General features: G+C 39.8%; 3 protein-coding genes across 3 annotated transcripts; 2 read left to right on the top strand and 1 right to left on the bottom strand.

Moving 5' to 3' along the window:
- Positions 1-2,884: 2,884 nt before the first annotated feature.
- Positions 2,885-4,033, top strand: LOC130928650 (uncharacterized). Its single transcript, XM_057855374.1, has 3 exons — positions 2,885-3,112; positions 3,229-3,531; positions 3,669-4,033. The coding sequence occupies exons 1-3, from the start codon at positions 2,896-2,898 to the stop codon at positions 4,031-4,033; spliced, it is 885 nt and encodes a 294-aa protein (XP_057711357.1). The 5' UTR covers positions 2,885-2,895.
- An 18,738-nt stretch (positions 4,034-22,771) lies between these two features.
- Positions 22,772-55,218, bottom strand: LOC130927905 (zinc finger protein OZF-like). Its single transcript, XM_057854020.1, has 3 exons — positions 54,143-55,218; positions 36,901-37,011; positions 22,772-24,760 (listed from the first exon to the last, which is right to left on the bottom strand). The coding sequence occupies exons 1-3, from the start codon at positions 54,276-54,278 to the stop codon at positions 23,412-23,414; spliced, it is 1,596 nt and encodes a 531-aa protein (XP_057710003.1). The 5' UTR covers positions 54,279-55,218; the 3' UTR covers positions 22,772-23,411.
- A 1,883-nt stretch (positions 55,219-57,101) lies between these two features.
- LOC130927911 (gastrula zinc finger protein XlCGF57.1-like) lies at positions 57,102-67,565 on the top strand. Its single transcript, XM_057854031.1, has 3 exons — positions 57,102-57,562; positions 59,420-59,782; positions 65,813-67,565. The coding sequence occupies exons 1-3, from the start codon at positions 57,556-57,558 to the stop codon at positions 66,847-66,849; spliced, it is 1,407 nt and encodes a 468-aa protein (XP_057710014.1). The 5' UTR covers positions 57,102-57,555; the 3' UTR covers positions 66,850-67,565.
- Positions 67,566-72,089: the final 4,524 nt, after the last annotated feature.

The following is a 72,089-nucleotide window of genomic DNA, read 5'->3' as shown; positions in this document are numbered from 1 at the left end:
TATTATTTCATATTCCATTTAGCACAATGAAAATACTTGGATAAAAAGAATATCCTGTAAAAATACTGAAGTAAAGAGACGGATACAATGACATTTTGCAGCTCTCTTCGTCGCGTTTTCCTCGTTGTGAATAGTTCCCCCTCGACGGACTGACTGGTCCTTCTCAAGCCATTTATTTCGCTATTGGGGAAAAATACTTGGATAAAAAGAATATCCTGTAAAAATATTGGAGTAGAGAGACTGAAACAATGACATTTTGCGGCTCTCTCCGTCGCGTTTTCCTCGTTCTGAATAATTCCCCCTCAGTGGGCTGAATAGTAAAACCGATGAGCCCAGTCTCCCGCTGACGTCATCCACGTGTTGGGGATGCTCGAGCCCTATAATGGTAGGTGTGGCTAATCGGCAGATTAAAAGACTAATTTCTTTCTAATAACTTTCTATGAGGACAACATTTCTCTTCTATTAAAGAGGGAAAAAGACCCAGTTGAGTGTGGGAGTTCGAGGCCTATCAGCCTTTTAAACGTTGATCAGAAGATACTTGCTAAGGTTCTAGCAACACGTCTACAGCAAGCCCTACCTACTCTTATCGCGGCTGACCAGACAGGGTTCATGGCCGGCCGAGACTCGTCTAACACAAGAAGACATTAACATTATTGGATCTCCTAGTTCTGAGGTACCTGAAGTGGTGATCTCATTAGATGCTGAAAAAGCATTTGATATGGTTGAATGGAAGTATTTGTTTTATATTTTAGCAAAGTTTGGTTTTATTGATGATTTTATTAAATGGATCAAAATGCTTTATCAGTCTCCAACTGCTCAGGTCTTTACAAATGGGGTACGGTCAGCTTCATTCCCCCTTCACAGGGGTACTAGGCAGGGCTGCCCCCTTTCTCCACTTCTGTTCAACCTGGCAGTGGAACCACTGGCTATGTGGCTTCGTGAGGAGGCACGAGTAGTGGGGATCTCCAGGATTGAGGTCACCCATAAATGATGTCTTTACGCGGACGATTTGTTGTTGTATTTGTCAAACACAGTTTCATTCATCCCGATTGTCATTGACATTTTAACTCAGTTTGGCAAATATTCTGGTTATAAATTAAATATTGGAGAAAGTGAACTTCTGCCCATCAACACCTTATCAAGAATGATACCTGCATCCTCGTTTCCATTCAAAGTTACAGCTGAAAGGTTTCGATACCTGGGTATTTTCATCCCTGCTTCTTTTGCGGACCTTTTTAAGAGTAACTTTGATCCGTTAATTGATAAATGTAAGCTTGACATGACACGCTGGTCAGTGCTTCCACTCTCACTGACAGGCAGAGTTAATTTGGTTAAAATGGTTTTACTCCCTAAATTTCTCTGTTTCAACACATTCCGATTTTTTTAAGGAAATCCTTTTTTCACAATCTAGATAAATTAATTTCTACATTTCTATGGCCGGACAAGCACCCCCGTATTAACAAAACAATACTGCGGTTGCCTAAGAATCAGGGAGGCCTTGCTCTTCTGAATTTTATTCTTTATTACTGGGCATGTAATATTGTCAAAATAAATAATTGGCTGTCGGGAGACACAGACTTGTGTCCCTCATGGGCCCAGCTTGAGTTAAGATCCTCTAGGTTGTCGCTGAAGTCTCGCCTAACTGCAAAGCTTCCTTTAAAGATTCGCCATATTTCCCAAAACCTTGTTGCCATCAATTCATTAAAAATTTGGATTCAGTTTCATAAAAACTATGGTCTGGTAGATCCTTCAATTCTTGCACCAATAGCAAAAAATCATTCATTCCCTCCTTCTAACCTCGATCCCACCTTTGGGAATTGGCGCAACAGAGGCCTGATAAATATTCGAGACCTATACGTTGACGGCCACTTTATGAATTTCGAAGAGCTATCGAAGAAATTCAACCTACCTCAATCCCACTTCTACCGTTTTTTACGAATTAGGCACTTCGTCCAATCTACCTATCCAAATTTTCCCAATCAGCCACCAACCTCTTTGATTGATTCTTTGCTTAACCTCGACCATGCCCATAGACCAGGGGTCCCCAACCTATTCCACTAAGGCACACTGTGGGTGCAGGATTTCATTCTTACCAAACAAGATGACAACACTTTTTCCCCAATCTGGTGTTTTACAAGTGCAATCAGTTGATTGCAGTCAGGTGTGGCTTGTTTTAGCAGAAGCCTCATTGGTTCAACTGTCTCTGCTGGAAAAAAAACCAGGACCCACAGTGTGCCTTGAGGACTGGGTTGAAAACCCCTGCCATAGACAAACCATCTCATTCATCTTTAATTCCTCTGACTATCAGAGTCATCTATATACTCACTCTTTAAAACAGAAGTGGGAGGACAAGATCGGGACTGCAATATCGGACAATCGTTGGAAGCAGATTTGTAAGCTGGCCCATTCCTCCTCCATTTGTGCCAGACATGGTCTATTGCAATGCAAAGTAGTTTTCAGAGTACACTACACTAATGCTCGACTCGCAAAAATTTACCCCACTACCCCTGACTGCTGCAATAGATGTAAACAATCACCTGCCGATCATACACATATGTTTTGGTCCTGTCCCAGTCTCACTGGTTTCTGGCGGCAGATCTTTGAAACTTTGGAAACCGTGTCTGGCACAAACCTGGGGAACGACCCATACATAGCACTTTTTGGTTGCCCTCCTCTGTCACTTGTTTTATCTGCACCGACACGCTATGTAATTGCTTTTACGACCCTATTAGCGAGACGGCTCATTTTATTCAAGTGGAAACATGCACATCCCCCATCTTACAATAGGAGGGTTTCACGTGACGTCACAGCGCTGCCTTGTGAGAGCGCCAAAATCAGATGGAGGGCAGGAAGTGAAGTACCGCTATTTAGAAACAGGGTTTGTCGTCTGGAAAAATGCCAATGTTCTGTGTTGCTTACGGTTGCTCCAATCGTTCTAACCGAGAAAAAGAAAAGAAGTTTTTTAGAGTGCCAAAGATTGTCGTCCACAAAGGTGAGAGATGTAAAAAGCTCACAAAACAACGCCGTAAAAAGTGGATTGCAAACTTACGTCTGCTGTCGAGGGGAGCTGAGTCTGCTAATGCCCGTGTCTGCTCCGACCACTTCGTCAGAGGTATGTTAGCCAGCCGACTTGCTTTTTGTGGTTGTGCTTATAAGACATTAGGTTGTTGTTAGTAGTGATCTGTTAATTACCGGTGGTGTAATATAGACTTATTTGGGACTTTTTAGGCTGCCCCAGCGCTTTGGGTGAGGTTGACTCGGTAGACTGGGCTCCGACGGTCAACCTCGGTTACCAAAAAATTAAGTCCAAATCAGAGGCATCCCTGAAACGAGAGCATAGGATGAAACTCAAGGAAGACCAACAGCGACGGTCGGAATGTGCAGAGGCTATGTTGGATCTACAACAGACAGCTGACAGCCCGAGTATGAGCCCGGACCTGAGGCAGACAGCTGCGAACTCAAAACCGATGCAGCTAGCTGACAACTCACAATCAGAGGACATCAGTGGGAATGGGACATTAAATAATCTAGGTAAATTATTGCAGTCCTACTAAGGTGTGTAAACAGCATTAATATCAAATATTACAAATGTGATTGACAGCAGATTAAGACTGTCAAACTTGTATATTCATGAATTAACTAATATGGTCCCCACTGCTATATTGCAGGCTATGCAGATGCCGGATGCCAGACTGAGCTAACAATGGATGACATCAAGAAGATGGAGGATGTTCTGGCACAAAACACAACAGAGTTGAGTGATCTTAGGACCAAGGCACTGGACACGCAGTTCAACCAGGAGTCCTTTGAAAAAAACGAAGAGAAGACAAAATTCTACACAGGGCTCCCCAATTTCTTAGTTTTAATTCAGATATTTGAACTGTGTAAGCCTTACATCACCTGTGGACCCATGTCTGTGCTGCCTAAATTTGAGCAATTCATTTTAGTTTTGATGAGGCTGAGACTAAATCTCCCACTGAAAGATTTAGCTTTCAGGTTCAGGATCTCTCTGCCCACTGCTTCTAGAGTTTAGCATAAAGTAATTGACATACTTCATCAAAGGTTAGAATTTCAAATTGAGTGGCCAGAGCGACATGTACTAAAAGACACAATGCCAATGGCATTCAGACAGGCATTTGGACATAGAGTTGCTGTAATAGTTGACTGTTTCGAAGTTTTTATTGAGAGGCCCTCCAATTTACTCGCCCAAGCACAAACATGGTCAAATTACAAACATCACCACACAGTAAAATTTCTGATAGGTGTTGCACCCCAAGGCTATGTTACTTACATATCTTGTGCCTGGGGAGGGAGAGTCAGTGATAAGCAGATCACGTTAGAGAGTGGCCTCCTAAAAAACCTGTTACCTGGAGATATTGTCCTAGCAGACCGTGGGTTTAATATTGGTGATAGTGTGGGATTTTACTGTGCTTCACTACAGATACCTGCATTTACCAAGGGGAGAAAACAGCTGTCAGCATATGAGGTGGCTGAAACTAGAAAAATAGCAAATCTGCGCATTCATGTTGAGAGAGTCATAGGTTTAGTCAGAAGAAAATATCAGATTCTGCAAAGCAGGGCTATGCCCATAGAGCATATGACAACTAAACCAGGAGAGGCACTAGCACTGATTGACAAAATTGTGGTCATTTGCTGTGTCTTGTCTAATCTTTCGGAGTCTGTCGTCCCATTGGAGTAGTGGGGGGGGGGGGGGGGGTGTTAATCAGTCCAGCACCTGAGCTCTCACTCATGGTCCAACTGTATTAATATGTTATTTGTAGTTAAATGGATTCCAATTTATTATTGCACACAATGTTATTGTAGCTGTTTTAACAATTGTTGAAAAATCTTATCTTGTAAATAAACCACCATGTATTACTGTCTCAATGGCATTTAATCTTTTCAATAAACATCTTCAGTGCTATTCAATATACAACTCAATTACAGTGCTCTCACAAAATGTGAACCAAGTCTGACAAGTGATGTGAATTTAATTGTCAAGGAACATTATACAACAGCCAGAACTATATTCAAAACGTCATCTTGTCTCATAAAACAGTATTGATATATTAATATATTTCCCACTTTCAAGAGTGTGTGGATGTACATATTTACAATTGAATTACACATCCAAGTTTGTAACTTGCTGTCCCAGTATTTCTGGAAGTACACTTTTTCTAAAAAAAACCTCAGCTTTGGGAATCACATTATCCCAAAATGCAGGATCAGGCAAAATCCTTTGAACAAAAATATCATGGCGGTTCCACACAACAAAGTCACAGTACTCAGTATCTACAATGTAAAGCTGTGCCTGAACTTGGTAATAATAGTCATGACTCCGGTTCAATATGACATTTTCCCCATCGTTGATGAGGCAGAAGCCCTTTCCTCCAGCACACAAGCGCAGATTGGCCTCATCTTGGTGAGAGTGTGGGCACTAAAATCACAGTGAGAAAAATGTGAATACATTAGCAGATATTTTGTGCCTTTTTGCTCTGTTCACTGATTCTTATGGAAAGAGGTAACACTAATAGTGTTAACTATGGCCCGACCTTGTCTCCACTTGCCAAGAATACAAGTCAAGTCTTAGTCCTCCAAGCTCAGTTCGTGAGTTTGAGTTCTCGCCTTTAGTACTACAACACTGACACAAGGTAAGTGTTGTAGTTCTCCAATCCAGGACTCAGACTTGCGCATTCTCTTCTTTGGTGACTCATGACTTGAGATTTTGGGACTTGACTACGAACAGAGACTGTAATATTACCTTAATCTCACAGATGCCAGTTCCATGACAATCACAAGCGACAATCCCATCAGGGGAGGCCCCCATGTATGGCCACTTGGGGTTCAGCCAGAGACCACTGTCAATGCACAAGAAGCCTGTATGCTCTTCACCCATCAGCTTCTCATATGCTCCTCTGGCTTGCACTTCATGTTTGCATCCATAACTGTAAAAAGAACACATGCAAAACATGGAAAGGAAATTACTCAGTATTGGATGTGTACAGCCAGTTCGGCAATTTAAATGGCATTACCCTAATCCAGTGTTTCTCAAACTGTGGTCTGCAAGTAGATGAGGTGAAAAGTCATCAAGAAAATTGTGATGAATGCCAGTGACACTATCATGCCCAATTCACTCATATTCAATCATGCAAAGTGGCAAAACAGCCATTCCATTTCCATTTCAGTTGTCTGCAGGTGAACCACTTCATTCCTGCTGCTCCACAATCACTGTGTCAGAAGGGTTAAATTGCCTATATTTTACTCAAGTTTAAGTAGGTGAGTATCACATGTTAAATCATCTATATGGTCTGCAAGATTTTTTCAACTGGTTAAGTAGTCCTTTACTTGAAAAAGTTTGAGGAACACTGCCCTAACCCCTATGCTTAGTCCTAGTCCTGCATAACCCTCACCTTATGACCCTATAACTAATGTTGATCCTCCAGGGCTGTACATACCATGAATTAAACCCATTTTATCCCGAATTTTCCCCAGACATGCAAACTACCAAACCGGGTTACCCCTTTAGTAATCAATAATAAAGAAAAAAAAAATAAAAAAAATATATTATTGTTTTCTGGTCACTATTGTGTGATTGGTTTCAACCCATTTCAACCCGCTGAAATGGGTTTCAACCCGCCGGTCACAATAGTGACCAGAAAACAATAATATATATATATATATATATATATATATATTTTTTTTTCCCTTTATTATTGATTACTGAAAGGGGCAATCCGGTTTGATAGTTTGCATGTCTGGGGAAAATTCTGGATAAAATGGTTAATGTGAACAGCCTCATATCCCACATCTTACCTCTATCTTACCCTAGTTCAAACCCTAATACCTTGTAGCGGCTGTGGTGAACCTATATGCTTCTGGGTAGCATATGGCCTTGATCAAGCTCTTGGATGGTTGCTCAGGGTTGGTCCTCAAAACCTGTTTCAGCTTGGAGGCAGTTATGCGTCCAGCCCTTTGCCTAAACCAAATCTTGCTTGCACTCTGACTTCGAGTTGCCCTCTCTACAGCCTGGACCTGGGATGGGGTGAGCTCTTCCAAATGGAAATCCTGGCATAGCTCTCCACACTCTTGGGGGGATAGCTGCAAAGTCTCTGGTGTTCTGTATTCAAGAACAGTTTTAGGAAGCATGCTAGATTTGGGGATGAATTCTTTGTGGTAAGGGTACCTAGCCATCAGTGCTGCACTCCTTGGACAGTTTTTGCTTAAGGTCTCAAAGAACCTAGCATATGTTTCTGACCCTCTCTTTACTCTTGGGCATTGGAATGATTCCCCAACCTTGTTTTCAGGTGTCCTGCCTTCAAAGGAACGGTCAAGCTTCTGTTTTTTGGATTTTGCTGAAGAGAAGTCAATCAGTGCTACTGGTGCAGCAGATATCTGAAAATAAATTTGAAAAAGAAAAAAAAAAGGATGATCATGAAGTCAAACATTTCTTTGGTCCATGACATTTTTATGCAGTGTAAATCTAGCATTTATCTGATGGCTGTGAGGAAGCCACATTAGAAAAAAAAGATTTGAATTGAATTTTGCTGCTTCGAATACTCATTTAATTAAAGTGGCGTTGTTGTGATTTATTTTGAAAGTGTTTGCATTTAGTTTTATTGATTCGGGTGGATACACTGCCCTCTAGTCTGCCTCATTTCACATGGCTGAATCCAGCTGCTCCCTGTTAAGACCAACATAAACAAAATTTTTGTTTGAGCTAATATTTTTTTAATGCATTCATAATTTAGTTTATAGGTATATTTTGTGGGAACATGTTTCTGAACCATTTGTTAAGAGCATTGTTAAAAAAATAAATAAATAAATAAATAAAAATAAAAAAGTTAGCATTTTATAGCATTTAAGCTAGCGGACTTATTCTGTGTGAGATAGCCAGTTGTATATGGATCCTCATTAAGGATAAGAAGTTGAGAAGATTAATAATCAAAAGAAACTTTTGAATTTAGAAAAATATAACACTCATAGTCAAGCATCCAATGATTATGCATCCGATAGAAGAAAACAATGTCTTAAACTGACACAGTTTTAATGTATGGTACTTTTTATTTCAAGCATGCATTAAGGAACAGAAATACAGTATAACTCAGAATAATTATTTGCGCTTGGCAGGGAGTGGGAAGAAAAAAACTTAATTTAATCCCATCCCTGATCTCATCATCCAGCAGTCTTATTTCGTGGGATACTCCTGTCCTTTGACTTTAAGTACACAATAAAGACAGGAAAGAAAACAAAAACAACTAAACCAATACACAACCAACTAGACCAAAAGAGTTGGCCCATTAATAATAATTGTCAACATATACTAGAGCTGGGCGATATGGCCCTTTGCACATATCGCGATAAATTGAGCAGATTTGCCTCGATAACGATAAATGGCGATAAATTCGCACAAGCGGACTACATCAATTGAAATTTTCAAAAATGCATGAAACACAAATCAACTCTTTCCTGTTGATTTATTTATAAACTTTCAAATTAACATATTTAAGAATTATACATACACAAACATTTATACATACACAGCATTTAGGCATAAACATTTAAAACGGCTGAACAATGGTAGTAAAACTGAAAACACGGTGCAAAATGCAAATAGTGCAAAGGTTGCCAACTGCAAAGGCTTATAAGGCCTATAAAGGCACTTAGGGCAGTTAGGCTTTTTGAAATAATGTCACTTGTAAACAATACCAACAATTCAAGTTATATATTAGTGATAATCTGGCCAGAACAACAAAACAAACACAATTAACAGCAATCAACAACAGTGCAATATGAACGGTGGAAAATGCTTGGTAATTATTTTACAAACATAGTAAATATTGCAAAAATTGTGCAAAAATGTAATTGTAACATTACGACAGCAAGAGGGGCTCTAACAGTGCTCTTCAAACAGAAGATCAACTATCAACACAGTAGTGTTTACTTCAAGTTTCTACTGAGAAACACCAGCATATTAACCATTTCTTGTTTCAGGCAGGATCGGAAGCATGTAACAATGTTGCCTCCAGAGCTGAAAACACGCTCAGACGGAGAGCTAGTGGCTGGTACACACAGATACTTGTTTGCAATTTTGCTCAAATTGGGGAAGTGTGCATGGTGGTCTCTCCACCATTGTAGTGGATTTCCCTCAATATCTTGCACAGGGGACACCAAGTAGCTGCTCAGTTCACTTTCTATTACTTGCTGACGTGATAGAACAGGTGTCGTCAAGGGGAGTATCTCACTTTCCAAATGATTTCTTTGGCTTCTTCGCTGATGATGATGTAGGAGGCTCAGACTCAGTGGTAGTGCCCTCTCCGGTACACCTAGTTTGGTCTGCAGCAGCTGACTCCATCTCTGCTTTCATCTTTTCCTGAATGGCGGGGATATGGTCAGCAGAGATGTATGAAGTCTTGAATCGAGGATCAACAAAATATGCAATGTCCAAAAGTTCTCTGCTGGTCGGAGCTGAGAATTTCTCTTCCAGGTAGGCCAGTATGTCTGATTTGAGCTGTTTTGTAAGCTCGACGTCTTCTTCCTCCTCAGCCAGCACCCGAGATCAAAGTATGTGAAGCGCAGGCTTCAGTGAAGAGATGGTTACATACTCATCATCTGATAGGGCATCTGTGAACTCCACCAGCGGATCGAGAGCTTTGCTGATGGCCTGTAGCATATCGATGTCAGACCATTTAGGCACGAGGTGCCTTGAGGAACGATCTTCAGAGAGGACCTGTAACAATAACCATTACATTTATATATGTGTATATAGCAATTTTCCCCTGAATGACAATCGGCACTTACAGTAGTCTAAATACCCAGCAAATAATGCAATAAAAAGTAACAGGATCACTACGCCCATCACAGCACTCGGTAGCTCGCAGCATTAAAAATATATATTTATATATTTTTTTTAATGAACATAGTTAATTATGTTGTGTGGGCAAAATTGCCCTATAGACCCTACCCACCTACGTCACAAAACCACGTGCTCGCTGTATGGTTCCGCCCACTTGTCCGTCATTTTGTCTCTGTATTAGCATTGGTTTCAATTCATCGAGGAATTTAAAATGCATTTCATGGAAGACCCGGTGCTTTCTGATGCCGTAAACTCACTGGATGTGTTGCATAAAAGGCGTTATGTGGAAAAGCTTCGTTCTATACACTCGCCAGATCCATATTTGATGCCCAAATCGATGTTTTTCGACCCACTGTCTTCGCCCTGTCTGCGACATCTGCTACGCTGATATTTACAATTATCTTGTCCACACAAAATCAGCCTATTCTCACGAAAATTTGAAAAACTTCAAGAGCTTGGAGGCTTATAAATACTTCGTTGCTGGTTGGGTGATACAGGTCCTCGTCCACGAAAATTCGGTAGGAATCTATCTTGTGCTTGGAAAGGTGAGTTACGAAATTTTCAATTCAAAATCTTTTGTTATTGCTAACATCCACTGTCAAGTCTAATGTATTTCATGTCGTTTGTCAATGGAGTTAAGGCTTTTAATGTTTATATGGTTTAGCGATAGCACTCTCACTACATACATACGTGTATGTTGTTGGCGATTAGCCTAGCAATGATCTTAATTGTGGTTATTTGTCAGCCCAAAACCCTCTAAGTATATCTTAAATGCATCTTACCGGATATAAAATGACTACTACACTGTAAATTCTAACAAGTTAAGTTTACTTAAATAAATTGAGGAAACCGATTACCTTGGGAAAAGTAAGTAAACAAACTTATTGTGTTAAGTAGTGTGGAATTATAAAATTTAAGTGAGTGGTACTTTTTTTTTTAAGTTGTGAGAACTTAATGTATCTTAGTAAAGTTAAATTCCTATCAAGTTGTTACAACGCAATTACTTTGAGTCGAATGAACTTTAATATATTGTGCCAAATCAAGTGGGCTTTACTTGAAATTTGTATTACTTTACTTGAGGTATCTTAGTGTAATCCACTTCAATAAAGTTGACAGAAACTCAATTAAGATAAGTAACAATAACTTAATATACTATGCCGAAGTAAGTGGGCAGTACTTAAATTGTCTGCCCATTCATTTTCAATGGCAAAAAAACAAATGTCCCCAAATCAACAGGAAATTACCAAATATCAATAGGACACGCCCCTTAAATGTCCCAAAATGACCAGGTCACGCCCCCCAAATGTCCCCAAATGACCTGATATGACCAGTACACGCCACCCAAATGTCCCCACATGACCTGATATTACTGGGACATGTCCCCCCAATCAACAGGAAGTGACCTGATAGGACCAGGACATGTCCCCCAAATGTCCCCAAATCAACAGGAAGTGACCTAATATGACCATGACATGTCCCAGAAATGACCCCAAATCAGCAGGAGCTGGCCAGAAATGGTCTCTGAAATGTCCATACACCAATGTGGGCGGGGTTAAGATCTTCATCTTGACACAGCAAAGTCCAGAAAAATTTCTACCGAAATTGCCGAATCTATAACATACCTAGTTTCGCCAACTTTAAAATAAGAATTCACAAAATGGCATTATGAACATGTTTTATTTTTGTGTTTTTTTTACTTCAGTATTTCCAAACAATATGACAACACAGCAACAAACAGACTTCGCAACAAAAAGGCTTGGCACCATTTAGTCTGTAAAAATAAAAATACAAACTGATAAATAAAAACTAACATTCAGAACACATCGTTTCCCATTACACATTATCTACGGCCTAGAGCTGCAAGCTGCAAACACTAGGCCTAGGCCAAAAGTGCATTCTTTAACGTTTGCAGTTTTGGGCTTAGCTTTTGGTGTCCCATGTTCAACAAAACCTTCTCAAAGAACTCAAACATGTTTTTCATAGTTTTGGGGTATTCAAAATGCAGTGCAAAAATTAAAGCAAAAACAAGACAAATTGCTTTCGACATTGTTGGGAACCTCATTCATAACAAGGTTCCCTTCAAGGATGATCACATTGCTGCATGGCGTTAGTGGCATGTCCTCCGGTATGACTTGCAGAACCCCAACAGGAACTTGGACAAAGTCATCGGAAGAGTCTGAATCCTGCATTTAAAATAAAAACACAAATAAATTCTATTAAGATGGTAAGACAGCACACACACATTATAGTGTGTTCACTTTGCTTATTGAAGTGCCTGCACAAAATCACAGAGAACAAACCAAAACTCTGTAATACAGTCTTAGAGACCTCTTTGGATTACGAGCAGGTGGAAATGGCTGCATTTCATCACTAAATATGCACAAAAAGAGTTTGAAAAAAATCACATGTGGGACATCAAATTTGTAACTCCCAAATGATTCAGAATACGTCACTTTTTGTGACATCCCCACTTAAATTGGAAAAAGTATTTTTTTTCCTTTGCATTTGGCACGTTATTTTTGAAGTAAAAGAACATTTAACTCACTCATATCACTTTTTTATCATTTGCCACCTTATTTTTTAAGTAAAACACATCATTTTACTCACCCATATAACTTTTTTCGCATTTGGTGCACTTCAAAAGATATCGTGTCAGACGATATCCCAATTTTAACAACTTTTTGGACGTGTACTGATTCAGAGAAAAGGCGCTTATAAATGTAATATAACTGACGTTACACACGTTTACATCCCAGCACTAGCATGATTTCACGGAGCCCCCCCCCCCCCCCCCCCCCCCAAACACGCACGCGCGCACACACCCGCACCCCCACGTCCATACACACTTCTCACCCGACATTACAGCTTGTTACACTGAGCTAACCAGTTAACTCAGAAGCATCACGCAAACAGCTAACAGACAGGACCGGCCGGCGGAGACATGTTAGCACAGCACGTAGCTCACGGCTACACCGACTGGTCTATGAACCCACAGGCAGACACACACAGGCGAACATGCCAACACGACGTCTAAGAGTGGACTTCCTTCCAACAATTCTCATTTTAAACATTAAATGATATTGAAAAGGTTAGAAAAAAAAGCTTTACTTACCCAAACCAAGTCAGGGCAACATTCAGTTGGCGTAATGGTTCTGTTCTGACCGCTTTCTCGAATTTTCCTCCAGAGGTAGATTCGCGCCACCCGGAAATGGACATGCGCACCACAGGTGCGCAGCTCTCATACCACAAACCATGCTACTCACTTAGTAGATTCAAGTTCATACAACTTAATAAAACAAGTAAGCAGGTAAAAAGTGAAGACAACTCAATATGAGAAAGTAAACTTTAAAAACTAGTGTGAATTAAGTGATATGAACTATTTAATCTTGAGTCAGGACAATTTTTGCATTTACAGTGTACATAGTCTGTGGTGATTTTTTGGTGCCCAGTTTTCACGTCGAATTGCAGCCGTCCATTTCGCTCTCCACTTTGGATCCCTCGGAATACGGTAAAACTTCAAGTCTCTCCTTCCATCTTCTCTGTTAGTGCAACCAACAGCCACACACGCCTTCACCATTTTGATTATTAATGTTGAGGAGCAGAAAAACACGCCGTAAATAGGAGGAATGTACATAGCCGTAACAGGGAAACATGATGTGTTCACGGACAAGTGGGCGGCACCAGTCAGGAGGAAGGAGTTGTGACGTCACGTGGGTAGGGTCTATATGTTGCTAACAAAACATAAACAACATAATTAACTATGTACATTAAAAAAAAAAAAAAATGGTGCCCCAACCCTTTCTCGCCATCCCACTCTCTTTTTCTCTACTTCCTTTCCTCGCCTACCTGTGAGATGGCTCTCTTTTGCTCTAGGAGTCTGGCCGTCATCAGATGCATGGATCCCCATCTTGTTGGGCAGGACGTTTTAAGCTTGTGTTGGGGAAGGTCCAGCTCTTTCTGTGCCTTCTTGAGTGCCTTCATCCTTTTCCAACTATATGAAAATGCACTCACAATCTTCTTGCAGGCCCTCATGGTCCTATGTACAACCGGGTGTTTTTTCAGAGCATTTTCTGAAAAACACACACACACACAAACATTAAACTATACTGCTCTAAATCCTCTTCTACCAATGAAACATTTAAGATTTTATTATGGCGGTAATGACACAAGAAAGTAAGCACATACAGAAAAATAGATGTAAAACGTAAAATGTTGGATTATACTGTATGTTGCATTCTAGTCATCAGAGAAGTCAGAGAAACACACACATATATACAAAATAGGGTAACTTACCTATTGCTAGGTGCAGTCTGTGGCCAAAGCACTGCTGACGCATCCACTCATTGAGTTCAGCTGCTTTGATAATGTTAGAGCCGCTGTCGGTGGTGATGGCGACCAGGTTGTCCTGCTTCAGGTCCCACGCTGAAAGCATTAGTTTGAGGGGCTGAGCTATCATTTCACCCGTGTGGTCGTCGGGGAAATAGGCCGTTACAGCACCCGGGTGCGAAGCTCCCACTTGTCGTTTATGAAATGGACCGTCAAACTAATGTAAGGCTCTGTCGTCCGACTGGACCATAAGTCTGAAGTTGCTGCGAACTATTTCACATAACGAAGTTCAGCCAAAACTTTCTCCCTCTCCGTAATGTACATCTTCGGGATAACAGTTTTGGAAAAGTATTATCTCGATGGGATGTTGTAGCATTTGTCTGTAACATGCATCAAGCGTTTGAACCCCGGTTGTTCCACAATTGCAATCGGTGCCATGTCTCTAACAATGTGGTACGCTATGGCATCGGTTATTTCTAACCACCTTTTAGTGGTTCGCTCGTAAGGTGTAGCCCATACGAAAGCCTCTGCGATGCTGGGCTGCGGCTTTTTGGAAGCGGCACGGGCGTTACTCACATTGTCGCCCTGCTTCTTCGCCAATTTAACGGCTTCGAACTCCGCAATGTGGTTGTGTTCTAGATGGTGAAACAGGTTCGTAGTGTTGCCTTGGCTCGTGGCAACGAATGTTCGGCACACTTTACACTGCGTGTGCTTGTGGTCCAAGTCGTCTTTCTGGTATCCAAAATACCGCCATACAACTGACGTTGAGTTTTTTTGGGGCACCAACGAGTCGTCAACTGCTAAATTGTGGCCTGTGGCCTGGGTATTAGTAACCATTTCAATTTCATGAGCCTCCATCACATTCGAGCCGAGGTAGCGTTAGCGTGCTGGATGGCAACGTGCTTCTGTTTGAGTTTCTGATTGGATAGCCATGTCACGTGACTTCATACGTAAGCACACTGCTTTCTTAAAGGGGAATGAACATAGCCGAACAACACAGAGTCAGAGCGAGATGGAAAGACTTTTTTCTTGTTTTATTAAATTACCGAATTTACAGACATGCTCAAAATTATGTCGGTTATCGTGAAGAATTTCGGTGACGGTAAATTTTCGGTTTACCGCCCTGCTCTAATATATACACACCAATTCTTCAAGAACAGCAACAAAAATTGTCAGTAAATGTCATTATATTGTGATCAGATCACCAGAACATATCTGTATACAACAATTTAAATATCTGGATATTTTGACAGTGCTTGAAGTGTTTGTCGAAATTGTTCCAGTTTCACTCCACATACACACAAAAACGTTTGTGAGTTGTTCGAAATCTGGGTTAGAAGAAATCTCCAAATCCTCACAGGTTATGCGTACTCTCCTGAATCTTAAAAAGGTTTTTTATATTAGAAGGCGGTAGTTTATTATATGCTTTATACATTATGATAATATAATACTAATAATTGACAAGATCTTCCATTTTAAATAGTTTTGAGTGAGCAAAAAAATGAGTGTGATCAAGAAATCCAACTTTATGTATAATCCGTGCCACTTGTATCGGCTGAAGTAATGAGTACGTATGATGTATAATTATTCCATGTGACATGGACCACGTAAAACTACAAAAGTAACCTGCTTTAAAATTTACAAGTAAAAAGTAAAAGCATTTTCTCCTGACGCAAAAATGTTTGACGCATAGGTTTATCGCTTCAGTGCACACGAAATACAGATTGTGGAAAATATGTGACAAAAAATAGCAATGTAAATATATCAAATATTATCATGTATACAGGTTGCCATACACTGATTCTACTTGCTCCTAGATGAGGGTGATACAGTCACAGCTTGCAAAGTACAGCTCACAAATCAAAATCGGTCACCTGCCAATACTCACAAATTAAGATAATATGTAGAGATAATCTCAAACGTTTTTAATAATTCTTGAAGAAAGACATTAGCCACATCAGAGTACTTTTTTTAGTGTATCATTCGATTTATATGAGAGGACTTTGAGTCCTGGCAAAGTCCAGTGCCCCCCCATATCCATTCATGTACATGTCCAAATCTTGAAGTTCAGCTACGTGGATTGCTTCCAGCAGCATCTTTACTCAAATTAGTGCTCAGTTGTACAAATTACGCCGAAACCGTACAACTTGACAGGTGTGCATTATTAAACATCTAAATTACATGTTTGTCAATACAACTCACCACAGAAGTACAACTTTGACAATATTTTCCAGAGCCAATTCAGTCTATTTTGAGAATATTTTTTTCGAAAGATTGGTCTCAAAAGCTGAAGCAAATCTACCTGTCACGAGTCAATGCTTCAAAAAACAAATCACAATATGAACAAAAAAACAAAAAATAAACACTGCATCTAACACTAATGTAATGTCATTTTTAGAATTATTTTGTTGAATTTGACAGTGTTCCTAAAAATAAAAAATGACATGCAGTTCACAGCTCACGCAATGCAAGGCTCTAAAGTGGACGTTTAGCTCATTTGAGTGATGATACTGCTGGAAGCAATCTACGTGGCTGAACTTGAAGATCTGGACATACAAGAACGGGTGTGGGGGCACTGGTCTTTGCCAGGACTCAAGGTACTCTCATATAAAACTGTGATGACCCCGGTAAAGAATAAAACAGTTGATGGTGCAAAGTAGACAACGTAATCATAATCACAACATGCTAGATCTGGTAAGCTACAGCAAGAATTCATTTCTTGTGTTACTTTTTGTATTATTTGATTAATAATTTGTATTATTATTTTTGTATTTATTATTTGTATTATTTATTACTATTTGATATTGGCATCGTCGGGGATGGCTATATCGATCACAACGGCACTGAAGTACTGGCTGATGATGTGAGTAAACAACTTTGTGACCCCCAAATGCCATTTCTCATTGAGCAGTGTTTTACAGTTAAAGTTATTCTCACTAATTACTATTAGGGTTGTTCCGATCATGTTTTTTTGCTCCCGATCCGATCCCGATCGTTTTAGTTTGAGTATCTGCCGATCCCGATTGCTTTTTTTGCTCCCGATTCAATTCCAATCATTCCCGATAATTTTTCCCGATCATATACATTTTGGCAATGCATTAAGAAAAAAAATGAATAAAACTCGGACGAATATATACATTCAACATACAGTACATAAGTACTGTATTTGTTTACTATGACAATAAATCCTCAATATGGCATTTACATTATTAATTCTTTCTGTGAGAGGGATCCACGGATAGAAAGACTTGTGACTTCGTATATTGTGACTAAATATTGCCATCTCGTGTATTTGTTGAGCTTTCAGTAAATGATACTGAAGGCCATGCCCAAATGCATGATGGGAAGTGGAACCATGACTGTGCGTAGTGCTACCAATTTATATATCTTCTCTGCGTTGGGAAATAACATAAGGTGTTAATAAAAAGATCAATTGCTACCTTGCTTCCCCACATTGCTTCCCATGATACAGTGCCTTGCAAAAGTATTCGGCCCCCTTGAATCTTGCAACCTTTCGCCACATTTCAGGCTTCAAACATAAAGATATGAAATTTAATTTTTTTGTCAAGAATCAACAACAAGTGGGACACAATCGTGAAGTGGAACAACATTTATTGGATAATTTAAACTTTTTTAATAAATAAAAAACTGAAAAGTGGGGCGTGCAATATTATTCGGCCCCTTTACTTTCAGTGCAGCAAACTCACTCCAGAAGTTCAGTGAGGATCTCTGAATGATCCAATGTTGTCCTAAATGACCGATGATGATAAACAGAATCCACCTGTGTGTAATCAAGTCTCCGTATAAATGCACCTGCTCTGTGATAGTCTCAGGGTTCTGTTTAAAGCGCAGAGAGCATTATGAAAACCAAGGAACAAACCAGGCAGGTCCGAGATACTGTTGTGGAGAAGTTTAAAGCCGGATTTGGATACAAAAAGATTTCCCAAGCTTTAAACATCTCAAGGAGCACTGTGCAAGCCATCATATTGAAATGGAAGGAGCATCAGACCACTGCAAATCTACCAAGACCCGGCCGTCCTTCCAAACTTGCTTCTCAAACAAGGAGAAAACTGATCAGAGATGCAGCCAAGAGGCCCATGATCACTCTGGATGAACTGCAGAGATCTACAGCTGAGGTGGGAGAGTCTGTCCATAGGACAACAATCAGTCGTACACTGCACAAATCTGGCCTTTATGGAAGAGTGGCAAGAAGAAAGCCATTTCTCAAAGATATCCATAAAAAGTCTCGTTTAAAGTTTGCCACAAGCCACCTGGGAGACACACCAAACATGTGGAAGAAGGTGCTCTGGTCAGATGAAACCAAAATTGAACTTTTTGGCCACAATGCAAAACGATACGCAACACAGCTCATCACCCTGAACACACCATCCCCACTGTCAAACATGGTGGTGGCAGCATCATGGTTTGGGCCTGCTTTTCTTCAGCAGGGACAGGGAAGATGGTTAAAATTGACGGGAAGATGGATGCAGCCAAATACAGGAACAAAACCTGTTGGTATCTGCACAAGACCTGAGACTGGGACGGAGATTTATCTTCCAACAGGACAATGATCCAAAACATAAAGCCAAATCTACAATGGAATGGTTCAAAAATAAATGTATCCAGGTGTTAGAATGGCCAAGTCAAAGTCCAGACCTGAATCCAATCGAGAATCTGTGGAAAGAGCTGAAGACTGCTGTTCACAAACACTCTCCATCCAACCTCACTGAGCTCGAGCTGTTTTGCAAGGAAGAATGGGCAAGAATGTCAGTCTCTCGATGTGCAAAACTGATAGAAACATACCCCAAGCGACTTGCAGCTGTAATTGGAGCAAAAGGTGGCGCTACAAAGTATTAACGCAAGGGGGCCGAATAATATTGCACGCCCCACTTTTCAGTTTTTTATTTGTTAAAAAAGTTTAAATTATCCGATAAATTTTGTTCCACTTCACGATTGTGTCCCACTTGTTGTTGATTCTTGACAAAAAATTAAAATTTTATATCTTTATGTTTGAAGCCTGAAATGTGGCGAAAGGTTGCAAGGTTCAAGGGGGCCGAATACTTTTGCAAGGCACTGTATATATATGTGTGTATATTAGGGCTGTCAAACGATTAAAAATTTTAATCGAGTTCATCACAGCTTAAAAATTAATTAATCGTAATTAATCGCAATTCAAACCATCTCTGAAATATGCCATATTTTTCTGTAAATTATTGTTGGAATGGAAAGATAAGACAAGACGGATTTATGGCGGAAAACACTCAGGTGACTTTAAGTTCCGCTCTGAGACCCCCAATTTGACCAACTTTCAAAATTGTCCGCTATGTATGTGTGATACATCATCGGAAACCTTAAAATCTCAATTTTCTGGGGGAAGAAAAAATTTGAACGGGGGGGCATTTAAAAAAATAAAAATAAAAACTATCTGGAGGTGAGAGCACGTGAGAGCAGAATTACAGACGCCATGGCTTTAACGAGATATATTCGCGTACTTACCTTGGTTTGATCCAAAAACTCCATGTAGCATGTATCACTGAGTGTCAAGACATAGCTGTGAATGGCCACAGCTGGATTTTTGGGGGATTTTATGGGTGAAACATGGTAATATAACAAGGGTCGCGATGCAGAAATCGCAGACATCGAGGAGTGGTTGAGATTTTCTTTTTCATATAGTTTCCCTTTTAAACTTTTTTTTTTTCTCCAATTTTTCTTTGTTTGGGTCAATTATTTATCATCTTACATATCGGAGAAAATGCGACAGTAACAAAAAGAAAATACAATTAAGCATTAGTTATGAGGTAGATATCCGGGACTCTTTTACAAATGCCATTTTTTACATTGTGACATAATTTGTTTAAATGTTTAAAATATGTGAGTGAATAATGGTTTAGTTTTTTTTTAGAAAACAAAATATGAGACATCAATTAATGATTCTAAGCTAAAAACGACAGACATTTTGAAGAATAAATATAATTAATTACCTTCGTTTTATGGCTGGGTTGAAACAAAAGCGGTTGCGCGACGTCTGTAAACGGGGGTTTTCAGAGTAAAACGGACAAATAAAAAATAGTTCGGGGGCTTCATGTATGGTTCATGCGCCATGAATCTGCTATTGCAGCATATAGACATGTTGTTCTATCAAACACAACAGCTGTTTTGGCTTAAAATACAGCAGTTTCTTTTAAAGAGGGGTGCAAGAGCAGAAACTGCTTTTTCAGTCTTGTCTGTGTTTTCCGCCATATACATTCAACATACAGTACGTAAGTACTGTATTTGTTTATTATAACAAAAAATCCACAAGATGGCATTAACATTATTAACATTCTTTCTGTGAAAGGGCTCCACGGACAGAAAGACTTGTAATTCTTAAAGGATAAATGTGAGTTTGTATATTGTGACTAAATGTTGCCATCTAATGTATTTGTGGAGCTTTCAGTAAATAATACTGTAGTGACTTAACTGTTCTGCCCAAATGCATGATGGGAAGTGATGCAACCATGACTGTGTGTGGTGGCAGCAAATGATCTATCTTCTCTGCGTTGGGTACAATACAGGGTGATAAGAAAAAGATCAACTCCTGTAATTCTAGCCCACGTCGCTTCCCACAATATTTCTAGTTGTTGTGGGAGAGATGTTAAAGCTTTTCCCAATTAAAAGAACGGCTTCAATGACTGCTTGTATCTAGTCCACTCACTTGACGCTGCCTCTTAGCTCTGTATGTAAGTAAAACGGCGCCATTATAGGTTGTTTGTGGCAATGCGTGAGTGGGTCATGCCGCGCATGCGTTACATGCATTAAATATTTTAACGTGATTAATTAAAAAAATTAATAACCGCCCGTTAATGCGATACATTTGACAGCCCTAATATATATATATATATATATATATATATATATATGATGTCTTTGTTAGCTGTTAGTGAAGTTTTGTGCTTATACGCTACTTTCACTTCCTGTGTAACTCTTGGGGGCTTGGGGTAGTAGTAGTGGTTGAAGTTGCGTTATACATCCACTAGACGGTACTGCTCTAAAGTGCATGTCATGCCGCGATTAACCAATATTGATCCATATATAGACGCATCGGATTATGAAATGATGTTTTTGAGAACATTGGGGGCTTTCAAGTGTGATGTATTGTGCGGAAAATACGGTAGTTAGGTGTTAATTTGACACAAAAACATTTGCGGTGATAGTCCCCCCCTTCCCAAAAATGTAACAGTACAATCCGAGCAATTACAGCTGCCATTATATTACTGTAAATTTGTATTTGTGATTGCCTACACTATTTTAGTCCACATATAAAATATTGTACCAATTGATACGAACCTCCTCATTTCGGTAACTGTCGGATGAGTTTTTTATGATTCCGTAAATATGTATAAGCATGATCTTCTTCTCCAAACCACTGTGAAAGTGCTCCCTCAGACATGCTAATAGATGAATCATCAGATAATGGATTTTCACAATCCACTTGAGATGTTGAAAACCATTGTTTCGTCCAGGTGTAAAATCTAAGCAGCCTCAGTTTGGTGTTTTGTACAGTCTGCCAACCGTTTCATCAGGAGAAATCTCCTTTTAAAATCACAGACCTCAAACTCACCAACTTATCCTTAGATCAGGGGTGTCCAAACTTTTTGCAAAGGGGGCCAGATTTGCTGAGGCAAAAATGTGGGGGGCCGACCTTGGCTGACGTCCTTTATGTAGAACAATATATTTAAGCAAATTTTGGCTAGCCATTCTGTGCGTCACATTTGCTTTATTATTTTTTTAATCAATTATTATTTCAACAATATCACAACTAGCCTTTGTGGTGTTCTTTCTCGACTCTCGGCCTCTTGCGAAATACTGCTGCTGTGAAACTAAACTAGCTTCAATTTCTCGCTACGTATCTTCCCTGTAATCTTGTCGTACATGTCAGCGTGTCTTGTTTGGTAATATCGCCTCCCATTGAAATCTTTAAAAACAGCGACTGTCTTTTTGCAAATGAGGCAGACAGTTGTTACGTACTTTAGTGAAAAATAGTCCAATTTCCACCTATCCTTGAAGCATCGGCCGTCGCTGTCAACTTTTTTTTGTTGTTGATTGTCGCCATTTTAGAAAATTGGGAGTAAAGGGTCACACGGGGTAATGTTGCTTAGAGTGCTGCTGCATTTTACTGGGGAAATGAGAAGCAGCATTTAGTGTGTAAGATACCTCTTATGCTGGTAGCAGTACTGCTGACCAATTTATTAAGTCTGTGTGTGGGCCAGAAGGTATTGATTTTATGACAGAGGCTGAGGGCCGGATGAAATTTGACCACGGGCCGCATTTGGCCCCCGGGCCGGACTTTGGACATGTCTGCTTTAGATGAAATTCCTTCTGGGAAAAACAACTCCTTTCCCAATCCCAAAATCTGAGCACGGGTTGTTGTTTTTTTTGTGGGAGCATGTCTCGTTCCTCCGCCATCTTTCGTCTTCACTTGATAGTATTCATTAGTATTAAAATGGAGCCATTCAATTTCAATCTTTCTGCTGTCTTTTCTGCATGAGACTTGGTTTTGCCATGCGATTGCCATTCCCTGACCTTCATCTTTGGGCACAGTGAAGGATCCACCAAGTACACTTTTTTACTTGAGCTTATTTTGTCTATTAAACTTTGTAAAAGAGTTTCTTTATTGGTGCTGGATATTTTTTGTTGGCAGAAGGAAAGGGTAGCTACTCGATCACCATATGAAGTGATATGTTTGCCAATTTGCTCATCAGTAATGATGCAAATTACTGCCATATCAACCTGCAAACAGAAAATTTGAGTAAATACATCATATTTACCTCAATTATAACTACTGTAAAGATAAATTCACAGAGTAGTGGCACAAAACTACAGCACTTTTAATTACGATATTACACAATGGAAAGGGTCAGCACAGATTAGGTATTTTTGTATGAAGTGTTAATGATTTTTTAAAAGTCAATAGTAGCCAACTTCGAGAATGAACGACGGTCTGGCGGTTTTTAACCACATCGTATTAGTATTCCATGATATACACTTAGGAGCTCCGCAAGAAGACATACAGAACATCTTTCGTGACACTTAACGACGCATGCTATAACCTAATTTCCATTTCAGATAATATTTACTTCCAGGATTCTATGGAATACAATCGTCCAGCGTGCAAAATCTGATGAAGCCAGCATGGATGACAGGCAAAACAGTCATTGGCCTTTGCTTCTCACACCAAAACACACGTGTCTCTTCATCCCTTCGAATCTGAGACCACAAACTGAGCAGGAAAAAGTTTTTTTTCGCCAGTGTGGGTTCTTGTGTGTATTTTCAAGTTTTGCTTTTGAGGGAATCCTTGACCACAATCTGAGCAGGAAAAAGGTTTATCGCCAGTGTGGGTCCTTGTGTGTTGTTTTAAGGTGCTCTTGCAACTGAATCCTTCACCACAAACTGAGCAGGAAAAAGGGTATTCGCCAGTGTGGGTTCTTGTGTGCCTTTTTAAGTTTTGCTTTTGAGAGAATCCTTGACCACAAACTGAGCAGGAAAAAGGTTTGTCGCCAGTGTGGGTTCTTGTGTGTATTTTCAAGTTTTGCTTTTGAGTGAATCTTTGACCACAAACAGAGCAGGTAAAAGGTTTGTCGCCAGTGTGGGTTCTTGTGTGTATTTTCAAGTTTTGCTTTTGAGTGAATCTTTGACCACAAACAGAGCAGGAAAAAGGTTTCCTGCCAGTGTGGGTTACTGTGTGTCGTTTCAAGGTGCTCTTGCAACTGAATCCTTGACCACAATCTGAGCAGGAAAAAGGTTTTTCGCCAGTGTGGGTTATTGTGTGTTGTTTTAAGGTGCTCTTGCAACTGAATCCTTGACCACAAACTGAGCAGGAAAAAGGGTATTCGCCAGTGTGGGTTCTTGTGTGTCTTTTTAAGTTCTGCTTTTGAGAGAATCCTTGACCACAAACTGAGCAGGAAAAAGGTTTGTCGTCAGTGTGGGTTCTTGTGTGTCGATTGAAGTTGCTCTTGTGACTGAATCTTTGACCACAAACTGAGCAGGAAAAAGGTTTTTCGCCAGTGTGGGTTCTTGTGTGTTGTTTCAAGGTGCTCTTACAACTGAATCTTTGACCACAAACTGAGCAGGAAAAGGTCTTTTCACCAGTGTGGCTCCTCATGTGCGTCCGACACGTATGCTTATTAGCAAAGGTTTTCCCACACTGAGAGCATTTGCAGAGTTTGTCGTCACCGTGAAATGTCTTATGACCATCATCATTGTAAGGTGAGTGCGATGTGGTGCCATTTCTGTCTGATGGAGTGATGAAAATGTCTGCTTGCAATTCTTCTGTTGAGCTGCTGCCGCCTGGAGACTCCGCCCGTCTGCCGACCTCACTCGGACCATCTTCACTCTTCAAGGGCTCACCAGACGACCTGGTGATATGCTCCTCCTCTTCCTCCTCTTTAACACATGGCAGCTCTTCCTCCTCCTTTTTGACTGGAAGTTGCTTCTGTTGACAGGGCTTTGGCTCCTCCTCTTTGATTTGGGGGAGCTCAACATCGTCTTTCACGCCAGGAGATTTTGGCTGCTGCCGCTCAGCACTAAGGTATTTTCTGAAACCTGCAAGACACAAGAAAACCATTTATATATTTTATGGACTACCACTGCACCTTTCCTTTTTGCAAAACTTGGAGAAGACGATTACAGTGGTCTCTTGCGGTTTCGTGGATTCAGTACATGGTGCGGTTTTGAAAAGTATCCGCAAAAAAATAGTGGGAAAAAATATCCAGTTTCATTTTGAGCCGCAAGAAACATTGTTTCACATGTCAAAAGTAGACAGAAGGGGAAATTATGGAATAACGGGAGCAATTTTAACAACTTTAACAGTTGATTCGCAAAATTAAATGAATTGAATGTAGTTTAAAGCTGCTGATACAGAATGGGGACTTGAGTGTTTTATTTACCGTTTTAAAATGTTAACTTGAAACTGAAATAGTCGTTTATTTAAACCTGAGAGGCTTTTTATACTATTTTTGTAACTAATGCACGAAACATTAAAAGCATCTAATGGCTTGGGAAGTTTGTGGGATTTTCCACTGACAGTTTACAATATTATTTGCACGTTTTACTGACAGACTATGCCATTTCTTTTTGTTATTTAGAATGTTTTGTGTTTGTCACTGAATAAACAGGTCAGTTTCTTGTTACCAACCATTGTGTTATTCAAACTCACCTAATTCAGCTGGCTAGTTGTTATCAAGAGTACTAAAACCCTTTTCAACATGAGTCTGACAACTAAGTAAGGAGGCTAAATAGATTTAAACTTGAATACATGCTCAGATAGGCCGGTATCGGTATCGGCCAGTATCGGATCAGAAGTGCAAAACAATATCGGTATCGGATCGGAAGTGCAAAAACCTGGATCGGGACATCCCTAATTATAATAATTATAATATTCACTGCCAGTCATCTTTTTTTAAAAAGGGTGTCATTTTAAAGCTATTCTTAGTGTAGAATCTGAATTCTTTAGTATTATAGTATTTACATATTATAGTATTAATCCCACATACTTCAGAATTAACTCCAGAAATAGTTATGTATATGACGAACGTGACATACTTTTATTTTGAAATGTTCACTGGAAGGACGTTCGCTAAACCGCTAACAACTTTATACTCGGCAAAAAGCACTTATCGTCATTGTTTTTGGTGTCACCAATAGAATTTTTTTTTTCATTTTTTCGTTTGCAAATGCAGTTAACCAGCGATTTTTCATGTTTGAAGTGTCACCTTCTAACCGCAAGTTTGCGTTTTGGAGAAGACTGCAAAAGTTTTATAGCAGGCTAAAGTAGGTCGTCTTTTGTTCCCCATTAGTGTCAATGTAGCAATGCTAACGTTTACAGTGTTTAATATAGATGTGTTTCCTTATTTTGTATGTGTGAACTCTAAGTCTACAGCGTGTCGATGATCAATAAACATCTGGACACAACAACTGGAGTCTCATATGTCATCTAGACGCACGGACGCGGTGATAAAACGCAGCCTTGAAAATTATTGCCCTAATTTTTATTTACCTTGAAATAAATGGACTCTTTGCATATCGCGACAGGCTTTGCAACTTCAATAAAATATGTCGTTAGTTAGTTAGTTAGTTAGTTAGTTAGTTAGTTAGTTAGTTAGTTAGTTAGTTAGTTAGTTAGTTAGTTAGTTAGTTAGTTTAGTTAGATGGACTTACGCCCCCACCCCCCCACCCAAAAAAAAAAAAAAAAATTCTCCTTGGATCAACACAATTCACGTAGGTCACCCTTTACCCCTGATCCCCCTCAAGCCTGAGTTATACTCCCGCGTTGCGGTGACGGCGTTGCGACTACGGCGTCATTCGACATTCGATAGTTCTGCGGTGAGGGAACGCGTTGCTCTGTAATTCACCGCCAAGCCACTAGAGGGATGTGGCGTTATGTTTGTACGGTTTTGGGGCATGCTTGTTTACTTCCGCTAGTCGGAGAAAAATAAACAATGCAATATGGAACTCTTGAAAGTAAATATTCTGCTCATCAACACTGAATAAATATTGAACATACAAATGTTGAGGGGCAGGCGACGCAGAAGACGGTTTCGAGGCGGTCTGGCCGACTTTTGATGCCGCACAGAGTTTTAGACTCAGGTGGAGAGAGCTAGCTGTGGCGGCTAGCTTCAAACTGGCGTCGAGCACTGCGTTCAAGGTCTGCAAAGCCCTCCAGCCCGATTTGTTTGCCGTGTCCTACAACCAGCCAGTGGGAAGCCATAGCAGATTTCTGGCGTCTAGGGAACTTCCCAAACTGCGTTGGGAGGCTTGATTTTAAGGTTATCATAAAAAGCACCGAGGCACTCTCAATCAGTGATGATGTATCGTGTGTGTGAACTGTCTGTTATTGAAAATTAAAGATCAAAACAACTCTTGACACCAAATCTGTGCTTTATTCTTTATATACTTGAAGTGTGACACGTAAATAAGTCACAGACTCACAGCAAACATATGTACACAGTAAATGATGAAGTGCACCAACCAAAAATACGACATAAAGTGATAAAAAGTTGGCAGTTTTTGGCCGACTGGGTCACCGCTTCGTGTGGCCACTCGATTCCGACCACCCACGTCTCGGTGGTTCTTCCATTTATTTATTTTTTCGATCGCCGACCTTGCCATTTGGCAATCACAATAATAATTTCTTGACGAGACTTGCTCTTCGATGATACTCCCGTCGGCTTGGTCCATTTTTGCGTGTAGAAAACAATGTTTGATTCTATTGTACAATGGCGGTGTTTTCGCGGTAAACCGGAAACAACAGTCTGAGCGGACCAATCACAGTCCGTTTTCGCTACGTCATACGCGTCTACGCGACGCGAAGGTTACAAAAATCGAGAGGTGCGCGTCAGGCTACGGCGTAGGGTCGTAACTCGATTCTTCCTTGACGGCGTAGGTCTGACGCGGAAGTATAACTCAGGCTTTAGTCTACTCAAGTCTTTGATAATCAAACAAGGGGAAGTCACAGACGACCCCCAAAACTGTTGACCAATGGTTTGAATGATTAAAGTAAACGCCCACTAGTTTGTAAAATGTGAGGTATATAATGGAGTCAGATTCTGAAATGTGTGCGCCTCATTCTTTAAAACTTGTGTTTATTGTTTGACCGCACCCTTAGACTCTCAGTATTTCTGTGTCGACTCTGTTTTTATGAAAGCCTCCTGAACAGAAACCGAATGTGCGGCGTTGTGAGTACGAGATCGCGAGCCAACGCCAACATGAGTTCTATTGTATTTCTGTTTCTTTGTGCATGCTTGAAATAAAAAGCTTCATCATCATCGAAACGATATTTTGATTCTTGTTGAGAGCATATCGATAACCTTTTGGATTATCACAAAAGTATCACAATATATAGCCTTTTTGATATATTTTCACTAGAGGTGGGAATCTTTGGGCACCTCACGATTTGATTACAATTCAGGGGCTACGATTTGAGTATAAATCGATTATTCATGCACAACGCCCCCCCCACCCCAGCTATTCACTATCAAGTTAACAGTTCAAAACAGTAAATAAAATACTCAAGTCCCCATTCTGTATCAGCAACTTTAAACTACATACAATTTATTAATTTTATATTATTATATATTATATTATATATATTATAATATTAATATATTATTATTAATTATATTATATATTATATATGTATTATATTAATGCTGTGAATTAACCGTTAAAGTTGTTAAAATTGCTCCCATTTTTGCATTAGTTCCTTTCTGTCTACTTTCGACATGTGAAAGTTTTAAAACTGTAAAACATCATTTAAAGATATATTCTAGTCAAGATTTTGCCGATTTAGGAGTATTTTAGATAAAAAGTTAATTAGGTTCCCTACAACAGAGCCTTCCTGAGAAGTTTACTGCTTTAAGATGGCGGCTGTTTTTCTGGCAGCAATGGCGAGTCTGTAATTTCGCATCTAATTTTCCATACATGTGGTAACGCCACCAAGTCTGTCATTTCGCATCTAGTTCTATATACATGTGATATCTACCAGCAGTGCAACTGTTTGCGGTTCAAAGCCAAACCGTACGGTTCACTCTGTACGGTTCAATATGCCTTTATGAACCGCGCATTTTCGGTTTTGCAATTAATTTATTCCGAACGCTTGTGGAATGAATTGGTCGAGCTCCGTGTGCGACGTGAAGCACAGCTGTGGAGATATTCCCGCCCCGCAAGTAAATGTCCGATCGCTGTCTAGCACCTGTGTAATAGAGGCCGAGTAACGCCCTCTCTCGCTTCCGAGCGAAGTGAAAGTGAAACATGAAAGAAAACAAAAAGCTATGGTGAGCGGAGGAGTGGAGAGACCGAATTTTGAGGAAGCACCGGCTTCTTTCAAATCTGCGGTGTGGCAGCATTTCGGTTTCCCCGTGGCTTACAATGCGAAGGGAGGGAAAATACCTCACCTCGGCCGGCATCAGATATCGCTTTCTCAGAGCTGGACAACCCCGAAGATGACACCAGTGAAAACACACGGGTCGATAGAAGAGGTGTTCCAAAACCCGTCCAGCATCAGCTCAGAAAAACACAAGAAAATAACCCGTGCAGTGGGGCTGTGCATTGCAAAACACATGCAGCCATATTCTGTGATTGAAGATGCGGGCTTCGTTAATTTAATTGCAACGCTTGACCCGCGTTACATTGTTCCCTCGCCGACATATTTCTCTAACAACGTAATCCCCGACATTTATGAAACCGCACGCAAAGCCATCGAAGATGATTTCGCTAAAGCACAGTTTCGCCCTGACCACTGATAGTTGGACGTCCCTTGCTACAGAAAGCTACCTAACTGTGACGGTGGTCCACTATAATTCATACCTGTCAAATTGTACGGTTTTGGCGTAATTTGTACAAGTGAGGACTGATTTTTAAATATGTACGCCATATGTTCAAAATCTGTACGTTTTTCGTGCATTATGTTTTTTTTCCTCCGTTCGGATTTTGTCACTGTTTCGGCAACGAGACAATGTGCGTTACTATGTCGGTTGAATGACACGAAAAAAAGTCAGAGACAAGGAGAGGGAAGAGTGTTTATTGTGACGCTGTAGCAAACGCGATGCTCGGCTAGGTGGCTCCAATATTTCCTGACTGTAGCCGACAGCCTACAATCTACATCCACTTGATGTTAATCCAGATATCACATGCATATAGAACTAGATTTGAAATGACAGACTGGGCAGTGTTAGTAAACAGCCGCCATCTTAAAGCAGTAAACCTCTCAGAGAGGCTCTGTTGTGAACCTTTCTAGTGAACCTAAGGAAATGTTTATCTAAAATACTCCTAAATCGGCAAAATCTTGACTTGAGTCTATCTTTAAAGGATGAAACAGTTTTAAATTTTCACATGTTGAAAGTACACAGAAGGGAACTAATTAAAAAACGGGAGCAATTTTATCAACTTTAACGGTTGAGTCCCATTAAATGACCTCCAAACATAGCAAAGGTTACTATGTATGTGTTTTTTTTTTTTTTTGAAAAATGAAAGAAAAAAAAAAACATGAAACGTAACACCAGTTATTTTGCCAAGTAACTTTTTTACTACTGTGTGTGTATTTCAGTAGTCAGTCACTACACTAGCCAAAGGGCTAAGAGGCATTTTAACAGTTGAAAATGTTTACATTTTAAGTGTTTATTTCATTTTCTTAAAAGCAAAATAAAGGCATTTAAAAAATAAAAAAGCAAAACGCGAACCAAAACCAAACCGAAACCGTGATCCCAAAACCGAGGTTCAAACCGAACCGTGGGCTAACTGAACCGTTGCACCCTTAATATCTACCGTTATGTGGGCTAAGTTTGTAGCAACCGCGCGTTGTTTGTAGCGGCTGTCGGCGTTTTTTATCTAGAGTAGTAGTGGCAGTAGTTTGATTACTGCAGTGTTCATATTGTCTCTAATTTGACCCTTGGCACTGATTTCTTGAACCATTCTATAGAAAAGTGGTGCCAGCATATTCCAAAAGTGTTTAAAATATGATGTCGAGAACCCGTCGGGCCCCGGTGCGCGACCTATTGGCATGTTCTTTACGGCATTCCATAATTCAGCGAGGGTAAGTGGGGTATCTAGCAATTGTTGGCTTTCTAAAGTTATTTGGGGGATGTCAAGATTATTAACGAATAGGTTAATGCCTTCATTATGATCGTTTGTCCCCGAGTATAAGTTTTTGTAGTAGCTATAGAAAGTTTCGTTAATTTTTTCTGGTGATTGTGTTATTATGCCGGCTGAATCTTGTATTGTTGTAATTAATGTTTTTTCTTTGTTACGTTCGAGTTGGTTTGCTAAATATTTCCCGGATTTGTTATTATGCTCAAAATTGGTATATCGTAGTTGTTGTAACAGAAACTGAGTTTTTTTAGACAGAATACTATTGAGCCGCTCTTTGGCGCTGAAAAGTTCTTTTGTGGTATTGTCTGTGGGATTACTGGCGAATTCCTCCGTCAGTTGTTTGATTTTCATTTCTAATTCGTTTTCCAACTTCTGTTCTTGTTTTTTTTAATATGATGAATATGAGATAATTTTGCCTCGAATTACGCATTTTCCTGTTTCCCAAAGCAATGACGGTGAGATGTTTGGGGAATCGTTAAGTTCCATAAAGTCTTTCCATTCTTTCTTAACGAATGTATCAAATGCTGGGTCATCTAATAAGGAATCATTACAGCGCCAGGTTGCGTGGGGTATCGTGCGGGAGTCAGTTTTAAGGGCTAAAGAAATTGGTGCATGATCACTGATGATTATTGGATGTATTCTTGGCGAAATATTATTAATAGCGGAATTATTCGCGAGAAAAAAATCGATTCTTGAGCACGAACCATGGGCTAGGGATTGAAAGGTATATTCCCTTTTTGTTAAATGTTTTGCTCTCCAGACGTCACTTAAGCCAAAATCGTCCATATATTTCCTAATGGTTCTTGCAGTTTGTGACTGTTTAGTGAGTTTATAATTGGAGCTATCTATTCTTGGATCAAGTGTAGTGTTAAAGTCCCCTCCTATAATAATTGTTGAGTTCACTGACATGTCACTCAGTTTACCAAAGATATTGTGAAAGAACTGTGTATTAGGCCTGAACGATATATCGTTTAAACATCGCCATCGCGATGTGCGCATGTGCAATAGTCCCATCGCAAGGACGTGCGATAGTTTTTTAATTTCATTTTTTTTAATCCACAAACGTTTGTTTTGAGGAAGGAGAGGGGAAAAAAAGCGCACAGTTTCTCTTTCTCTCCAGCAAGTCATCGGCTCCTCCCCCTCCCCCTGCAACAGCGGAGTGGAGGGAGGAGGGGCCGAACAGCAGAGCGGAGGGAGGAGGGCCCGTTCTCAAAGTGAAAGCAAGCAATCAACACGTTGGAGGAGCAAGGAAGACTGTATCCAAAAGGAGTTTTGGAAGTATTTTGGCAAGAACAAGACTATAAGGGACAAAAAACAGCCCTGTCGACTAGGCCTGAACGATATTGGAAAAAACTATTGTTGCGATTTTTTTTAGGTTTGCAATATATTGCGATATTATATTGCGATATTAAAAAAAAAAAAAGATCTATCTTTTTTAAAGAAATTTTCACTAAATGACTTGAATAGCTGTTTGGAAATACTTTACATAACACACCGTGACCACAGTGTATTCATATAATACCGTTTAATTTGTGAATGATGAAGATTTCTGTATGATGGTATCCAGGAAGTCATGTCTGCACAAAATAGATCATTTATTGAATACAATATTTTACACTTCAACAGCAGCAAATACATTAAATGATAAATAAAAGAGCAGGTGCATTAGTCCCCTAAGTTTTTGACAAAATATAACAATAAATAAAAACTTCTGTAAAATAACAACAAAGTTGTCAACATATTTGAACAAAAATATTAAATATGACAAATAAAAGAGTTGTTCACAAACTATAACAATAAATAAAAACCTCAGTAAAACAACAAAGTTGTCAACATATTTGAACAAAAATATTAAATATGACAAAAGAGTTCACAAACTATAACAATACATAAAAACCTCAGTTAAACAACAAAGTTGTCAACATATTTGAACTTAAATATTAAATCTGACTAATAAAAGTGCAAGTGCATTAGTCCCCTGAGTTGTTTACACAAAATATAACAATATAAAACTGCAAAACGGCAACAAAGTTGTAAAAATATTTCAACAAAAATATTAAGTATCAAAACTTTATGTGCAGCTGCACTATATATAGTTATTTGAAAAATACGGTTTACAATAAATTTAAATATAAAAGAAACAAACTCAATTGAACTTGTAAATAATTGAACTGAATAACTGCAAATAACTGTGATGAATAACAGAACCATTTTAACTCCCAAATTTCCTGCCTTCCTGATAGCTGTCACATTAAAAGAAGAAAAGACATTCCTTCAGCTGTGTTATGTATTTGTCTGCATATCGTCCACCTTCCTTGCTCAGCAATTCTCAACTGGGTCTCATAGGTTTTTGGCCAAGACTATTAGTTTATCCACTATAGCAGGCTTGAGACAAGAACGTTGGCATTTAACAATGTTCCCACCTGTGCTAAAAAGCCTCTGATGGGGAGCTCGTAGCAGGAATGCATAGATACCTGCGTTTTAAATGGTCCCACATGTTTGACAGATTACTTCTTGTTGAGGCAACCATGGCGAGGCACTGTCGACAGGGCTGTTTTTTGTCCCTTATAGTCTTGTTCTTGCCAAAATACTTCCAAAACTCCTTTTGGATACAGTCTTCCTTGCTCCTCCAACGTGTTGATTGCTTGCTTTCACTTTGAGAACGGGCCCTCCTCCCTCCGCTCTGCTGTTCGGCCCCTCCTCCCTCCACTCCGCTGTTGCAGGGGGAGGGGGAGGAGCCGATGACTTGCTGGAGAGAAAGAGAAACTGTGCGCTTTTTTTCCCCTCTCCTTCCTCAAAACAAACGTTTGTGGATTAAAAAAAATGAAATTAAAAAACTATCGCACGTCCTTGCGATGGGACTATTGCACATGCGCACATCGCGATGGCGATGTTTAAACGATATATCGTTCAGGCCTACTGTCGACAGTGCCTCGCCATGGTTGCCTCAACAAGAAGTAATCTGTCAAACATGTGGGACCATTTAAAACGCAGGTATCTATGCATTCCTGCTACGAGCTCCCCATCAGAGGCTTTTTAGCACAGGTGGGAACATTGTTAAATGCCAACGTTCTTGTCTCAAGCCTGCTATAGTGGATAAACTAATAGTCTTGGCCAAAAACCTATGAGACCCAGTTGAGAATTGCTGAGCAAGGAAGGTGGACGATATGCAGACAAATACATAACACAGCTGAAGGAATGTCTTTTCTTCTTTTAATGTGACAGCTATCAGGAAGGCAGGAAATTTGGGAGTTAAAATGGTTCTGTTATTCATCACAGTTATTTGCAGTTATTCAGTTCAATTATTTACAAGTTCAATTGAGTTTGTTTCTTTTATATTTAAATTTATTGTAAACCGTATTTTTCAAATAACTATATATAGTGCAGCTGCACATAAAGTTTTGATACTTAATATTTTTGTTGAAATATTTTTACAACTTTGTTGCCGTTTTGCAGTTTTATATTGTTATATTTTGTGTAAACAACTCAGGGGACTAATGCACTTGCACTTTTATTAGTCAGATTTAATATTTAAGTTCAAATATGTTGACAACTTTGTTGTTTAACTGAGGTTTTTATGTATTGTTATAGTTTGTGAACTCTTTTGTCATATTTAATATTTTTGTTCAAATATGTTGACAACTTTGTTGTTTTACTGAGGTTTTTATTTATTGTTATAGTTTGTGAACAACTCTTTTATTTGTCATATTTAATATTTTTGTTCAAATATGTTGACAACTTTGTTGTTATTTTACAGAAGTTTTTATTTATTGTTATATTTTGTCAAAAACTTAGGGGACTAATGCACCTGCTCTTTTATTTATCATTTAATGTATTTGCTGCTGTTGAAGTGTAAAATATTGTATTCAATAAATGATCTATTTTGTGCAGACATGACTTCCTGGATACCATCATACAGAAATCTTCATCATTCACAAATTAAACGGTATTATATGAATACACTGTGGTCACGGTGTGTTATGTAAAGTATTTCCAAACAGCTATTCAAGTCATTTAGTGAAAATTTCTTTAAAAAAGATAGATCTTTTTTTTTTTTTAATATCGCAATATAATATCGCAATATATTGCAAACCTAAAAAAAATCGCAACAATAGTTTTTTCCAATATCGTTCAGGCCTACTGTGTATCCTCGTTGTTTGGGGCATATATGTTCACTAATGTGAACAGTTTATTACTTATGGTAGCTGGTACTATTATGAATCTACCTTCCTGAGACAGTCAGGAAATTAGAATATTGTGTATTCTAATTTCCTGAGACTGTCTCAAAAAATTAGAATATTGTGTATTCTAATTTCCTGAGACAGTCCAGTAGTGTGTGTTTGAAAACAGCGGTGTGGAAAAGGTGAGACAAATAACCCAGAAAGAGAAAAGATATGAGCGCCAGTACAGAAATGTGTAGTGTGAGACATGCGTGACTCTTAAAGACTAAGTGATTATCATGCAACCCTGATCTGTACGTGTGCATTGTTGAAATAAAATCGACTTAATACGGCATTGTGTACATATTGGAAGTGTTTAGGAAGTACAGACAAAGTGATTATCATGCAATCCTAATCTACACATGTGCCTTGCTCAAACAAAGAAACACTTAATTCAGCATTATATACGAACTGGAAGTGTTTCGAAGGTACAGACAAAATAGTTATCATGCAGCCCTAATCTACATATGTGCCTTAATCAATCCAAAACAATTTAATTCAGCATTATATGCATACTGGAAGTGTTTAGGAATAGCAAACTAAGAATTAAGCATCCCTAATCTATACATATGTCTTGCTTAAATCAAGACAGCTACATTCAGCATTGTATGCATAATAGAAATATTTAGGCATTACTTATCGGTCAGAATAGCCATGGGGTGAGCACTTGGTCTCGGTATAGTTGACCATCAATGAAAAGTTTGTCGAGCGTGATAATTGCACGTTTGCCCTCTGCTCTGGACCGCTTCAGAATTGGATAGAGGATTTTCCGTCTTTCGTTGATCTCGCGCGGGAAATGATCATTCATACCGAATCTTGTTCCTTGTAATTCTCTTCCTTTGGATTTCACCAGTACTTTCTGCTGGTAGAGCTCGAACTTGGCGATTATTGGACGCGGACCGCTTCCTCTTGGCTTCCCAAGACGGTGTACCCTCGCAAACTTGATCGAATCCACCATTTCCTTGGGCAGCTTGAGAGATGTTGCCATAAATGACTTAACGAGGGCTTCTGGTTTGTCTACTGTGTTTTCTTCGATGCCAGAGAAAATTAAATTGTCCCTCATGCTCCTTGATTGAAGGTCCAAAATAGATTCTTTCATTATCTTGCTCTCTTTTTTCAGGGATACTAATAGACCTGTCGTCGACTCGAAGGCGCCTTTAAGGATATCGTTTTGCGACTTGAGATATACTACCTCCTGCTGAGTAAACACGAGGCTTTCTTTTAACTCTTTAATCTCGGCTTGAAGGATTTCTAATGCTATCGATATTTTCTTATCGATTGATCCAATTCCCTCGCTAAGTGACTTTGTGTATTCGGGTGGGCTTGCTAACAACAGATCGTCGGTCGATGTAGCCGAATCAATAGAATCTGCCTTTTTACGCTTCGCCGGGAGATCACTGCGTTGACTGGATGTTGCCATGGCGTTTCCTTGATGTGTGGCGGAGTCGGAGAAAAAAGGTAAATCACGATCGTGAAAATTTTTGGGGGAAAATTAGTTGAAGTCTTCTTGAGCAAAGTTACTTGCTAGCCTAGCCAGTTGATTGCGTCATGCGTCTACGGAGTCTCGCGAGAGTATCGACGTCACAGCATGCTCCTCCTCCCTCTCCTCTGTGTCTGTTCTACACTTGTAATTAGGCGTAATACATCTACCTCATGTAATTACTTCATACAAAGCAAATTTGTTTACATAGAAAGATATCTTTCAATCTGCAAACAATAATCAAGTTGATGCCGTGGCGCAAACCTTGTGTCGGTTCACGAGTCCATTGCACAGGTACTAAGAAAGCAAATCTACTATATTTGACTGAAAGACATGTTCGTACTTATGAGAAGGAGTTCTTTTTCATCTAAAGAAAAAAAAACAATGCTTGGGATGACCTTTAATGTGAATGGACTCTTCCTCCTTGATGCATGGCGACTCTTCATCCTCCCCCTTGACAAATGAAGACTCCTGGTGCTCAAGACGATGGGCTTGGCTGAAATATAGATCTGCAAGACCACAAACAAACGTTATTTCTTCATTTGCAAACTTGTGTCCCCAAAGTTGTTTTCTGTTGGAAAAAATTCCTCCTTGCCCATTTTTTTTTGTTTATTTATGTTTTGTTGTCATCCAATCCAACACAAACGAATTCAGTGCTTGACACCACATTACAATCAGGAATACATCAACAAAAACAGTCAGATAAAACACATTAAAAATCGATAAAAGCACAAAAGAGTCGAAGCCATATATTGCGTATGTGAGTAGGGCAGCAAATGAATGGCTTTTACATTCTGAAATGAATGCCTAAATCACTGCAAAACTTCTGACTCGACACCGTTTCCATTTTGAATGTAATCCACGTTGTCAACTCTAACCCACTGATGGCATGACGGCATGAATATATATTTGAAGACCAAAACATGTCGCAACAATTTGTGATGAAGAAAAGAACTATTTATTTCGGTGTAAACAGAGAGGTGCTGGTGTTTTTCTCCTCTAATGTGCTACTCAACGGTTTTGTATGGCGGTCCAGATGAGCAAAAATTAAAGAAATGATTAAATGTGTCATTAAAATGCTCCTATTTCAATATCATTTTTTAAATTTCAATATTTATGTATTTATTTCAATGTTCATTTATATATTTCACATTTTATTTATGTATTTTTATTTAATTTATTTCAGCATTTATTCCAACATATATATTTATTTATTTCAACATTTATTTATTTCACTTTCTATTTATTTCATTCTTGCACTCTTGCTCCCCCTGTACTGCATGAAATCATTTTTTCTTTTATTTCACCTTCACCACATGGCAGTGATTGCTGAGGTTCTGCACGAGCTTTCTGGGGATTTATTAGACTTAGCAGAACACGCTGACACAGAAAATTCGGACCCTGAGTATGTGGTTTACAAAACAGGAATTTAATATATGACTGCGATCAGGCCATCCCCCACAATGCTACCCATGCAGGGAAAGAAGGAGAAATAGCTTGACAACCTCGTCCATCGAGTTTGATGAGCCAATGACAGATAAAATAATTTCATGCAGTTACAAGGGGAACGAGAGTGCAAGAATGAAATAAATAAATATTGAATACAAATTGAAATAAATGTTGAAACAAAAGACTAATCCAACTAGTGATTTGTGTATGTCACCCTGTAGTGGTTGGCCGCCATTACAGGGGTGTTTTCACGCCTATACCAGCACAGCATCAGTCAATGAAGGGTGTGGCGCACTACCACACCAAAATAAAAGCCGCCCAGTCTTGCAAATGAAATGTTTTTTTTTCTTTCTGCATTTAAAAGATACATTCTCGTTAATCATTTTTAATTTGTATAATTTAACATGACATCTATCGGAATTAGGGCTGCAGCTATCGAATATTTTAGTAATCGAGTAATCGACTGAAAATCCTATGGATTAATCGAGTAATCGGATAAAACATATTTTTTAGGTAAAGACCAATTATAAATATACATGAGAAAAAAAAAGACATTTCATCTAATATTGAACCATTTTCAGTCAATTAATGTCTTTATTTTTGATGTACATTGTTGAAAACAGCCAACAATTGCAGATGTGACTAGAATAAAAAAAAAAAAAGACCTATTCACTGCTTTCACTCCAAAAACTTTTTGATCTTATAAAAAAAAAATATATATATATTTCTTACCTAAAAATGCCATTATGCTTGATAACACACATCACTTAAAAGTTAGGTGTTTTCCCACGTGTTTCAATTGAATTTCCACTTGTGTCAATCCATTTTTAAGTTCTAGTTAAGTTTTAGGTTAGTCTAAACTGTAAGTCCTGATAGGATTTTGAGTTTTTGCAGTGTTCAAAATAAATGTATTGTAACTAGGGCTGTCAAAATTATCGTGGTAATGCGCGGTAATTAATTCTTTTAATTAATCACGTTAAAATATTTGACGCAATTAACGCACATGTCCCGCTCAGACAGTATTCTGCCTTTTGGTAAGTTTTACAGCAAGGCTTTTTGTGCTTTCTAACAGCGAACTCTTGTGGTCGCTTTGCGACATGGTTTATTGTTTTCTTGCCAGTTGAATATGACTGCACGACTTCTCGGGCTGACGCCTACGTTGTAGTGTTGTGCTTATATGATCCTTGGACAAGATTTGTCCGTAAGTATGGTTGTTGTAAAGAATGTACATATTATGTTAGTAACCGAAATGTTATATTTTTTGTATGAGACGCTTTTTGTTTATGTTTAGTGAACCTCTATAGCGTGCTAAGCTAACGTTGTTGCTAATGCAATGCTTGTGTACTTTTTTTGTGTAGTTTTACGACGGCTTAAAGAGGACAATGGTTTGAGGCTATTTTATAAATAAATCAGACGAAAAGAGAAGTCTGATTATTAAGGCGTCATTCACTAGCTGTCTAGCTTTGGAAAAAGTAGACGCTTCGGAGTGAGGACAGCATAGACAGATTTAAATGACAGTAGAGTGAAATACCCACTACAGTCCTTATGTACCCTATGTTGAATGTATATATCCATCTTGTGTCTTATGTTTCCATTCCAACATTTTAGAGAATATATATATATAATTTACAGAAAAATATGGCATATTTTATAGATGGTTTGAATTGCGATTAATTACGATGAATTAATTTTTAAGTTGTAATTAACTCGATTAAAAGTTTTAATCGTTTGACAGCCCTAATTGTAACATATCAGGTTATAATATGGCAGGGATATTTGCATGCGTTCCTGAATGCACCGCGTGACGTGCGGGGGTGAGGGAGGTGCGGGAGAGCGAGAGACGTGCCTTCCTGTTGTTGTTGTCGTTCCACAAGTTCCCAAAAAAGAAATAATTGCAACCTAACGAAGCGGGTGACTCTCTGTCAACATTACAGTATGATAACTGCTCTATTGGAGCACATTAGGGGCCAGGGCTACTTGGTGTTTTATCCAGCAATGACTACTGAGCTAAAATTGACAGTTAGCTTTATCATATTTTCACTTTACACCCTCATCACTCTACAGCGCTATGTTTCACAGATTATATAAAGCCTGTATGTAAGACACGTTAGCCACGCATCGACAGTGGTCTTAATAGAAACCTAGCCCTCCGCAGGGCTAACGTTACGTACGTGAGCGAGTGACAGTAACGTTAATCTTATTTATTAGCGCTGAGAAATGTACTGCTTTAAGATGGCGGCTGTTTACTAACACCGCTGACTCTGTCATTTCGCATCTAGTTCAACATACATGTGATATCTGTGAGACGCATCAGATGGTACCTGCTACCACCGCATCATGCGGGCTAGTTTTTAGCAACGACGGCGTAGATTGTAGCGGCTGTCGGCTGCAGAAAGGTTTTTTATATTTGTTTTTATTGCTTCTTCCTCTACGCACGTGACATCAGCGCGTTGTCCCGCATTAAAAGTAGTCCAGGCAAAACGTGATGCTTAGAGCTGGAAAAATTAAACGATTCCTCAAGGTGAATAGAATTACTCGGATCAGTTTTTAAACTTGAGTTACTCGAGTTGCTCGAGTATTCGTTTCCGCTCTCATCTGAATATATTTAGCTCATTATTTACGCACTATTTGCCAGAAGTTGTCCGAAATAGCACATAAAATACGATCATATCAGTTCTTCTTTGGCAAGCTTGTGCCTGACGACGTCGTCGCAGAGTTGGAAATTGGGAGAAAGATCCACAGAAAGGTATTTCAAGGTAATGAATGTAATTCTGTTTGAAGCCTGTGAAAACGACCTTAATATTGACTTTCAAGTAAGAATGAAGTTCTTCTATCTTCTATCTGGAAAGATAAAAGTTGTCAATGTACGAGGGTCCGTTAACAGAAGGACTATTATTGTTGTGGTGATACAGTACGACAGAGTATTCGGGCCAAATTGAAAAATTAATAAATAATAAATTTAAAAAAAACAAAAACATAAGAGATTAAAGTTGTACTATTGCTGCCAGAAAAAAAATTGTGTTATTATGTAAGGGTAACCCGCTCTGTACTTTGCATACATTATAAACCAGTTGTTCCCAACCTTTTTTGCACCATGGACCGGTGTCATGTGGGTCTTATTTTCCTCGGACCGGCAGAAAAATACAGTAAATATGAAATAACACACCAGAGCTAAAAACTAACGTTAAGTGCAGGGAAAATGTAATTTACTACACACTGAATCAGCATTTTTTTTTTTTTTTTTAATAGCGGCCTCTCATAAAACTTGACGGCAAATATCCAAAGTCACAGGCATAATCAATTCCTCTCCAATCGTGAAAGGTTTCTTGGCTTTAGCACTATGGTTCGCCACGAGGTATGATAGTCTCAGTGTATTCGCTTTTGTTGATTGGAGGCCCTCACTAATTGTTTCTGTCCTTCATGCTTGTGCATTTTTGTTTCAAAAATTCCAAAGGACTTGGCATTGGCTTCTAATCAGGTGGCCGTATCCCCGTAAAAAGCTGTCCAAAGACGTCAGTTTTTTTAAATGGTAAATGGTGTTATACTTGTATAGCGCATTTCCACCTTTCAAGGCCCTCAAAGCGCTTGACACAATCTCGCCATTCACCTACTGGTGACGCAGCACCAGGAGAAAGGTGGGGTTCAGTATCTTGCTCAAGGAAACTTAAACGAGTTCATCAAGGCGGAGAATCAAAACCACAAACTCTGGACTGGGGGACAAGTACTCTACCACTGAGCCACGCCACACCCCTTTTGGTCAGCTTCGCCAGCATGTGGGCTTATCATTTTCAGTAACAAATATGATGTGCCTACGTTATACATCATTAACGACAAGGGCGCAGAGTTATATTAAAAAAAGTAAATGCTAGCTCCAATTGAGTTCTATGACGACATTCTATCCAGTTTTATTATTATCTGTATATTGTGATTTTCTTCCCTTTTGGATGAGCGTCCGAGCCAAACGACCGGAAATACCCAGTCTGCCATTGCTGCGGTGTGCCGCCAGCAGCGGGAGCTAGCGTTACTGTTTACACTGACTGACGCTGGGTTGTGGTGTAAACACCCCAGTAATGGCGGCCACCACTAGGGCCGACGTCCAGGGTTAGGGACAACTGTTCTAAACCACAAGAGGCTTTTGACTTATATTCTCGTGCTATTAGTTCGACATTTATTCTCGTAGTAAAAGTTCGACTATTTTCCTCGTACTATTACTACAAGAATAAAAAAAATTGCATTATTACGTAGGGCTAATGTCGCTGAATAAGCAGCTGTTAAAATCAACAATATTGACGGTATCATGTGTTTTAGAATCAGTTTTACAAATATGGAAATCCTTCATATTTTGACTTTGACTATAAATGGACCACATATTGCCAATTTCCCTAATGAAAGAGCCTTCAAGTTGCTTTTTTTTTTTTTTAATCCAGGAAAATCTAGTGTTCCCAGGCAGAATGAAACTTTGCATTTTTATGGTTCTTATTGGGAAAAAAATAATGTAGTTCATAAAAAAAATGGTCATGAAATGAAACAATTTCGCTAGGGCCTGACTTGGTAGCTGACCGCCTCCGTTGCAGCCCACCACTAGCACCACAGCTTCGAAAAATCTTAAAGAGCATACGACAGGAGGAAAAACAAGTCTTAAATAGCATTATTATGTGAATTAGAATCATTTTTTGAGACGATTCGACTATATACAACAATTTAGCAAAGCGCAAATGACGAGAAATTAGTCTTTTAATCTGCCGTTAGCCACGCCTACCATTAATAGGGCTCTAGCGTCCCCAACAGGTGGATGACGTCAGCCGGTGACTAGGCTCATCGGTTTTACTATTCAGCCCTTTGAGGGGGAATTATTCAAAACGAGGAAAACGCGACGAAGAGAGCTGCAAAATGTCATTGTTTCTGTCTCTTTACTTCAATATTTTTACAGGATATTCTTTTTATCCAAGTATTTTTTCCCCAATAGCTAAATAAATGGCTTGAGAAGGACCAGTCAGCCCGTCGAGGGGGAACTATTCTCAATGAGGAAAACGCGACGAAGAGAGCTGCAAAATGTCATTGTTTCTGTCTCTTTACTTCAATACTTCTACAGGATAGTCCTTTTATCCAAGTATTTTCCCCAATTGCTAAATAAATGGCATGGTCGTGACAAATAACATTCTTGTGCTAAATGGAATATGGTGCTAAATGGAATATGAAATAATAAAAATGCACTTATTCAGGACGACATGGCAAAATTACTCCATAATGGTCAAAATTGTCGACTTCACCTTTACTGTCGCACCTTGATATTTTATGACACCTAAATCGGACATATGTCATTTCCCTTCCTCGGCTTCAGAGAATGTAAACAAACCAAGAGGCGTGACAGCTAGCCGACATGCTAACCCGAACCGAGTGATGTTTCAAAGTCTTCGAAGCGGAAAATCACACATAACTAGCCCGGATTATTTGACATGACGACTGGGTTGTCGAATGTCTTTGCGGATCGGCAAACCGCCCGGCAGAGAGCAAATTACAGTTCGTTCCCCGGAGGAGAGCGGCTGCAGTTGTTGTGCAGCTAAAGTGCAGCTAATGTGCATGAGGAGAGCTTTAAATATGCCTATCAATGATCAAACGTAAGTAGTCCTTTATTTAAAGAAAGTTTGTAGTGTTTACTTTGTAATCACTGTATTAGGCTCGAGCGTTTATGTCACAGCAACACGGGATCATGCGAGATTTGCGACAACGCAGCCATATTTGAAGCACGTCTGCATCACGGGACATTTAAACTTAACGGCAAAAACAATTCAACTACGAGTGCCAAAGATGGAAAAAAGTAAGGAAAACTTGCCAGTTAGATACAGAGACAACCTTGTTACCACGGCAAAGGACAGATATGTGAGCAAACTTAAGGATGTGAACAATGTTGACCCTTACAAGCAAGCCGAACACAAATGGAATAAAGATGTCGACAAGCTTCCACCACTACGCGAAATGGACATCATGCTGTATTTAGTGTTTGGTGTAAGTTACTTCACTCATCAGCAATTCCGAAACTACAAATCGCTACAAAGCTACGAACAGTTTTGCTGCGGATCGGTGCAGGACCTGCACATTATGACCGTAGCAAACGGCAACACCATCGTTCTTGCAAAGGTAGGCAATGTGTGTTTACATTTTCATTGTCATGAACATCTGAATTTGTGCTGTGCTGAGCTCTGATAGTTAAGTGACAAATCAATGCTGTGTTTTAGAAAACAGATTTGTTGCAGACAACGTAGCCTGTGTACAAATTCTTTGCCACTATCTCACGGCAACATGTTCCAGCTTTTTCATTTAGAAACGACAGGATGTATGTCTTATGAAGACAATGCACATGTATGCATGCTAGTTGTTTAGCTGTAGCTATAGCTAACAACAGGCCGACTTGGGGCATAAAGTTACCGAAATTTGCGTAGACAAATGAAATTAACTTACCGGAGTGGAAGTGCATAGAGCAAACTATGTGTGTAACTGGAGAGTCAAACGTTATGCCCTTCCTTCTGATCGAGGCCACCCATGCCATTCTTCAACATTTGGTAAATTCAGATACAGTTGTGGTCAAAAGTTTACATACACTTGTGAAGAACATAATGTCATGGCTCTCTTGAGTTCCCAGTTATTTCTACAACTCTGATTTTTCTCTGATAGAGTGATTGGAACAGATACTTCTTTGTCACAAAATACATTCATGAAGTTTGGTTCTTCTATGACTTTATTATGGGCTATAGGCTGTATTGGCTGAGCCAAAATTGTGTTGGTTCGTTCCACTGAAATGGATCTACGTGACCTCTGCATTGTAATTTAAATACGTTGCTAATTACTACCAAAAAAAAAAGTTCTACTCACGGTTTTCAGTCATTTTTTAGTAATTAGCGTTTTCGTGTCGGTCTTTTTTTCCCCCGTGGCGCAGTGATATTGATACGGCGGAGTCGTATCGTCAGTGTGTGAAGCCATTTTAGGTCACATGCACCAATAGGAGACGAGGACTGTTGCTATGCGCTTCGAAAACAAACAATATGGCGGCGACCGTGCCAAGCTACAACACGAGCGAAGATGAACCAAAGATAAGAAAACCGCATTCGGAATTTAGTCAAAAGGCATCGAAACGATGCTATATGCATCTCTCAACTGTCCAAGGGCGAAAAAGGGCAGGAAATTGGAAAAAACGTGCAGAGCCCGCGTGGTTGCGTCAGACAATGGCTTTCTTCCCAGGCTCCGTCGAAGGATCTTGCTGAAAATGCGTCGACTGGGATTTTTAACGACATTCACTACAGGTAAGCCACACGCACGCCTTTACTACAAGGTTAATTGTTATTAACTTATGCTAAAAAAATTCTTATTTAAACTAGTGTCGTAACGATACCATTTTTTTAGCCCAGATATCAATACCACTTTGTTATAAAATTTATATAGGGTACAGTGTGTCGAAAGTGAATCCAGTAGAACTTTTTATTGCATACCAGTTATGGGTGACAATGGCTAAATAAACCTTTTGGCTCAAGAACATCAAGCTGTAGTCAATAAAAGCCCTGATACTGACGTGGCAGTGATTGCTGTAAGTCTGCATATAGATTTACAGTGCAAATTGCATTTTTTCACAGGAGGAGGCAACAGAACGAGGACTGACGTCTCTAAGGTCTCTGCAGCTCCTGGCACTAGTGTGTGTTCAGCACTCATTGGCATCCATACATTCACAGGTTGTGACTCTGCTTGTGCCTTTCATGGCAAAGGCAAAAAAACCTTTTCTTTTGCACATCATAAAAAAGAATACCTGACTGGGTTTGCAAAGCTGGGCAGCAGTTTTAAACTTGACCTACAAACATTTAACACGTTGTGTAAATATGTGTGCCACCTGTTTTGCCAGTCATGTGCCAAAAATGATGCCAAATGCAGATCTTTCTGTATGGCCTCGTCAGTCTTGCCAGAACATTCTATTCCCCCCAAAACTGATGCTCTGTACCAACATTGCAGGACAGCAGACTATCAAGCAGCAATTATGAAACGTTGTCTGACAGTTAAAATGTGTGCCCCTTCTTCACCCATTGGGAATGGGTGGGACATTGAGGATGGGCAGTTGGCAGTGACATGGATGACTAAAAATCCTGCCCGATACTGTTTTGCAAGTAGTCAACTGTAGTTGAAAGGCAACCAATTGTGACATGGGAAGATGTTCCTGTATGTCTGCAAAACTTTCTTGTACTGATTTATATCGGTGCCAAGCATGTGAGAATGTTTCCAAAGAAACAGAAGACACTTGGATGGGATGATGACTTTGAGTAAAGCGATTTTGAGGAGTAATGTTGTCATGTACAGTTTTACTATTCTTTTATTTCTATTTTTTTTAAATTCGTTTCTCAATATTTGTATGTGTAATAATGTGTATTTCTATAGTATGAGATACTTCCATGTTTAAATAAATGTGTACCAACAGTACCATACTTGAATGATTCCAACCTTTTGTGTATATACAGTGTGATTAAAAAAGGCTGTGCCAAAATCAAAATGCCATGTCAAAAACGAAAAACATTTTTAAAAAAAACTACCTTGGACAGATGTAGGAAGTAACTAAGTTTAATTTCATGTTTTCATAGTACTCAAATATGGCCATCACCAGCAGCATGGACAACATCAAGTTGACATGAGAATTCCTCCCTCCCGCGTTGATTGCGTCTGTTATGTAATCTTTCATGTCATCAATATTCGCTGGAAGTGGTGGAACATACACTTAGTGTATAACATACGTTATGTGCCATAAAGATGGATAACGAACTTTGTCTTTAACATACCAACACGTCCAGCAAGTACTGATGATGTGAAATATCGAACAACAGTTGCAATCAAGACAATAACTGCGACATGCACACGTTTGAGAGGAATTCTCATCGTGGCTTGATTTTGTCCGTGCTTCTGGGTGTGCTCACATTTGAGCACTTGTGAAACATGAAATAAAACTTGGAAGTTATCTTCAACACGTGTCCATCACTTCTTTTGTGATGTCTTTCATTTTTTAAGTATCACTTTATGATTTTGGCACATTATATTTTTGATCACCCTTTAATTTTTTTGTCTTATTCCATTTTTGCCATGATTCACATTTAGGAGGGTGTGGTAGCAATTGGGTTGATTTTCAGCTATTTATGATCATGGCGTGCATTTTTTATTTTATATATTTCATTGCATAGTAGGTTGTGATATTTTTAATATGACACATAAGCCTTTAGCTTAATTCAATATATATTTCATTGTGCTGGGTGCAAATCATTAATGTTGAAGTGTTTCCTTCAAGAAATTAGCTACATTTCTCATTCTGAATTCACCTATGTGTATACTAAGGCACAAATACTTGTTTCAAATGTTTGGTAGATGTGTTTATGACATTTGATAAAGATTTTGTGTTGCCAGAATTAATATAACACTTAAAACAAGCAAAAACAGCAACACTAGATCTGTATTTTTGTGTATTCACATCAAGATACATTTCTGGCTGGTGACTAAGTTAGGAGGGTATTGGCTTTGAAAAAATCAATTTTCTAAGCACTTTTTCCATGGTCCCAATAAAGCCATATTTCCACAAGCTTGTCCATTCGCAGCACTTCCTGGTCAACTCTAATCTTTTAATGGACGACGGTCTCACAGAAGAAGTTGCAGCTGTCAGTGAAGGGTGTTTCAGTTCTGAAAAACACGCACACACACATAAACCATGTGAGAACTGTTTCATCCATATCATATTTACATAATCTTCCAATCCAAATTATATAGGCTTGTCTATTCTGCCATTTTTTCCTGAATAAAATTATCAAATAGGTTTTTGGAACTACGGTTAAACAGACTAAATACTATGTTATTTGTCAATCTAAACTTTTTGCTCAAAGTTAACAATCTAACATCATAATAATGACCGCTACAGCCCAGAACTCACATTGCAAGTCTTAACTTCATATGTGATCTGACCAGAAGCCCACAACTCCCATAGTTATTCACAACAAAAGGCGTGTGTGTGGCTTACCTGTAGTCAATGTCGTTAAAAATCCCAGTCGACGCATTTTCAGCAAGATCCTTCGACGGAGCCTGGAGAGAAAGCCATTGTCTGACGCAACCACGCGGGCTCTGCACGTTTTTTCCAAATTCCTGCCCTTTTTCGCCCTTGGACAGTTGAGAGATGCATATAGCATCGTTTCGATGCCTTTTGACTAAATTCCGAATGCGGTTTTCTTATCTTTGGTTCATCTTCGCTAGTGTCGTAGCTTGACACGGTCGCCGCCATATTGTTTGTTTTAGAAGCGCATAGCAACAGTCCTCGTCTCCTATTGGTGCATGTGACCTAAAATGGCTTCACACACTGACGATACGACTCCGCCGTATCAATATCACTGCGCCACGGGGGAAAAAAAGACCGACACGAAAACGCTAATTACTAAAAAATAACTGGAAACCGTGAGTAGAACTTTTTTTTTGGTAGTAATTAGCAACGTATGTAAATTACAATGCAGAGATCATGTAGATCCATTTCAGTGGAACGAAATCCATTTTCTAAGCACTTTTTCCATGGTGCCAATACAGCCTACTAACAGAAAAAGTGATCAAATCTGCTGGGTAAAAATATACATACATGGATCTGAAATAGCGAATCATTGACTTGAACAAGTTAGGAAAGTCACTTGGAGCCATTTCAAAGCAGCTGCAGGTCCCAAGAGCAACAGTGCAAACAATTGTTTGTAAGTATAAAGTGCATGGCACTGTTTTGTCACTGCCACGATCAGGAAGAAAACGCAAGCTATCACCTGCTGCTGAGAGAAAATTGGTCAGGAGGGTGAAGATTCAAGCGAGAATCACCCAAAAGCAGATCTGCCATGAATTAGAAGCTGCTTGAACACAGGTGTCAGTGTCCACAGTCAAGCGTGTTTTGCATCTCCATGGACTGAAAGGCTGCCGTGCAAGAAGGAAGCCCTTGCTCCAAAAGCGGCACCTTAAGGCTCGACTGAAGTTTGCTGCTGATCACATGGACAAAGATAAAACCTTCTGGAGTAAAGTTCTGTGGTCAGACGAAACAAAAATCGAGCTGTTTGGCCACAATGCCCAGCAATATGTTTGGAGGAGAAAAGGTGAGGCCTTTAACCCCAAGTACACCATGCCTACCGTCAAGCACGGTGGTGGTAGTATTATGCTGTGGGGCTGTTTTGCTGCCAATGGAACTGGTACTTTACAGAGAGTAAATGGGATAATGAAGAAGGAGGATTACCTTCAAATTCTTCAAGACAGCCTGACGTCATCAGCCCGAAGATTTGGTCTTGGGCGCAGTTGGGTGTTCCAACAGGACAATGACCCCAAACACACATCAAAAGTGGTAATGGAATGGCTAAATCAGGCTAGAATTAAGGTTTTCGAATGGCCTTCCCAAAGTCCTGACTTAAACCCCATTGAGAACTTATGGACAATGCTGAAGAAACAAGTCCATGTCAGAAAGCCATCAAATTTAACTGAACTGCACCAATTCTGTCAAGAGGAGTGGTCAAAGATTCAACCAGAAGCTTGTGGATGGCTACCAAAAGCCCCTAATTGAAGTGAAAATGGCCAAAGGGACATGTTACCAAATATTCGCGCTGCTGTATGTATATTTTTGACCCAGCAGATTTGATCACTTTTTTCTGTTCACCCATAATAAAGTAATAAAAGAACCAAACTTCATGAATGTTTTTTGTGACAAAGAAGTATCTGTTCCAATCACTCTATCAGAGAAAAATCAGAGTTGTAGAAATAACTGGAAACTCAAGAGAGCCATGACATTATGTTCTTCACAAGTGTATGTAAACTTTTGACCACAACTGTATGAGCTTTCCCTCGCCTTTTCTCCATGTAGGGATCCGGAAGAAACTCAGTGGGGTTCCGTCGAGCTGTACATTCTCCTTTCTATTCGATCGGTTGTTGCAATTCTTTACCGAACAATAATTTCCAATCATTTTTAAAGCGCAACCTGAGTCGAAATGCCTCACTGTTTATGTTTCCCGGAGTTTTGACACCGAACTTCCTGCTTCCAACATGGCGATAGGGGCGGAAACCTCGCGAGTGACACGTCATACGCACGAGCCTAATTCGTATTTGACATAATACAAAACAGAATGTTTACTCACTTCCTCGTAAGTCCAGTGGTCCCACAGTAGTAGGGCTTGTTTTGGTCAATATCCACGGTGAATGGGAACCTTTTGAAACTCCAAAAAGGTGCACACGCCTCTCCCTCATAAAGCAAGATTTTTCTGCAGCCGTTTGGCTGGCGTGATGCGAAAAATAAACTTATTAATCTGCAAAATCAGCTGAATCCTTAGTCCTCATACACAACAGTACCGCTGTTTAGTGAAGAGGACGCCTTCACCCGTACACGTCACAGCGCCCTCCTCCTCAATGCAAGACCGAAGCCGGAAGTGGCATGAAACCCACTAACTGTCTGTTAGATATAATTCCAGCTGGGCTTCTAAAGGAAGTCTTTAGTTGCCTCGGACCAAGTCTGCTGGCTCTTATGAATAACTTTCTCAGTACTGGTTCTGTCCCAGCTGCCTTCAAACAGGCTGTAGTCAGACCCCTTCTTAAAAAACCCCATCTTGACTCCTCCGTGCTGTCCAATTTTAGACCCGTCTCCCACTTGTCTTTCCTTTCTAAAGTTTTAGAAAAAGTTGTTTTAATTCAATTGCAAACATTTCTAGAGACAAACTCCACCCTTGACAAGTTTCAATCAGGCTTCAGGTCCAGACATAGCACTGAGTCAGCACTGTTAAAAGTGCACAACGACATTGCCCTTTCTGTAGATAATGGAAACCCAGCAATCCTTGTTTTACTAGATCTCACAGCAGCATTTGATACAGTCGACCACACAGTCCTTGTATCTCGTTTAGAACACTTTATAGGTATCCGTGGTAAAGCTCTACAGTGGTTTAAATCGTACCTGGAACATAGGACCTTCTCGGTAATGATTGGGGAATTTTCCTCCTCACAAACTTCTGTCTTGTGGGGTGCCACAAGACTCCATTTTAGGGCCTGTTCTCTTTGCACTTTATCTCCTACTTTAGGATCAGTTATAAAAAAACATAATATCTCTTTTCATTTTTATGCTGATGACCTGCAGCTGTATCTCCCCCTGAGACCCAACGAACAAACTGCTCTCACTAAATTAATGGAGTGCATATCCGATGTGAAGCAGTGGCTAGCGCAAAACTTTTTACATCTTAACGAAAGCAAAACTGAATATATTACTTTTGGCACACCTTCTATGTTAAATGCCCTTGAGCTCAACCCTGGCACTCTGGCTCCCTTTCTTAAAACACATGTTAAAAATCTCGGGAGTGATATTCGATTGCAGGCTCAACTTTGAAAAACAGCCTAGTTCTGTTGTAAGAGCAAGTTTTTTCCAGCTTCGTCTCTTGGCCAAAGTGAAGCCTTTTCTTACTCGCCACGACCTGGAAAAAGCAATTCACGCTTATATAAACTCAAGGCTGGATTACTGCAACGCTCTTTATGTTGGTCTCCCCAAGTCCTCAATTTCTCGTCTCCAACTTGTTCAAAATGCTGCTGCTCGATTTTTAACAGATACACTTAGACGTGAACATATTACCCCGTGCTATCATCGCTCCACTGGCTTCCAGTCCATTTTAGAATTGATTTTAAACTTTTACTGTTTGTTTTTAATTCTATTAATGGCCAGGCTCCTTCTTACTTATCAGAAATTTTAACCATCCGTAACTCTGGCAGGACTCTTCGCTCTACCGGCCAACTTCATTTGCAAGTCCCGTGGTCCAAACTCAAACAGTGGGGAGACCGATCTTTTGCGGTTGCTGCACCCAGATTCCCCCTGAAATCCGCACCACTACAAATTTGGGCCTTTTTAAATCTTGTTTAAAGACACACCTTTTTAGACTCACCTTTCCCCAAGATTAGCTTGGCCTGGTTTTATTTCTTCAGGGTTTTTAATGTTTTTCGGATTTTATCTGTTTTATTGTTTTATTTGCTGTCTGACTTTAACGGTGATGCGTTGTTTCGTTTCTTTTTTCTTTTTTTTCTTCCTAATGTCATTGTATAATACTTTCCTGCCTTTTATTTACTACGTGCCATGTTTGTCTTTGTTGTAAAGCACTTTGGGGACCTTCCGGGTTTTGTAAAGGGCTATATAAATAAATTTGATTTGATTTTGAAGTCACTCATTTTCATGGCGCGGGATTCAAAAAGCTAAATAAATACAGCTATCACTTCCACACGCATCCAAGTGGTCCGTATCATTCAGGAACATAAAATACCGCGTGTATTATGAAATAAACACGCTTTTTCATGTCACATGCACTTTATGGGAAACCCTGAAATTTAAACAGTAATGTTAGCTGCTCTTCGCTGTGGGCTGTGGGCGACGACGTCTTAGGGCAGCTTACGAGGAAAGAGCCGGAAGAGGAGCCTACAATAGACCCTACTCACCAACGTCACAGAATGACGTGTCGCTGTATCCGGCCGCCATATTGTCCGTCATTGTTTATCCGTATTCTCAATGGTTTCAATTTGTTGTGCAATTTATAGTGCAATTCATGGAAGCCCCGGTGCTTTCAGACGCTGTAAACTCATTGGATGCGTTGCATAAAAGGTGTTATGTGGAAAAGCTTCAGTCTATGCATTCGCCAGATCCATATTGGATGCCTAAATCGATATTTTCCGACCCGCTGTCTTCGCCCTCTCTGCCTGACATCTGCTACCCTGATATCTACAACTATCTTGTCCACACAAAATCAGCCTATTGTCACGAAAGTTTGAAAAACTTCAAGAGCAGCACTCTAAGCAACATTACCCCGTGTGACCCTTTACTTCCAATTTTCTAAAATGGCGACAATCAATAAAAAAAAAAAGTTGACTGCGATGGCCGACGCTTCAAGGATAGGTGGATATTGGACTATTTCTTCAATAAAACACGCAACAACTGTGTCTGCCTCATTTGCAAAGAGACAGTCGCTGTTTTCAAAGAGTTCAATGTGACGCGATAATGATATTACCGGACAAGACACGCTGACATGTACGACGACAACATTACAGGGAAGATACGCAGCGAGAAAGTATAGCAACATGAAGCTAGTTTAACTTCACAGCAGCAGTATTTCACAAGAGCCCAAGTGTCGAAAGAGAACGCCACAAAGACGAGACTGTTGAAATTATGAATTAAAAAAAATAATAAAGCAAATGTGACACACAGAAGGGCTTGCTAAAATTTGTTTAAATATATTGTTCTATGTAAATCAGCCAAGGTAGCCCCCCGCATTTTTACCACACCAAATCTGGCCCCTTTTGCAAAAGGTTTGGACACTCCTGTTTAACTGATGAACCGGAGACAAGTTCAGCTTCTTTCACTTGGTACCAGCTAAATATTATTCAAAATGTAATGATGGTGGAAGAAATAAGCATCTTGAATTTGAAACTGTATGTTGTCGGCGTTTAGCCTCGCAATGATCTTAATTGTGATTGTCAGCCCAAAACCCTCTAAATATATATTAAATGCATCTTACCAGATATAAAATGACTACTACATAATCTGTGGTAATCATTTGGAGCCCAGTTTTCTCGTCGAATTGCAGCAGTCCATCTCGCTCTACTCTCCGGGTCTCTCGGAATACGGTAGAACTTCAAGTCTCTGCGTCTATCTTCACTGTTATTGCAACCAACCGCCACACACGCCTTCACCATTTTGATTATTAATGTTAACGAGCAGAAAAACACGCCATAATAGGAGGAATTTACGTAGCGATAATGCGTCAACACGACGAGTTGACGGACAATATGGCACGGAGGCGTGGTTGTGGCGTCATGTGAGTAGGGTCAAGACTCCATTCTGCATAATATGTGGCTAAAAGCTGGCAAACGAGGCAACAAAACCGAATGCACGGAGAGCATCATACCTGCGACGAAGTCAAGTTTTAGAAAAGGCCGCGGTTGAAAAAAAAAAAAGATTTGATTCCGCGGATGGAGAGCTACATTTTCAATTAACTTAATCTTCGTTTTCAGCCCTTTCGTGTTTATTTTATATTAACTGTCATTTTCTGCCACACATTGCAGGTCCAGGAAAATAAGGCCCTCATCACACTGGTCTGTAGCGCAAAAAGCTTGGGGAACACCGGTGTACAGTGTACGTGTCATCGAAAGTATACCAACCTTCGAGTCTGCTAAGAACAACCTTTGCGTGCATCATTTTGCACATAGTCGAGTCTTGGTGACGTGAGGGCTCCTTTTTTACTCCACGAAGTTCCTCCTGGAACTTTTCTGCAGCCAGTGTCGTTCTCGCGAACATATTCCCCACTTGATTTGTGAACGCTTGACGACGTGCCTTGCAGTTTTGTTAGCGGTTGGTCAGCTAGGCTAGGCTAAAGTAGGCGACAAAACTTCGACGAGTGGCGAGACTTGAAGACTGATGTTTGAGTCCGTAATGTGGCTAATGTTTGACACGTCGTCGAGACTTCGATTCAGTTAAGTGACTGAAATAGAGGGAAAACAATACGTGCACAAAGAAAACAACCGCTCCATCTTGGCCAGTCTTTTTCATTTCCGACCAGGATTGCATGATGGGAAAGTCAGTCTCTCTCCAGCCCAATCACACCGTAAAACCCGCCTATTTTAATAATAAAACAAAAACAGGACAAATTACAAATTCCCTTTCAAAATACAAATATTTCTGTTATACAACCTAATCTATATTTTGACATGATAGGGCAAAAATCAACAGTGGGATTGCAGCGTTATCATTTCTCCTATAGACCCTACTCACCTACGTCACAAAATGGGCGTGTCGCTGTTTCCGGCCGCCATATTGTACCTCTTTTTCAGACCTATTCTCATTGTTTTCAATTAGTCGAGCAAGTTATAGAGCAATTCATGGAAGCCCCGGTGTTATCTGACGCTGTAAACTCATTGGATCCGTTGCATAAAAGGCGTTACGTGGAAAAGCTTCAGTTTATCCATTCGCCAGATCCGTATTTGATGCCTAAATCGATGTTTTTCGACCCGCTGGCTTCGCCTGTCATCTGATATCCTGATATTTACAACTATCTTGTCCACACAAAATCAGCCTATTCTCACGAAAGTTTGAAAAACTTTAAGAGCTTGGAGGCTTATAAATGCTACGTTGCTGGTTGGGTGAAACAGGTCCTCGTACACGAAAATTCGGCAGGAATCTTGTGCTCGGAAGGTGAGTTACGAAATTTTCAATTCAAAATCTTCTGTTCTTGCTAACATCCACTGTCAAGTCTAATGTATTTCATGTCATTTGTCAATGGAGCTAGGGCTTTTAATGTTTATATGGTTTAGCGATAGCACTCACTACATACATAAGTGTATGTTGTCGGCGATTAGCTTAGCAATGATCTTAATTGTGGTTGTCAGCCCAAAACCCTCTAAATATTTATTAAATGCATCTTACCAGATATAAAATGACTACTACATAATCTGTGGTAATCGTTTGGAGCCCAGTTTTCTCGTCGAATTGCAGCAGTCAATCGCGGTCTCCTCTCCGGGTCTCTCGGAATACGGTAAAAATTCAAGTCTCTCCGTCTATCTTCTCTGTTTTTGCAACCGACCGCCACACACGACTTCACCATTTTGATTATTAATGTTAACGAGCAGAAAAACACGCCATAATAGGAGGAATTTACGAAGCGCTAATGCATTAACATGACTAGTATCCGGACAACATGGCACGGGGGCGTGGCTGTGACGTCACGTGAGTAGGGTCTATAGAGCCTACCCACGTACCACGTGTTCGCTGTAGGGTTCCGCCCACTTGTCCGTCAAAACATAGTGTTAACCTATTATGGCTACGTACATTTCTCCTATTTACGGCGTGTTTTTCTGCTCCTTAACATTAATAATCAAAATGGTGAAGGCGTGTGTGGCTGTTGGTTGCACTAACAGAGAAGATGGAAGGAGAGACTTGAAGTTTTACCGTATTCCGAGGGATCCAAAGAGAAGAGCGAAATGGACGGCTGCAATTCGACGTGAAAACTGGACACCAAAAAATCACCACAGACTATGTCGTAGTCATTTTATATCCGGTAAGATGCATTTAATATATATTTAGAGGGTTTTGGCCTGACAACCACAATTAAGATCATTGCTAGGCTAATCGCCGACAACATACGACGTAGTACGACATAGTTTCAAATTCAAGATGTTTGTGACTTCCTTTTCTTCCACCATCGTTATTTTTTGAATAATATTTAGCTGGTACCAAGTAAAAGAAACTGGCCTCGTCTACGGGGCTGACAAATAACCACAATTAAGATCATTGCTAGGCTAATCGCCGACAACATACGACGTAGTACGACATAGTTTCAAATTCAAGATGTTTGTGACTTCCCTTTCTTCCACCATCGTTATTTTTTTGAATAATATTTAGCTGGTACCAAGTAAAAGAAACTGGCCTCGTCTACGGGGCTGACAAATAACCACAATTAAGATCATTGCTAGGCTAATCGCCGACAACATACACGTATGTAGTGAGTGCTATCGCTAAACCATATAAACATTAAAAGCCCTAGCTCCATTGACAAATGACATGAAATACATTAGACTTGACAGTGGATGTTAGCAAGAACAAAAGATTTTGAATTGAAAATTTCGTAACTCACCTTCCGAGCACAAGATTCCTGCCGAATTTTCGTGTACGAGGACCTGTTTCACCCAACCAGCAACGTAGCATTTATAAGCCTCCAAGCTCTTAAAGTTTTTCAAACTTTCGTGAGAATAGGCTGATTTTGTGTGGACAAGATAATTGTAAATATCTGCGTAGCAGATGTCGGGCAGACAGGGCGAAGACTGTGGGTCGAAAAACATCGATTTGGGCATCAAATATGGATCTGGCGACTGTATAGAACGAAGCTTTTCCTCATAACGCCTTTTATGCAACAGATCCAGTGAGTTTGCGGCATCAGAAAGCACCGGGTCTTCCATGAAATGCATTTTAAATTGCGCCATCAATTGAAAACAATGCTAATACAGAGTCGTTTTGACGGACAAGTGGGCGGAACCCTACAGCGAACACGTGGTACGTGGCTAGGCTCTATAAGGATCATGGGAGGTGTAGTTCTTCACAGGAATCATTCAGTGCGTTCAGGGCCGCCCTCTGGCGGATTCGTAGGAATAATTGACCGAGAATAGTTTTCTTTCAGCCAAAACTCGGCGTGTTTAATTTCTATTGACATGCATACTTCGGGGCTCCGTACGTTGGACAATGAAAAGTACGCAAAAAAAAAAAAAAAAGCGGGTCTCGTACGTGGGCGTCATGCCTCATGACGTAGAGGATGTGAGTGGCTGGAGTAGCCGTCCGATTGCTTTGGAAAAGTGGTGCTTTGAAGAAAATCCACTATGCCCCACGACGCAATGTAATCGACTGAAAGGTGGCAGATATTTTTGGACAATAATCCGTTCGATCTCGCTTCTGCTTCGAGTCGTTTGGGTGCACTTTGAAATGTCGAGGCCTGCTTTGTTAGCCTAGCCTAGTTTAGCAGCTAACAAAGGGAAACAACGCGCCTGAGATAAACACGTCGCCCAGCAAGCAAACATCAAGTTCCAAAATGTCAGGTGAGTAAGTTAACTTTTGACTTGCAAGTACTACACATTACAATTCGAATGTTTAAAGACACAAAATGTCTGATTAGTGCTGTCACGCAGCACTCCATTTGTGGCTTTCTATCTTCACCGTTTTTGTTTGTCTCTAATTTTAATGTGATGTAGAATACTTGAATTAAAATATTCTCATGGAACAATTCTACATATTTACCAATCGGTAAATGGAGAAACGACTTTTCAGTAACATCCTATAATAGTTGCTGGACACAAATCTGTAAAAATAAATTTACCTCCACTACGAATAACAATCTCCAATTTGAAGAGAATGCCACTGGCCGCTAGGGGGTGGAGCCGTTCCATGGTAGTGTTATTCATCTCAACAGTGGGAGAGTTCGTAGTTGTATGAGACGTTTATGCTATTGCTGTGTGCTATTTGTGCTCCACACATATTTCTGTAAGTCTACCCACTGTTAATGTCAATTAAGTGCCTCTTGTTGTATTTTGGCTTATATATGTACAGAGAAAGATATGTTATCAGTTGTGTTAGTACTTGTTGTTCTGTTTACTTCTATTCAGTTAAGTTAGTATGCTGTGGCTAATTAGCTGTTTTCTTGTTCTTCAGGGTTCCCTCATCTTTGTCAATAAATGAGAGTTATAACTTGACATTGAGGGGTATTTCTTCACAATTTATCTAATTTAAAATACTGCATAGATGGCATAGAACTTTATTTAATATGTACAAAATGTGTTTTTCCTAATCCAATAAATGTCCAAACTGTCAGGAGAATACTCCAGATACATATTTGCATGCTATTTGGCAGTATGAACCTGTACAGCAGGTCTGGCTGCGGGTAATGAAGGAACTCTCATCCCTTTCGAACTGCAGGATTCAATTGTCTCCAAATTTTGGTCTGCTTGGCGATATGCTGTGAATATCACATGCAGTGTTGTCACAGATTACTTGAAAAAGTAATTTATATACTGATTACGCCTAAAAAAAAGTAATCTAGTTACTTTACTGATTACTTCATCATCAAAGTAACTAAGTTACTTTAAAAGTAAGCTATCAGTTACTTTTTACCAAGTTTTCTCCCTTTGCCGCCCCAACACAAGAATGACAACAGAAAAATTATTACGTAGCTGAATAAGCAGCTACGTGATTTACATCGTGCCATGCCGCCTCCGTTAAAATCAACAATATTGAAGGCATCTTGTGTTTTAGAATTGGTTTTACAAAAAAAAGAAATCTTGCATATTTTGACTCATCTCCATCAAATGATGATCAATTGAAAGATGTATAATCTAATGCTTCGTCATAGCTCCCAGCTAAGGTAACGTGTGTAGCAGTTTACAGCTGCATTACCCCAACGTAATAATGACTTTTTAGCAATAGTACAACTTTATTCTCGTAGTTCTTTTTTACTTAAGGCAGTATTGCCCATCCCTAATATGGACTTACGAGAGACTACACACGACAGTGACACCCTCCTTTTATCCGTTGAACTAAGTCCATGTTTTGGCTACTGTGGTCTGCTTTTTTGGCTTTGTGCCGCTTTCCTCGCTTGCAACCCGAGCGTCTGACATTCTCAATTTTCCACGCCTGTATATTTTATTCATTTTTTACACGCCTTTAACCGTCGACGAGATATTGTGCTCCCCAACGCATTTACTTCATCGACTATGTCAACAACTTCGACAAGTCGGGACGGCTCTATTACATTGGGTTGTAGTGGATGACAACAAGATACAAATAAATACAAAGTGTTCACAGAGGATTACTTCTGAAGCAGTCAATTTTTGGGGGGACCTATTATGGCAAATGAAGACATAAAATTTGGCCCATGTGTGATTATGGTCTTGATCTTGCAGATGTCAGTCAAGCGCATCGTCCTGAACGCCAGGAGTCTTCTCGCATGGAGGAAGAGTCGCCATACATCAAGATGGTGGAAGAAGAATTCGTCCACATTAAAGAGGAGCAGGAGGAGTATTTCATTAGAGTGGTGAACCGCCACATTGAGGAGCAGCAGCAACCATATGGTAAAGTGGAGGTGGTGGACATCCCCAAGTGGATTGATGAGCCCTTGAAGGGTGAAGATGGCGGTGTGAGTGGGGCCAGCAGTGGGACGGAGCCTCAGAATGGCAGCAACAGCAGTTCAAAAGAAGGATCCCAAGCAGACAGCCTCATTGCTCGACCATCAGAGAGTTACGATTTCACATCACACTCCCTGCTCTGTGAGTATCACATTACTCAGCTTGAGGGGATTGCAGGGCTCTGTCTGTAGAAGCCAGAACTGTCATTTGGTGGCATTCGTTCAATCCGTTTCGTTTTTATGCGATAGTATGTCCAATCCTTGTTGTTGTATGAAATTGACTGACTCAAATTGACATCGGCACATCAGCGCGTGTAATCGTCTGCAAAGCAAGCATGTGCACCCAGAGATGTCCCGATCCGATATTTGGATCGGATCGGACGCCGATATGGGCAAAAAAATGAACATCGATATCGGATCGGCCGACACGGAAAAATTCCGATCCAGTTTTTTTTTCCAAGTCCGGTCCAGGTTTTCCAGCGCACCGATTTACATAATCCATTCCAGTTTTTGCTTCGTTTTCCCTAAACTCCGGTCCGCATTTTACGGCACACCTTCAACACACTACATTACCGTCTCCCAATTTACCGAGAGACTTTATCGGTAAAAATGTCAGCTGTGTGGGATCATTTCACCTTAAAGGACAACAAAGACGAAGAGGCAGAGTGCAACATATGCCACAATAAAGTGAAGCGTGGTGGTAAAGCTGTAAGAAGTTTTAATACAACCAACCTAATCAAGCATTTAGCAAAATACCACCACAAACAATATGAGGAGTATGTTAAGAAAACCGAAGACAAAAAGAAAGGTCCTACGCAACTAACACTGGCAGAAACTTTTGCTATGCGTGACCAGTGTTGTTAATTTTACTTTAAAAAAGTAATTAATTACAGTTACAAATTACTTGTCCCAAAAAGTAATTGCGTTAGTAACTCAGTTACCTGAATGTAAGAGTAATTAGTTACTTGGCAAAGTAACTAGTGATAATTTTCATGTTTTTTTTTCTCAAAAAAAAAAAAAAAAAAAAAAAAAAGGTCACACAATATGGAGTTTAAAGGGTTTTGGGGGACAATTGGTCCTAGCCCAATTCTTTACCCTCCACTTAACTAGACACAAGGGTCTTGCGATAACTAGATAGTAACCTTCAGAAGTCATTTAAAGTTGTGAATCAACCGTTAAAGTTGATAAAATTGCTCCCGTTATTGCATTGGTTCCCTTCTGTCAACTTTCAACAATCAACATGTGTAAGTTTTAAGTTTTCATCATTTAAAGATAGATTTGAGTCAAGATTTTGCCGATTTAGGAGCATTTTAAAATAAAATTTTTAAAAAAGTTACTTAGGTTCGCGAGGAAGGATCTCTACATCAGAGTCTTCCTGCGAGGTCTACTGCTTTAAGATGGCGGCTGTTTACTAACGCATGTAGTCCTTAAAACATGTTGCCAATGCAGCCGTGTCTGTCATTTGCATCTAGTTCTATAATATGTGATATCTACCGTATCATGTGGGCGTAGTTTGTAGGCTATGGCTACACTCAGGTAAACGAGGGAGTTTATTTTATATCCAGCGATGAAGTTGGAAGCAGTTATGTGGCGTCGGAGCTACTCCTGTTCTGGTTCATCCGTGGTATACTCAAAATGGCGCATGGAGGCGTGTCCGTTAGTTTGGGCACGTGACTGACAAAGACCGATTGGAGCCACCTAGCATCGCGTTTGCAACGGCGTCCTCCCCACTCCTGCTCTGCTCTCTCGTCTCCGTGAGTCCGTCTCTCTCTGACTTTTTTTATTCAACCAACTTAGTAACGCATAGTAACGCACGCCTTTCCCACCTCAGTAACAGTAACGGCGTTGCCAAGATGAGAAAAGTAATTAATTAGATTACTCATTACTGAAAAAAATAATGCCGTTAGTAACGCCGTTATATTGTAACGCCGTTATTAACAACACTGTGCGTGACAAACTGGCACTCGACAGTCCCAAAGCCCAGGGAATAACAAGAGTCATTGCCGAAGAATTCATTCTGGATGACGAGCCATTATCTCTCGTGAATAAAGACGCACCATCCGACACTTAGAACCATGGTACAACATGCCCAGCCGTCATTACATCTTTGAGCGATTTGGCCGTGGAAGATTCGAGAACGATTCACAAACATCCAAATTTCGATTATTGAAATATGTCAAGTAAAGCGGAACTAACACACAGCGCGGTCTTCGGGACGCAATGAGAAACGGACCGCATTGCGTCCCGAGAGTAAACCTCATGCTTGTCATAAACCCGGGTAATGCCAATGCTCGACTCACGGCTTTAGCTCAACTCATGCTGCTGGATAAAAAATACAAGAATACCTGACTGCTGCAGAAAGCCGCTACAAACTACGTCAACATCGTTTTACTGTAGATAATAGATATCATATGTATATAGAACTAGATGCATGATGACAGACTTGACGGCGTTAGCAACATTGAAGTATGGAAAACTACATGCGTTAGTAAACAGCCGCCATCTTAAAGCAGAAGACTTCCATAGTAGGCTGTTGTGAACCTTCCAAGCGAACCTAATTAACTTTTTATCTAAAATACTCCTAAATCGGCAAAATCTTCACTTGAATCTATCTTCAAAACAGTTTTAAAACTTTTAACATGTCGAAAGTAGACAGAAGGGAAATTATGGAATCACGGGAGCAATTTTAACAACTTTAACAGTTGATTCGCAAAATTAAATGCATTGAATGTAGTTTAAAGCTGCTGATACAGAATGGGGACTTGAGTATTTTATTTACCGTTTTAAAATGTTAAAAATTTTCCACTGAGGTTGTTTGTGTGTTTTGCTTTTTTAAGACCGTTTACAATATTATTTGCACGTTTTACTGACTGACTATGCCATTTCTGTTTGTTATTTATAATGTTTTGTGTTTGTCACTGAATAAACAGGTCAGTTTCTTCTTACCACCCGTTGTTTGTTATTCAAACTCACCTATTTCAGCTGGCTAATTGTTATCAAGAGTACTAAAACCCTTTTCAACATGAGTCTGACAACTAAGTAAGGAGGCTAAATAACTTTAAACTTTAACACATGCTCAGATAGGCCGGTATCAGATCGGAAGTGCAAAACAGTATCGGTATCGGAAGTGCAAAAACCTGGATCGGGACATCCCTAGGATTGTGTGAAAGACGAACACGTGGCAAAAAAACACTCAGGTGGCTTGAGGTTCCAAACAAAATTGCAATAACTGCATTAACCATCAAAATGAAGTCTAACTAACTGTAGTCTTGAAACAAATCTGAATCAGGAAAAACATTGTAATAAAATAATGCAAACTGGTTGAACTTGAAAGTAGCTGAGATCTGTCATGACAGAACATCGCTTCAATGATATCTGGCGCCATCTAGCGTCGTAAATGGGTGTAATGTCTAGACGGCGAATATAAGACGACCCCCACTTTTTCAGTCTTATTTCAATGCAAAAAACACTGTCTTCGGGCCAATACGGTGTGCGGGCCAGATGTAATTGATTTTATGACAGAGGCTGGGGGCCAGATGAAATTTGACCGCGGGCCGCATTTGGCCCCCGGGCCGGACTTTGGACTGGTCTGCGCTAAAGCAATAACAAATGCCGTTGGTGTTTTTATAGCTGTAGATGCCATTGCTTCGAGTGGGCGGGCATATTTTTTTCTGGGCTGAGGAGCTTGTTGGGGTCAAAGTGCATCATTCGCTGTCGCCTTATAAATCTGCACTGCCCCGTAGGGCCTGGCATGAATCGTTTTCATGCAGAATTTTGACATTGTTCGAATGGAGACGGGCCCATATGAATGCAAATTTGAAATTTTTTGTATTCTCGGAGAGTCACCATGTAAACGGCCCCTTACCCTATTCAGTGGTAGAGAACGCTGGCTTCAAACATATTGGGGGGCAAAAGTTAATATGAGAAACTAGAGAATGTTCGGTGTTGCAACTGTTCAATTTTGCACATCAGATTTTTTTTTTTTTTTAAAGAAGTCTGAGCCAATCTTATTTATTTTTATTTTGTTTTTCAAAATATCAACATTTCAGAATATTGTATTTTCTATTTTTGAGCAGAATTCTAGCTTTGTATAGGCTAATCTTCGTATTGTTGAAAGCACAAAAGTGTGTAATAAACAACTAGCACATTTATATTTTGCATTTTGTTTTCTTACTGTACCGAAAATTAACCGAACCGTGCCCTCGAAACCAAGGTACGTACCGAACCAAGATTTTTGTGTTCCGTTACACCCCTAGTAGGTAGGTATAGTTAGGTAGATATAAGTAGATGGATAAATGAAGAAGAAAAAATAAAAATAATGCAGCCTCAACGGGATACAAGCCAGTGTCCTTCTTGCGCCGGTCCCAAGCCCGGATAAATGCAGAGGGTAAAAAAAAAAAGCCTGCATTGGGGGTGCGCCCTCAAGATTTCTTAGTGCCCACTCTGGTGGGTAAAGCTAGACCCGGGCCTGGTACACATCTCATGAACAATGAGATTTTTGTCTTTTTCTTTTTATGTGGGCCAAATCAATTGTATTAAAAGTTTTTTTGCTGCTGTAATTTCATTCTTTTAATAAGCCAAGTAACTTGCTATGATCTAGGGTTTTGAACAGGCGTGAGTACCCAAAGGTACGCATCTAATGTTGCTCAGCGTGGTCTGCAGTGTGCTCAGGGAGTTTGTGTGTCTGTTCAGACACATGAAAAATTAGAGGGAACATTGCTTGTATACACAACTTTTATATGGATAGCACAAATTGCTTGAGCTATTAGCCTTAGCATAGGCTGGCCTCTATAACATAACAACAATTTACGACATTTTGTACATACAACTTTTCTCCACAGAAATATACATATACGGTGTATTCATATGTTATTATAAACATAAAATACTTGCAGACATATATTTGAGACAGAAACGTAACAGAAAGCATTCACGAGTGTCAATGGTACCGCTAGACACCAGGCTGTGTAAGTCAGGGGTGTCCAATCCCGGTCCTCGATAGCCCCTATCCAACTTGTTTTCCGTGTCTCCCTCCTTTAACACACCTGAAGCAAATGATCAGCTTATCAGCAAGCTCTGCAGCAGCCTGATCACGATCCTGATTAGTTGATTCAGGTGTGTTAGATGAGGGAGACATGGAAAACAAGCTGGATAGGGGCTCTCGAGGACCGGGAATGGGCACCCCTGGTGTAAGTGAATGAGCTTGTGAGCCAAACTGAATAGATGCAGCGATTTATTCTGACCGGCAGGTAGCAGCAACGCACTGCAAATGGTCAACTGATTTCCCATACTGGTGCATATAGGCAACACACTGTGACTTCACCTCGCGGCAGCCCGCTGTTATTTTGTTATTGTTTTTCTTAATCATCGTTGCCACAATAAAGTGGGCAAGCCAATGCCGACTCCTCTCCTTCTTCCCCCCCTGTCCAGGGCATTACAGTATTTTGGATTGGACTTTTTGGCGAGAGTGAGCGGTGGACGGCCGTCATGGACGGAGCAGCAACATTAGCCTGGCTAATGAAATATTTCAAATCTTTGTTATGGTTCTTCTTGGGGGAAAAAATGTGAGGAAAAAAAAAGTCTCATCTGTCGGGACGCAATTTCACCATGGCACAACATGGTGAGTCTGTCCGACTCTGATACAGCGCACCGCCACAGCTTCAAAAAATCCTAGGGAAAACCCTGCATTTATTTATTTTATTTATTATTTATACTTCATTTAGGGACATTCACGAGTCACTTCCTTTTCAACAGAGGAGGGTAGAGTACACAGAAATTTGACTCAAGTAGAGGAGCGTTACTTCAAAATAATAATACTAAAGTAAAAGTAATCATCCCCAAAAAATGTACTTATGTACAAATGAAAAAGTATTTGTTGAAAAAAATACTCAGGTGATGATTAAAGTTGTAACTGCTTACATTTTTGTTTGATTTTATTTGTTTTAATCAATAAATAATAACAAAATAAATAAAATTGCCACTGCTTGCACCTAAAGGATGAGGGCGTGTCAATGCACGATGACTGACTGCCAATCGGTGCATCGTTGTCATGGGAATGACAGCCCAGAATGCATCTTGTACGCGCATACATACTCAGCCTGTCTAACCTCACGGCCTAGTAGCTGGATAGACGGTCCATAAAATATATCATTTGTCTTCTTGTGTCTTGCAGGTTTCAGCAAATATCTTGGTCCTGACGCTCAACAGCTAAAGAGAGAAGAACAACTTCCAATCAAAAAGGAGGAGGTGGAGCTGTCATACATTAAACAGGAGGGCGATATCACCATGTCGACTGGTGAGCCCTTGATTAGCGAGGATGGTCCAAGTGAGGCCAGCAGAGGGAAGGAGCCTCCAAGCAGCAGCTCAACAGAAGGACCGCAAGCACACATTTTCATCGCACCATCAGATGGAAATGGCGCCACGTCACACTCATCTTACAAAGATGATGGTCAGAAGAAATCTCACCGTGGGAAAACCTTTGCCAATAACTGTACTTGTCGTATGCATATGAGGAACCACATTGGTGAAAATCCTCTTGTCTGCTCAGATTGTGGTCAAGAATTCAGTTATAAGAGTGCCTTGAAAGTACACAAAAGAACCCACACTGGCAAAAAAACTTTTTCCTGCTCAGTTTGTGGTCGAGGTTTTCCTAAAAAGCATAACTTACAAATACACGTAAGAACGCACACCGGAGAAAAACCTTTTTCCTGCTCAGTTTGTGGACACAGTTTCACTCAAAAGAAAAACTTACAAACACACACAAGAACCCACACTGGTGAAAAACCTTTTTCCTGCTCAGTTTGTGGTCAAGGATTCAATCATAAAAGTGGCTTAAAAGTACACACAACAACACACACTGGTGAAAAACCTTATTCCTGCTCAGTTTGTGGTCAAAGATTCAGTGACAAGCTCACCTTGAAACGACACACAAGAACCCACACTGGTGAAAAACCTTTTTCCTGCTCAGTTTGTGGTCAAGGATTTGCTCAGAAGCAAAACTTACAAAGTCACGAAAGAACCCACACTGGTGAAAAACCTTTTTCCTGCTCAGTTTGTGGTCAAGGATTCAGTCATAAGAGTGCCTTAAAAGTACACACAAGAACCCACACTGGCGAAAAACCTTTTTCCTGCTCAGTTTGTGGAAAAAGATTCACTAACAAGAGTGCCTTAAACACACACACAAGAACCCACACTGGTGAAAAACCTTAGGCGGAAGTAGTCACCAAAACATGTCAGATAAATAAAACGACCTACAACACATTGTCTGGGATAAAAGAAAAATTGAAGTATTATATGGACATGTATGTAGTAATTTCACCTGTTTTTGCTTAGTACATTTCCACACATGTTCATTCATAGTTCTTTTACCTTCAGTGGGAAATGACACTTAACGAGTCTAAATAAATGATGGACATTATATGAAATAACTGTTTCCTTTCTCTTAAAGTGCCTGTGAAAAAATCTTAAATAGCGTTACTATTGCACTTTAAATTTTGAGACGATTGGACTATATACATTGATTTGACAAAGCGCAGACGATGAGAAATGAGTCTTAATCTGCCGTCTGTCATTATGTTGTTCTGGCGTCTCCATCAGGGTGGTGACGTCAGGGTGGTTTTCGAACTCAGCTCAATGGAGGAGGAAGCGTTTTTTAGCGATTCTTGTTCATGTGTGGATCTTTCAAGTGATATTGTCCATCCAGAGGAAGCCTGTGGCATACAACAATATATGCTTGTCATATTTTAATAATCTTCGAGAGCACTCTGGTATTGCATCAAACACAATAGAATACTCACGAGGTGTAACAACAATACTATGAGCAAAATTCTTTACATGTAAAAAGTTGACCTTCATCGTTCAATAATTGACTAAGAAAATATTGTTTTTGACCTATCTTTCAATACATAAAGATTTTTTTTTTTTTTATATTGTATATCTTAATTGTTCCAAATGTAATATCTACGTGGTGAAAAATTGTGTTTATATATCACTGACCATGACATAAGGAATTGAGTGTGGAATTTGGCTCATTTACCTGGTAACTTAGAAATGTTGTAATTAGACCTTAACAGAAATTCCAGACCACCTACACATTTAAAGATATGTGTAGTGATGAAATTTCATATTGAGTTGGGATTTTTCAAATTTAATTTAATTCATTTCATTTTAAACGATGCATTCAAAGAAGTGAAGTCTAAAGCGTTAAAACTTCCTGAAGCTACATTATTTATCTTAACATTATTTTTCATGTAATGCATTTTGTTTTTCCAAATGAAATAGAATAAAATTCTGTAAGGGCCATCGCTGTAAATATCAACCTGGAAATACGTTCCACCTTAGAGACTAATGATATACCAGGCTACTCTCTGTAGCCAAAGACGAAATCTCTTCTGGACTGAACCAATTAAAGCAGGGTGCACAAGTTTGGTCCTCGAGAGCCCCTATCCAGCTTATTTTCCATGTCTCCCTCGTTGAACACACCTGAATCAAATGATCAGCTCATTAGCAAGCTCTGCAAGAAACTGATAACGATCCTGATTATTTTATTCAGGGTTGTTGGAGGGAGAAATGGAAAACAAGCTGGATATGGGCGCTCGAGGACTGGACTTGAGCACCCCTGAATTAAAGGACCAAAATTTTCTGTCACCCTTGCCCTTTGGTCCTTTTCAGTTATAATACCCAAATGTTTGACAGTGCTCCTAGATATATTCTCATCACAACATTCTTTAACTGGTAGAAGTTCACATTTTGCTATGTTTGAGACCAGAAGCATTTGAAAATACATTTATAATGTCAATTGCTTTGTGCAATTGGGATTTATTCTTTAAAAATAGACATAATTGTTTTTTGGTCCAATATGGCTCTTTCAACATTTTGGATTGCCGAACCCTGCCCAAAGTGCTAAAAAAACTAAAGACTCAAGTGACATTTTTTTGCTGTTGTTGTTAAATTAGTATTGTTCAGATCTTTTTTTTAAAATTGGTTTTATCATTGTAACACAACAATATACAAACACACACAAACAATATGAGCGACATCCACAAGTAGACATGGAAACAGGATTTGGTGCACACATTCAATGACGGGGAAAAACAAAAGGAGAAAAAAACCAAGTAGACGAAACACAAATATATAGTCTGGGACACACAAGATGGCTACTTAGTTTGACATTTCTACGCCAGAGTAACAACGACTCAAAGGGGACAAATCGGCTATGTAAAAAGGTAGAGCTGTGACCTATACTACGAAGCCGGTTTTCTGGCTTAGCAGGGTAACTTCGAGAGTAACTTTATCACGTGCGACGTAAGTTCGCGGCTATGCGAGACTACGAAAGGTGGATATGTTGGAACCGAGAAGTGTTGCCATGGCAACACACGCCACACGCCAAACCTGGTCGTGTCAGAGTTAGATCTTGCTTAACATCAGGATTCCAATTAACCACGCTCTATTTAAACAGCACTCCTCCGTGGACGTGTCCTCCTGACAATGACAGCGTACTTGGACGACCCATACGACATTGGCGCGCGGATTGTGAGAGGCTCTCTCCGGAGGGCACGGGTATTTCGGGACCGCCAGAATCCGCTGGCGTACCCGGACGATGTACTCCACGAAAGATATAGATTTTCAGTTTAGGGAATTCTTTACCTGTGACAAATGATCCAGGCGGACGTCACTAATGTAACCCGCCGAGTCAGGCCCTCACAACCGCGCAGCTTGTGTGCCTGTCCGTGCGCTCTTTTGCTAGGGACAATATATGTATTCCATCTGTGATGCTGAATACCTCCGTAAGAACACTGTATGCCGTGCGATTCGGAGTGGGGTATGGAAACGCTTCAAATTGATTGTTAAAATCGCTGAATGTAAACGAATGCGGAGCATTGCTCTCATACAAGAAATATATTTAACGAAATTTCCAGCGTTATTTCGTTGTGTAAATGCAGTTATAATTATCATAGAAAAATATAGACTATTTAAACATTGAGAAAACTTGCGTTTTTTTCTGCCAACTCGAAGAGATTAAATTGTCAAATCCACTGATAGGACAGACGCACAAATATAAAAGACATAAATGTTTATTGAATATGCACCTTACAGTCTTGTTTAACTGTGAAAATTCGTTACAAAAGACGGGCTTTAATTTACGCAACAACACATGGCATCCCGCATTTCCTTCTTCTCCTTGAGTCCTACACAAATATAACTTTTTTTTTTTTTTTTTTTTTTTTTTGGTCGGGCTTGGGCCTGCAAATCAAGTTGATTGATCGGACTCGGGTCGGGCTGGATTTTTTAGCCCCAAACTAAAAAAAAAGAACATACGTATTCATACAGTCAAGGGGACTAAACATACAATCATCCTGCTTCATGTGGTGATGCGCGATAAATTATTTCTTACTGTTAACGTACCAAATCTTCTTTTATTGTCCTAACAGCAGGCTTTATTTCTTTTGATGGACATAAGTAAACTGGCATATTGACGCATTCACAAATCACACGATCTGTAAATTCGCTGTCAATAGACCCGTCGCACTCTACTCGCCGAATCGGTGTTGGATTTCGCGGTGAGGGTGGATTTTAATCATCGCGCATTCCTCCTCCGTGAAGTAAGGTGCCCGTGCCATCGTCACAAGTAGTGTTTGACTCTGGTCTCCGCCCCCTTTTATGTGAACGCGCAGTAACTCTGACTGGGTTGACACAGGTTCGACTAATCAACCTCATAATCAGCGTCGTAGCACCGATTGACCACAAACTAGACAACCAGGTTTTGTCAACTCCGGTTACCCGCTAGTAAACTGGATTACTTCTGGGGAGGTTGAACTCCGTTCGTAGTATAGGCCACTGGACAGCACCTGAGCGTATTTTACAAGGGAGATACAAGTTCAGCATTGTTTACAAGACAATGTATAGAAATTAGGGGTGTCAAACGATTAAAATTTTTAATCGAGTTAATTACAGCTTAAAAATTAATTAATCGCAATTAATCGCAATTCAAACCATCTATAAAATATGCCATATTTTTCTGTAAATTATTGTTGGAATGGAAAGATGAGACACAAGATGGATATATCCATTCAACATACGGTACATAAGTACTGTATTTCTTTATTATTACAATAAATCAACAAGATGGCATTACCATTATTAACATTCTGTTAAAGCGATCCATGGATAGAAAGACTTGTAGTTCTTAAAAGACAACTGTTAGTACAAGTTATAGCAATTTTATATTAAAACCCCTCTTCATGTTTTCGTTTTAATAAAATTTGTAAAATTTTCAATCAAAGAATAAACTAGCAGCCTGCCATTGTTGATGTCAATAATTACTTACACAATGCTTGTATGGTTGCTGAGGCCTATTAAATCAGTCGCACCCACGCGCCAGCAGAGGGAGCCAAAACTCCGAAAAACACAAGCACACGTTTCACTGTGCTGTCATTGTAATCTCTTTGAGCAGGGTATTTGAGCGTTAATTGCGTCAAATATTTTAACGTGATTAATTAAAAAAAATTAATTAACGCCCGTTAACGCGATAATTTTGACAGCCCTAATAGAAATCAGACTAAATTGCAGAAAAGTAAAAAAGGGGCGTTAGCCTGTAGCAGCTTAGATAATAATTGGGAGCTATGTTTTAAATCGGGTCTCAAAAAAGGATAAAAATGGTTGCCATGTTTTTGTGTATGTCTTGAGAGAGCCGTTCACAACATGTCTTAAGTGATCCAGTTTTAAATTGGACATAACTTCTTCCATCAGGCGCTCAAAAGATGGAGGCTCAGTTTTTTTCCAATTAAGTAAAATCATGCGCCTCGCAAGTAGGGTAATAAAAGCTATTGCACTGGCCTGGTGTGAGGAAAGTAATATGTTGGATGGGACATTCCCAAACAGTGCGGTTATACCGTTTGCCGCAATGTCCTTTTTACATAGAAATGACATTGTTGTGAACATTTCCCTCCAGAATACATACAGCCTTGGGCACAACCAAAACATGTGGCTTAAGTTGGCTGGGGTAAGACCACATCTTGGGCATGCTGGGTCAGAACCTGGAAATAGTTTCGAAATTTTGCATGGTGGCCAGTGTAATCTGTGAAGGATCTTGAACTGCATTAGTCCATGTCTTATACAAATAGATGACGAATTGATTGACATGACAGCAGTTGCCAAGTGTGATCAGTGAGCTCCTCACCCAGCTCTTCTCCCCATTTTTGTTTCAAATGGGTTAATGATTGAGATGCAGCACTTTGAATCCTGTCATACAGAGCTGAAACGGTGCATCTGATGGTGGGGTCCAATTCCAAGCAATCGTCAAGCCAAGTTTGAGGTGGCAAGATAAGTGAGAATTTTTCCTTCACAAAACTGCAAGCTTGAACATATTTGAAAAAAATCCGAATGTGACAGGCCAAAATCATCTCTTGGTTGAAAGAGGCAAATTTCCCACTTCTAAAGAGATCTTTTAC

Source organism: Corythoichthys intestinalis, chromosome 13 (genome assembly GCF_030265065.1).
Source record: "Corythoichthys intestinalis isolate RoL2023-P3 chromosome 13, ASM3026506v1, whole genome shotgun sequence".
Taxonomy (NCBI): domain Eukaryota; kingdom Metazoa; phylum Chordata; class Actinopteri; order Syngnathiformes; family Syngnathidae; genus Corythoichthys; species Corythoichthys intestinalis.
The sequence above is the reverse complement of the archived record's forward strand: the minus strand, read 5'-3'. Positions and strand labels throughout refer to the sequence as shown.

Bases quoted from the DNA above. Each gene is read 5' to 3' on its own strand.
- LOC130927911 (XM_057854031.1), top strand. The intron at 59,783-65,812 runs GTGAGTATCACA...TGTGTCTTGCAG, and splicing joins CACATCACACTCCCTGCTCT to GTTTCAGCAAATATCTTGGT.
- LOC130927905 (XM_057854020.1), bottom strand. From the start codon at position 54,278: ATGTTCGCGAGAACGACACTGGCTGCAGAAAAGTTCCAGGAGGAACTT. The intron at 37,012-54,142 runs GTTGGTATACTT...GTGGTCTTGCAG, and splicing joins TGTTCTTAGCAGACTCGAAG to ATCTATATTTCAGCCAAGCC. The intron at 24,761-36,900 runs GTCATCCCAAGC...TGTGTCTTGCAG, and splicing joins AGAGTCCATTCACATTAAAG to GTTTCAGAAAATACCTTAGT.
- LOC130928650 (XM_057855374.1), top strand. From the start codon at position 2,896: ATGCCAATGTTCTGTGTTGCTTACGGTTGCTCCAATCGTTCTAACCGA. The intron at 3,113-3,228 runs GTATGTTAGCCA...GGGACTTTTTAG, and splicing joins CTCCGACCACTTCGTCAGAG to GCTGCCCCAGCGCTTTGGGT. The intron at 3,532-3,668 runs GTAAATTATTGC...GCTATATTGCAG, and splicing joins TGGGACATTAAATAATCTAG to GCTATGCAGATGCCGGATGC.